This window comes from Prinia subflava, chromosome 1, assembly GCF_021018805.1.
Source record: "Prinia subflava isolate CZ2003 ecotype Zambia chromosome 1, Cam_Psub_1.2, whole genome shotgun sequence".
Lineage (NCBI taxonomy): Eukaryota > Metazoa > Chordata > Aves > Passeriformes > Cisticolidae > Prinia > Prinia subflava.
In genome coordinates, this window is record NC_086247.1 from 25,145,286 (window position 1) to 25,209,885 (window position 64,600).

At 39.2% G+C, this 64,600-nt stretch overlaps 2 protein-coding genes across 3 annotated transcripts; both read left to right on the forward strand.

Annotated features, from left to right (window-relative positions):
- The first annotated feature begins 11,843 nt into the window (after positions 1-11,843).
- Positions 11,844-35,933, forward strand: PIP4P2 (phosphatidylinositol-4,5-bisphosphate 4-phosphatase 2). 2 transcript variants are annotated; one of them, XM_063391374.1, is made up of 7 exons: positions 11,844-12,066; positions 17,938-18,083; positions 19,451-19,557; positions 21,284-21,407; positions 27,183-27,235; positions 33,112-33,202; positions 34,337-35,933. In XM_063391374.1, exons 1-7 carry the CDS (start codon positions 11,961-11,963, stop codon positions 34,478-34,480), a joined length of 771 nt encoding a protein of 256 aa, XP_063247444.1. In that variant the 5' UTR covers positions 11,844-11,960; the 3' UTR covers positions 34,481-35,933. The 2 variants fall into 2 exon arrangements, with proteins under 2 accessions (XP_063247444.1, XP_063247437.1); XM_063391367.1 differs by having other exon boundaries at positions 11,848-12,066; positions 17,935-18,083.
- Positions 35,934-53,523: 17,590 nt separating this feature from the next.
- Positions 53,524-61,855, forward strand: C1H8orf88 (chromosome 1 C8orf88 homolog). The gene is made up of 5 exons (XM_063419496.1): positions 53,524-53,631; positions 54,413-54,489; positions 56,169-56,253; positions 59,679-59,785; positions 61,463-61,855. Exons 1-5 carry the CDS (start codon positions 53,544-53,546, stop codon positions 61,499-61,501), a joined length of 396 nt encoding a protein of 131 aa, XP_063275566.1. The 5' UTR covers positions 53,524-53,543; the 3' UTR covers positions 61,502-61,855.
- Positions 61,856-64,600: the final 2,745 nt, after the last annotated feature.

A 64,600-nucleotide genomic window follows, 5' to 3' on the forward strand; every position in this document is an offset into this window, starting at 1 on the left:
AATTTTCTTTATGCCCTAAAATTGGCTGGCAGTAAGGTTTGCAATTAGTCTACATGAATGAAGTACGCATGACCTTGCAATGAAACCTCCACAGAACATAAAGCTCAATATGGCAAGTGCTGTTAGCTTCCCAAAATCTCCCAGCATGGTATATGTACTACAGACTTTCTGAAAGTTCACTTCTATCAGTAAATGAACTAGCTGAGATTTTCCTGTTGTTTGTTTATGTTTGCTGGAAACAATACTATCAGATTTTTGCAGCAGGATATCTGCAGCTGAGATCCTTCATCTGTGAAACTTTTCTAGTATTTTTTCAACACAAATCTGACAAGAGTCAGGACCTAATGTATATAAAATCACTTAACAAAATCTGTAATGAGTAATGACTCAGTTAAAATAGTGGGGCTTATTTCTGGGTTTGTTATTTTTGAGCTTATTTCTGGATTTGATATTTTTGAGCTTACAAAGACCAATGTATTTATCTTTCCTATTTGCAAAATCAGAAGTTGTAAAAAGATCTTAGGTTTCTGTTAACGCAAATAGATTCAGGGTCACTCACTCACAGTGGTCTTACTAATGCTGAGATACAAACTGTGGCTGCTACCTGGAGATGTCCTTGGTTCCTGTGAAGATTGCTTTGAGAAATGTGCCTGTTAGTGCTAGCACATTTTTGCCAACCTCAGCAGATGTATTGTGAGCTTTGCAATGTTTTGCTTTCTTAAATTTTAGCAAGCTAGAATGGTGAGATTTCATAAAAATCCACGAGTCTGGATTTTTAGGCATTTTTCTTGGCTATATGACTGAGATGTGATCTTTGTTTGACAAGAGGTGACTGGAATGCATTCTAGATGCTCAGAAACAATAAGCAAAAAGCTGCTGTCATTTTCACTAGGCTCTTTTATTTTCACTATGCTCTTTATTTACTTCCTACACCATAAAGTTGCCAACTATAGCTCATCTTGTTGTAAAACAAGAAAGGAGAGTGTCACATCTTAAGCAGACTTTTTTTTTTTGCCAGGTAATCTTTCCATAACTCATGATAATGAAATAAAAGACAAGAGGAACCCTAGGTACTCCTTAAACTGCTAAAATGAGTAACAGGACAGTTACTGCAATCTCTGAGACTCTCAAAGTAGCTGTCCTAGTTTAGGACAAATTTAGGGGAAAATCCCCACAACTCCCTCCCCCACCACCGGGTTTGGGAGGAATTTCCTCAGAGGAAAAGTGGAAAAAACTTGTTTATTAAGAAACAACAAAAAAACCCCACTCCCCAACACAAGAAAAACAGTCCGAGATGACAACAAATGTTTTCACCAGTCCAAGAGAGGGTGAGCAGTCTCTGCTGGGGAGGGTGCCAAAGCTTCTCTCAGGTGCAGACTCCGGGGGGGGGTCCCTTGACGTTCCCGAATCAGGGCCCGAAGCAGGTCCGATGTCTTCAGGGAAGGGGAGGAAGGAAAGAAGGGGAAACACAAAAGCAGAAAAATGGCAAAAAACAAGCAAAAAACCAGAAAGCAAGAGAGCAAAGCCAGCAAAGCAGCCTAAAGCTAGCAGCAAGCAAGCCGAAAGCAAGCAGCCGGGGGAGGGGCTCAGCTATAGACAAAACAAACTGAGAACATGGGAACAGAAACACACGATTTGGGATACAAAGCATGAAAATGTCCTGTCACCCCAGGACAGTAGCATTCAATAGTATGAATTCCAGCTAAAATTGCATTTACTTGTACATAGAGATGAAGACAAAATATGACAAAATATTTGAGCTGTGATTTGTGCACTATAAATTCTTATATCAATAAAATATAGTTATACCTTTGTATAATTTTCCAGCATCCAGACATCTCTCCATCATTTCTGGTGTACATAATCACTGTCACAGCTCACCCAAAAATATTTGTCTATGTCAGACAACCTGCTGGGCAGGGATGAAGCACCAATCCAGGGCTATCCTCTAATCCCAACCCTGGACTGCCAGTACTGTCCATAGGGCTGGGTACTGGAGCCTGCCTCTGGTGCTCTCATCTGCTCGGTACCCTGAGGTGGGAAGAAAGGAATCTGCCTGAGTGCCCTAAGGACAGGAAAAAGACAAGCAGAGGATTCAGAAAAGGAGTCTGTGACCCTGGCACAGGGAAAGGAAAGGGAAAACTCTGACTGGGAGCTCTGAAAGGAGCTACAGAGGTGATTGTTGGAGAGAGGTATCATGGCTTTGACAAGAGGAAGGAATATCTGGAGACATAGAGAAAATTGTAGAGGTAATTGGGCAAAGCATGTTTGGCATAGGGAGAGGAATTTGAGAGTGGTAAAACACTGAAAGAAGTTGCTCTGATAGGTGATAGATGGCCCATCCCTGGAAACATTCAGGGTCATGTTGGACAAAGCTCTGAGCAATCTGACCTAGTGAACCATGTCCCTACTCATTGCAGGGGCTTGGACTATATGCCTTTTAAAGATCCTTTCCAACCCAAACTATTTTATGATCCTATGAATTCAAAAACTGGAGGATGAACAATGGGATTAGGAGTAGTCAGAGAAGAAGGCAAAGAATCATTGATCCATGTCATAGATAGGTGGATTTAGGAGATATCTCTGGCAAGAAGCAAGGCTTCTTGGGGTAAGCTGAGTGAGAAACCAGAGAGGAGGACAAAGAGGTAAACCAGGGTAAGGACTTGGAGTCATAAATATGAGTACTGGGCCAATGAAATTATTAAAAATGATGAACAAAACAGATGGACAAACTCCAAAATTCTGCAGTGCAATCCCAAAGTGAGTGGGCTCCACAAACATTCGGATTGACATGCAGAGACATTGCTGCATACACTCCAAAGAAAACTATCACACCAACTCCAGCATTTACAAACAAAGAACAAATTAAGTAGTTGAGTTTGACAACAGACTTTCCTCACATGGAGTGATTTAGAACTGAATTGTGGAGAGGGATGAGATAGTAAGTAAGACAACAATTGATTTGAAATGAAAAAATTGGATTATTTGAAAAGGTGCAGAACAAGTAAAGGACACAGCCCTTGGTAAATGAAGAAAGAATAAGCTGTACATTATAACTACAGGGCTGTAGGTACAAAAGCACTACTTTAAATGTTTCAAACCAGTGTTGGTTAACGTCAGCCATCATTCTATCCTTCTCTCAAACTGCTTCATGAATTTTTATCTCCAGATTGATAGAATCTATTAATAAGCAACCAGACAGGCCTTTGCAGTGTATCATCTAGATGAAAAGAGAAAATCCAACAGTTTCTTCAAGTCCAAAGCAACAAAACCCCAAACCTGATGTGTATTTTCATTCATTTTATTAAGCAGTTCACAAAAATAATTTTCCATACATACAAGCAAGTGATGCTTACCTGAGTCAATTTCTTTGGTTATTGTTTGGTTTTAGTTTTTTCCTTTTTTTTTTTAGGAGGAAAGAAAGCTGCTTTTAGAGCCTGAATCTGTGGCAAAACTGAATTTTCCATTTCCTTGGAAATCCTAAACCAGTGCCTTCATACTCACAACTCTTCAGTTTCCAATATATATTCCCCAAAAATATGTTGGAGAATTGTGTTAATTCTTGCTCTGTCATCTGTTACAGTGATGTGTCCAGAGACTTAGATCACTGTTAAATGACAAGAACATATCAAAGAACATAGAAATTATACATTTCTTACAGAAGCATTTTGGTTTCTTTGTGATCTATAATAGATAGCATACTAGGGACCTCAAATGGCACAGCAGGTCATCTGGGAGGGGTTGTGGAAGGAAGGCAGAGCTGGAATTGTAACAGCTGCTGCAGGAAATAAGGGAAGTGGAATCTCTCCACACTGCTGTATGCACATTAAATGGGAGCATGAGACAAGATCTTAGAGCTCTACAAAAAGAGAGCAAAATATTATAACTTAAGTAAGTAAGCTGATAGCAAGATTAAAAAAAAAAAAAAAAAGAAGTCATTGGCTTACAAAGCTGATGCACATCAAAATAGAATTTGCAGTGCAGCAACTAAGTCTCATTTCTTTACCCCAGATAAAAAGATCACAGGAATCTTATTTCAAGCATTATGTGCTAACAATGTGCAGACTCCGTATTTATTTGCTCTTCCTTCTTACTTATAAAAAAGATACTGCAATGGCATGAAATACACTAACTTCATTGCACCAGTTTCAACTCCACTCTTGAAACTTGTTTGTAGTACTGGTTGGTTGGATTTTTTTGGTTGGTTTTTTTTGGGTGGGTTTTTTCATTTTGTTTGTTTTTCTATTCAGTTGCTACCTTAATTACACTACTTCACATTCTTTCTCCCTGTCAATAGGACCTGCATCTTTTCCTGACAGTCGTAAGATTGATCAGTTGATAAGGATGAGCAAACCTTGGCTCTATTTTAACCTTTCCCAGAAGGATATTGGGTTTTGTATCAAAAAGCTGTAATACTCTTCTGATTAAGCTCACAATAGCTATTGGAATGATTGCCACATATTTTTATCAATGGGAGAATAATATTTGTTTCTCCTTTTCCCTTTACAATCTATGTACTGATAAGATCGAGATAAAGGCAAAATACAGGCAAAATTTATTATTATAGCAGAATTCTTATTTATTCTTATAGCAGAAAAATTCAACTTTCCAGTAGCTGGAGACCTTCCAGGCCTCTAATTTGTCTGGTTTCTCATTGCTACAATGTTTTTTGGTTAAATACAAATTCTTCTTTGTTGGTGGCTGTGATTAGGCCAGCTGTTGCCACCCTTGCATTCCATGCTGAGAGGCACATAATAAAACTCCATATCTATAAAACTAAATTATTTCTTTATGAAAAGCATCCATTGGAGAGATTCTGCAGGTACAGCCAATATTTAGATGCAGATATGCAAACTGTTTGATTTCTCAGTATCCAGAGTAAACTCATTCTGCCTCAAACTCTTTTCTTTCCCATCTGGTTATGTGGAACTTTTCTAACTCACAGAAGCCCTGCAGAACCCCAAGCCAAAGTGGAGATGAGCTTACGGCACCTAACATACTTTAAGAATTTCATTCAGATTTCTGACATCTGCACATTCTTTCTCCAGCAACATCTTTCTTGGCAGCTCCCAGTAGAAAAGCTTACCTTGGAGACAGGCCATCACCAGGATTTTCACTCCCGTGGTCTGATCTCAAATGTTTATTTCCAAAGTGCTGGTGATTCAAAGATCATCTGTTTAGTATGGCTGTTCTTGATCACATTTAATAAAATCATAGAAGCATAGAATCATAGAATATGCTGAGTTAGAAGAGACCCACAAGAATCATTGAACTCCAGCTCCTGGACCAGCACAGGACAGCACCAAGAGTCACACCATATGCCTGAGAGCATTGTCTAAATCCTCCATGAACTCTGTCAGGCTTGGTGCTGTGACCCCTTCCATGGGGAGCCTGTTCCAGTGCCCAACCACCCTCTGGGTGAACTTTTTCCTAATATGTAACCTAAATCTTCCATGACACACATTGATGCTGTTTCCTTGGGTCCTGTCGCTCATCACCAAGAGGAGATCACTGCCTGCCCCTCCTCTTCCCCTCATGAAGGAGATGCAGACTGCAATGAGGTCTCCCCTCTTCTCCAGGCAGAACAGACCAAGGGACCTCATCTGCTCCTCATACAGCTTCCCCTCTTGGCCCCTCACCATCTTTGTGTCCCTCCTCCAGAAACTCTATGTACCATGTTAACAAATGCAGCTACATTTAAAAAGGAGCACTGTGCCACTTCAATCCACACCATCCATATCTGTGTGGAACAGTCTTTGCATTTACACCATTTACAGTGCTGTCAAAAATCTACTAAGCATTATCATCAAGGATGCTACTTATCTGAAATAGAGATTGGTGCTCACATAAAATAACTAGAATGACAAGCCTTCTTACTCTTTCTTATTGTCCTGGAAAAAGCATGAACTGTATGTTTATCTCTTCATCCATTCCTGGAGCTACACTTTAATAAACACGTTGTATGAAATGAGTTCCGGTTGAAATTGAAGAGGGCTGCTCATTGAGACTGAAATGGCAAAGGGAATTCAAGTTAGACACTTAATTACCCAAACTGGAGTTTGACCAAGATACTGCTATTCTTGTGATACATGTCATGGGATAGCTCGTGATCAAAAGCTGCTCTAACCTTGTCTTGAATTTGGAGCTTCCTTCTTTATACTTAGTGTCCACCAGGTGCCAGGAGGGTACAGCTGCTCTGTTCTTCATCAAAGCAAACGGTGCTGTCTAGTGAAGCACCACAAGTTACTTCAAATCTTTACCTGCTTTTCTTCAATGTATCTTATCCAGGTATGGACTGAGCCTGATACTGCTTGGTTTCATGACCAAAGACTCTGAGGTGTTTCTGGCTAAGAAGTACCTTCATTGGACACTGAACAAAAATGCTCAAATTAAAAGTGCAGGACAATATTTTCCTCATTCCCCTCAAACTGCCCTTCAGAACTAAAAATCACAGATCAAATTAAAATCTTATATGATGCCAACATTTAGAATAGTCTAACATTTAAAACTACCTAATTATAATATTAATCCATTTGATAATAGAAAATAAAGTAAAAAAAGGAATTGAAAGTTTATTCAAATACCATTTGACTGACATTAGTAAACAAATGGAATGATTGTACAGAAGAAAGGGATCCACATATTTAGATATAGATATTTAATAATAATATAATACTTATTGGGTAGCAACCTCTGACAAATAACAAAGGCAAGAATCTTGAGTATATGTAATGCGATTAAGAGGAGATTAATATATTAAATAAAGATTTCTGAAAGCAGCTGGTGCCTTCAAGATGACCAAGAAATTGTTTACCTGTTATGGTAACACATAGAGATGGAGCTGGAATGTAAAGGAATTTAAAACCCATAAACAATTTTCCTGCCAATAAGGATTATATTTTCCAGCGTGAACTGTTTCTTAATTGAGACTGAAAATTCCTCCATTATTCTAAAAATAAGGTTAACTGGAAATAGCACCAATACTGTAAAAGATATGACAGATCTGCAATCAGGAAAAGATGATAACATGAATAAGCTTTACAAGAACTGCAATTCCAGCTGCAAATAACAGAAGATGTCTCCCTTTGTGTAAATGAAGACTTCTTTAACGTTATAATTTCTGTCTGTCATAATCTACTGTAGTAAAATTAATGCAGTCCAGGAAATAGCAGCTTTGTATCAGCAGCAGCCCTACATACATTTGCATGAGTATTCTGTAGTGACAGGAATAGAATATATGGCATAAAAAGTTACTAAAAATAGACTTGTCTAGTCCCTGGCCAAATGCTCCCCGTTGCTGTTCGGAACAGAGGGTGTCAGGAGGAGAGGCTGTCAGTGCAGCAAGCATGACCCTTCCTGCAGCTCTGGTGTGCTGTTCTGCCTGCATAGCCCTGCAGGTGGGAAGGAGTGGGTGGGAAGAACCACCACTTTCTGCAGCATTAGGTGCTGTCAGCCTCCTAAATCATCAGTGAATAACATAATGTTCCTTGTCTGTGTTTTGCCAGTGGGAGGGTGACTTATTACACAACTTTAACGGATTGAGCAGTGTTGATGGGACTAAAGGTAAAATTCTGCTACAGATAAGAGGTTCATATTCAATTCCTGTGCTCTGCAGACCTACTGTCTAATTTCTGCAGAGAAAAAAAGCCCTTTCCCAAGTAAAAATATATATGGAATTATATCACGTTCCCATTTTCATGGAGCTTGTATACTTTTGCATGTGAATAAATTACGGATACATATATTTAAAAACAAAAACAAAACAAAACAAAATAAAAACAAAACAAAACAAAAAAAAAAAGAAAGAAAAGGAAGTTAAATATTTCAGCATACTAATTATTCCAGACATTATCACATGGTTGTGTGTATCAGTGCCAAGTCCTGATCCTATCTGGAGCTGGAAGCCTGTAGTAGATTGTAGCATGGTACAGAGGACAGAACTGAGAAGTATTTTCAAAAGCCTTGCCTATCTTTCAAAATATGCTCTGAAATACTATTCTGGATGCAGTATCATAGTTATTATATTAGTTTACATTGCATTACCTTACCTGAAACCACATATTCAAATCTATAGTTACATATTTTTATAACTGGTACAGGATTATTGTAGCCTGCATTTCATGCTATACACGGTAATGTAATTATATTTCTCAGACTATCCATAGTATGAAATTTTATCTTGTCATAGACTTGGTCTTGCAGCACAGGATAGCTTTACAAATGACAATCTTAAAAGAATTTTGTGCACATTGTATATGCTGCTCCTCTGCACCTCTCTGTATCACAGTTTTAAAAATAAGCCAGGTCTTGTGTTAGCTTACTGTGCCTTTCCCAATGTAGTGAATCTGGGAAAATGTAATAATAAGCTCTTTTTTTTGCTATTTTTATTCCATATACTTGCCATGAGGAAGAAACTTGATTTAGCAAACTGTCCCTTGACCATACTCCAATTCTTACTATGGGAATTTGTGTAACTCGTATTATGTCTGAATTTTTATTTTTATCTTTTTTGTCTTTTTATCAGTTTATTTCTGTGTGTCTTTGAACAGCTCCTATCACAGTAGGTTTAGGCTTGCAGACTCTAAACATTATTATCAAACTAAAAATAACAGACAGATAAAAAATTATTATTGGAGGTTGTTTGTTATTAAATGTAACACAGAAAACTACAATGGTACCTGAAAAAGTCTGCACAATACAGACTCCCTGAGATTTTTTTTTACACTTACTACCTATTAAAGAGGTGAGAGTTGTAGTTGTTTTAATATTGATACACAAATACTTTTGCACTTGACAATGAGCTTTGACATTTTCACTGGTTGGTCTCATGCAAAAGTTAAGATTCTTTTATCTAGGGAAAATAAAAAAAAATCAGTGAGAATGATAATTTTAGAATGAAGAAAAATTAAACTTGAGCATTACCCAGCTTCTCAAAAGGTCTCTCTAAGCATGGAACGTTAATAAGAATAGAGGAAGAAAATATGTCATATCCTTTCCATTTTATCTCTCTGCTAAACGTAAGCCTTGTCAGTAACCAATGTGCTGCCTTGCTGAGCCCTCGTTTATTTGGTACAGAGGTTTAGATGGAACAACAGGACTGGGGCAGGACAGAGAGGTACACGTGTGGTTCCGTTCTGTGACACAGGTGAAGACACCTTGAGAACCCTCCTGTAGGGCTGTTCTCAGAGGTATAGTTGCTTCATTTGCCTGTGTCATTTTCAAAGCTGCAAAGTAGCATGTTTTCAGCAGGAGGCATTTCCCGTGGAGGCACGTGCTTGGATTCACAGTCTGTATCATTCCACCTTCAGTGCTGGGAACACACGAGGTGTCTTGGCAGCACAGCTGAGTGCCCCAGCCAAGGCTGAGGCATGCGCAGGGTGTGCTGGACTCGCCAGTCAAAGGAGCTCAGGGACAACTGGCACAGAAAAGCTACGACACGGAACTCAAGTCATGATGTGTCCTCTGGGTAGCTCAGGCACAAGCAGGGCTGCTCAGAGCAGAGCATCCCACCCACCAGAGAAGGCAGGATTTGCACTGAAGAGAAACTGCACAGCAGTTTAATTAAACATGTACTATCAGGCAGTTGTGTCCAGAAGAAGAAGAGCAGGAAGAAAGCAGCAAGTTCTCACTGCCTAAGCTGTCTGCAGCCTGGCATTATCTGATGCTTGAATTTTTCCTTTAGAGCCTGACTAGCATCCGAGGAAGGCTTGTTCCCAGCCAAGTGCATCCCCTAGTTTCCTGGTACACATTTAGGTAGCACCTAGCTTCCCATGGATACAGCAGACAATGCCATCAGATCTACACATCAGGCTGCAACATTTGGGTTGGAAAGTTCTGTAGACCTTTGACTACCTTTAAACACATGGACATGAAACACTGAACAGCAAAGGCAGGTGACTGAACTATTACCTAATTTCTGCTATTAAGACTATAGCAGCTCAGGTGACTAAGTTTAAAGAACTCTGGAAAGTCAAGTCAAGGAGCTATAGAAATGCTTATTTTTTTTTTAATCCCAAATGGGTTCTTATTTAGAAGACAGTCATATTTCCAAGAATAAGGTCAGCATGCTGGGATGTTTAATAACAATAATTCTCAGCTGTATGTGCAGGATTGAGCAGTCAGACTGAGTTGTGACATAGCTTTTTCTGCTATGGAGGGAATTTGAGATTTACAAGTCAGAAGAGCAGTTCAGAGGAGAAGGAGGTCCCACACAGACAATTTGCTGTAATTGCTGCAGGATGAATCAGGCATTGGTGGAACTCAGTGCAGCCTAGTTGGCAGCTTTAACAATGTATGAAATCTTTTCTGTCTTTTCCCATGCAAGAAAAATAGTAAAGAAATCTGGTTGCAAATGCCAGTTCCTGCAACAGGACTCCAAAAGAAAGTCTACAGCTCTGTTCTTGTTGAAAACTGGGCATGTGATAGCAAAATCATGGGCTAAAGATACAACCTTACTGTTAATATTTATGACCTACATTTGACCTGCCAAGGTTGGCTTCATGCTACCTTATCAAAAAGGAGTTTGGGGCACAAAACATCTTGAGCCTTAGAAATCCTCACAAAAATAAAAAGCTGTTAAGTATTGATTTGAGCTTGAGAGTTATTTTGAAGCTGACTGACCACCGAAAGCTCAACATAATTTATACAAAAAGGCATCTTACACGTTAGTTACCACATTTTCTGATGGAAAAGTGGTTTGCTGTAGCATTACTGCATTTCATACGTGATGAAGATGGCTGTCACGACACAACCGGTTGCCTTGTCGAATCTTATCCCTTATATCAGAACTCATATTCAGAGTTTATTTCTACAGGATAATAATGTTCAAACCCACAATTTTGCACTGAATGAGTAGATTAATTGCATAATATAGTTATTAAAGTAATAATCATTGACATCTTCGAAAAATAAACATCAACCCTCATTTAATATTTTGATTATTTCTCATAGACTCTCAAATACATTCATCTGTTTTTGTAGAACAGTTTGATTTCCTGGATTCAAATATGAAAAAAACTCACGCAGAAAATTTTCTACACGATGCAAGAAATCCTGTTTTGTTTTATAAGTGTATTGTTGGAGAAGGGATATGATCAGCTTGTGAACTCTCCGGCGATGATCTCACCTTTACCCAGCTCTCACAAAAACATCTGCCTTCCATGCAAGTCGTTTCAGGGAGGGGCTTGGTTCTGCTTAATCGCCTGCGCACTTGTGTACAAATGCTTATCTTCCTTCTGCTATTACTGCAGCCTGGCGACCTGACCGACGGACAGCAGGACACGACACTAGGAGGACAAACATTCAGTTTTATCTTAGTATGCTCTGAAAAATTAATCAGGGGAGGCTATTTTCCCTCTTTACCAGAGACTTCCAGATGGTGCCCGAGTGGCAGAAGGAAATTTAGTCCTTCCGTCCCGAGAGCTCAGGGGCACCAGGGGACAGACTTCCCCGTTGAGCAGCACATTTGATAACACACGAATTTATCTCCTCACGGTTAGAGCGCCTGTGAAGGTTCCCAGCGCTATCCCCTCGGAGAACGCCGCCTCCGTCCGCCTGCATCCTCAGAGTCCTGGAAAGGGCGAGTGGGTCCAGCTAAATCGACTATAGCACTTCTCTAGTACTGATATCAATATCCAAACACAGAGCTTAAAAAAAAACCTTAACAAAACAAACCAAACCGGAAAAGAACCACGCAACTCAACAAATGCACTCTTTCTCGGGAGAATTTTATTTACAGCAGGAGGTTGTTACATTTCTCTTGCAGACGCCGCCCCCGGCCTGCCCCGCTCATTACCCCGTGCCGGGGGCCGGCCGGCCCAGCGCCCGCCCCGCCGTCCCTCCTCCCGCCCCGCTCTCATTCATTCCCAGCCCCTTCCTCTGCGCTCCTTCCCCGGCGCCGCCGGCCCGGCCGCCTCCCCGCCCCGCGCCCGGCAGCGGGCAGGGCCCTCCGCGCCGCAGCCATGGCCGCCAAGGGGGTGGACGAGCGCTCCCCGCTGCTCTCCGCGCCCGGCTCCGGCAATGTCACCCCGACCGCGCCGCCCTATCTGCCGGACAGCAGTCCCCGAGGTAAGGCGGCCGCTGCGCCGGGCAGGGGGGTGGCCCTGGCGCTGGCGCTGTCGCTGCGGCTGTGTCTGGCGGGGGACGCGGCGCCTCAGCCCGGCTGCGGCGGTGCGGGGCTCCCGCCGCCCTGGCCGGGGGCTGTGGGCTGGGCCGGGGCCGCCGGCGGGGGAGCCCCCGGCCCGGCGCGGCCCCGGTGCGGAACAACAGGTAACGCCGCTCCGCGCCCGGCACAGGCCGCGCTCCCCGCCGCGCTCCGGCCTGAGCGGCTCGGGAGGAAAAATAAAAAAAATTAAAATAATTGTTTGCAGGGGCAGAACAAGCCCGAACCGGTCTGCTTATTATAACTCGCTCGCATGCCGCAGCGTGCGTGGTAATTGTCGGACTTGGGTTTCCCCATTAATCAGGAGCAGGATTAAGTGGAAGATCCGGAGCTGCGAAGGGCTCCGCTGGGCACGGCACTGGGAGGGGCGCAGCGCAGGAGCCCGCGGAGCCGAGCGCGCCGGGGCCGGGGCCGGGGCCGCCGCAGGGCCACAGCCCCGGGTGCCCGGTGAGCGCAGCGCCCGTCCTGCAGCCGCACGGCACTACCGGAGGGACTCGGGGCACGGTGGTAGCTGGAGCCCAGAACCACCACGATGTCCTTGCAAACACGTTTCAAGGCCATAGCTGGTTTTGGCTTTATTTTTAAAACAAGTCCGATACTGCAGTTACAAATCTGTAGTCCTGGCATAATTATGTGCTATTATCTTTCCTGCACAGATTTAGGAAAAATCATCTTGTTGATCAATACTGACTATTTAATTAGTAGGTGGAAAAAAATACTTAGAAAATGTAAATCAGGATCTTATCAAAGTATCTTAGTAGGGTTTTTTTTTTCCTTTGAGTGTTTTTGGGTTTTTTTTTTCAGTTAAACGTTTTAGAGCAAAAATTGAGGTGTGGAGAAAGCTAAAGGAATGAAGACCAAATAAGATTAGAGTAGCTTTGCTAGCAGTATTCTTTAAAATGTAAGATTACAGTTCTTATCTCAGTAGGTCCAGTGTGTTGGTCCTTTCTTAACCACTTCTGTTAACTTATAGATTCATGACATGTATGTAACTAGAATGAATGAGCATCTGTCTGTTTGGAATGATATTTAAACTCGTGGAGAGCTAGTCCTCTTGATGTGAAAATGTTAGGGCTGGAGCTGGTGTTGACTGTTTACTTTCATTTGAACTGGACAAAAGAATATTGGCTGAAAAAACAGCAGAGGTTGGAGGCTTTGGCTTTTATTTGGGGTTTATTTGGGGTTAATTTTTTAGTATTGGCATTATCCCCTCAGTGAAAAAAAATCCATATATATACCTTAGTTTACATTCTAGTGTTTGATGTTTTTATTTTTAGTGATCCTTATCCTGTAACCATTATTGTTGCATACATTTCAGTCTGTTTCTTGGTGGTGTTTTTGTTGGTTTAAGTTTGTTTTTTTAAGTCTTTATAAATTTAAAAAGTAATGAAAATGCATAGATTAGTGACTCTTGTTTGACCGCAGGGTAAAACTCGTGACCTGGAAATGAGCTGGAACCTAAATCCTAAAATCCTCATTTTAGTTGGTAGCCGTGTCCTCCTGTGCCTTCAGTGGGCATCTGTTACTTGAGATAACTGGTTGGGCACTGCAGGGGGATGTGGGGTTGAGATAAATGGCTTCTCCCTGAAAATGAGGAAGAACCAACATAGAGCTTTCTTGAATGTCAGATATCTCTTGTTGGATCAGTCCATGAGCAAACATACTAGGTAGCACTTCAGAACTGCTCTGCAAAACTCTCAGAGAGATAGCTGCAGAACAGGATTTTGCAGAGCTGTGACATAGGCCTAGCAGCTCTACTTCCCTCGCTCTGTCGGCTTCCTTAGTGAAAGGATCTAGGCAAGCGAAACCGCCTTTCTAGCCGACTGGCAGTCTTTATTACTCTCCCTAGCACAAGGCTGGACTTAGAGGGATGAAGCATTCCTGTGGAAGAATTGGATTTGCTTCCAAAGCAAACTCCTTCTGCAGAGCTTCCTTGATTAACATCACCTCAATCATGTGGAGTGGCAGAGGAAGGAGGAGGAAGCCCTTTGTGTCAGAACTGCCACCTGAATGTACATTCATAGGTTCATCCCTGTAATTATCTACTGTGCCCAATATATTGTCCTGAACTTTAAATTAGAGAGACCATGGTTTGCAGGTAGTCTTCTATGTCCTTGTTGAGCTGCAGCTCAGACCCAGCTGACCCTCTGCTGTGTGAACTGCTTGGTGGTTGAACCCGGTGATCTTAATGATGGAAGCAAGCAAGAAAAAGATCTTTTCAGTGTGGATGCAGGCCACAGTGTTTAAGAAACTTCTCACAACATTGACAAAGGGTGAAACTATCAGTTCTATTCCCTGTAATAGGATAGTTAGTCAGTGCTTTTTTGTTTGTTTCTAAGTTTCTGGGGCTTTTTCCAGGTTTCTTTCATAGTTCTTAACAACCTATCACTGGCATCTATCACCCTTTCCTTTACCCACCCCCTCCCAAGTCATAAATAATGATTTAGGTAATGATGAAGAGTGATTTTTTTTTTAAATAAAATCTCATTTTTGTTTGACCCGAGTAGGCTGCAAGTGGTTCTCTGTGGTTTCCACCCTTCAGCTACCAAGGGAGGAAAGTGCTTAAGCACCACAAGGAATTTCTGAGGTTGCAAATGGGATATCTTCCATTGTATCGCTCTTCTATAGGGGTGAGGAGGGAGTCAAGATGTACTGCATGGTAGGGCTCTTTGCTGATCTTGCTGAACTAATTACTGTTTGGGGGTGGTTTTTTTGGAGGGAAGAGGGCGGGTTTGGGTTTTTTCCTTTTTTTTAAGAAAAAATGATAATATAGCTGTAAACTGGTATGTCAGCAGCAGAGAATTCACTATCTCATTAGATGTCTTCTAGTGTGTATGTGAAGCTTGCCTACTACCCAGTCGTGTCCAGTGTAACAGACTGACAGACCTTTATGAACTGGCTCTAGATATTATAGTTAGCCTGAAATTCAAGCTGTCAAAGAAAAAAAAAAAGTCATACCAAAGTATGCTAATATGCTTTGAAACCTTTTTCTTAACGGGTAATGAGCAGCTAACCCTTGAGACAATGTCTTTATTTTCATTTTTACCATCCCCCACCTCCTTACCCTCCCCCAATATGCTTTTCTTTACGTTTAATTTTGGTAGCTTCTCAGGGTTTGGTTTTTGGAGCTCTTGAAAGTGCATGTTTTCTTTGAGCATGAAGGTTGCAGTGCCAAGATACCTCATGCTTTCTGCTCCGTAGCAAATGTTATTTGCTGCAGCACAGCTCTGAAAAGCAGCCATTATTCGCCTGCTATGTGATATTTGCTGAGCCAGCAGGACAGGAACAGCGAGGCTGCTTACCTGGAAGCCAGGCAGCTCCAGTGTGAGGCTGGAGGAGTGGCTGGCATTGTGTGTAGGGGCTCACACACCTGGGTTAACCAGCTTTCAAACTCGTAGGAGTTATCACTTGGAAATGGGCTGTAGAAAATTATAAATGCCTGGAAGGTATGGCTGTCAGTTTTTAAAGTGTTCCAGGATCATGGAAAGCTGAAATGTTGGTGGCTGAGTGTCTCTTCATTTTCTGGTACCCTTAAAGATACTGCTTGCCTTACAGTACAGCCACCCTATTCCCAGCTCACGGAATTGAGCTGTCACACTTTAAATGGAGAGGACAAAGTCAAGAATTTTTGTACAACAATTGTTGCTTTTCAGAAAAGCAACCTTAAAACTGATAGTAAACTGTAGAGGTGTCTTGACAGAGAGTTTTGTATTTAGTCTTTGGAGCATGCCTTTTGTTTTCTGGCTGCCTGTTCCCCTAGCCAGAAAGTGTCAGCTGCTCACTGCAGGCGCAGTTAAGCAGCCTGCTGACTGCCAAAACCCCCTTGCAGCAGCCTTGACTTTGCCACCGTGGTTAAGACCCTGCTGTCCCCATCATCTGACTCTCTAACCTGATTTCTGGAGTGCTCTGGTAGGCTTGAGCTTGTTTCTACTTGCCAAAGTGTGTGGGTTGGGGTTTTGTCTCGTGTGTGTTTGTTTTTAATGTCTTGTAATGTCTCATGTCCTGCATGTGGCAGCCGTACTTAAAACAGTGTATCACAGTACAGCAAAACACTGATATTTAATATTTTTGCTGCATTTTTTTCAGAATGTATTTCCTCAGAAACAGAAGAAATAACTGTACTGTTACCTGATATTTCTGAAGGATGTTGTTTTTTGTAACCAGTGTATCAGAGCTGAAGGTGTGAAGCTCAAGAAATAGAGCATCAGTTAGTGCCATGAATTCAGCATTGTATTGCTGCACAGAAGTTAATTCTATTTCTCATCTGAAATAATTCAAGTATATTGGATGTGATTCTGAGACTCTCTCATCCTTTCAATCTGTTTTTTTCCTGCTGCCTCTGAGTTAAAATCCAGCACAGGTCTGGGTCATATATAGACCAAGAAGCAAAGAGAGCAGCATGGCTGTTCAACATGCACTTCAAAGGTGTGTGATGACTTTTGGATCTGAAGGGCAGACAGGGTTTCTTATATCCCTCCAGCTTATGACAATCACTTCAAGACAGAGTGAAGGAGTGATGAGTGCTTTCTTACAGGCTTAAATGTAATGCTGGGGCTTGTCAGCTTTGATAGCAGCCTGTGATTTCCCTCACCACCCTCCAGCAGACACTGCTCTCTTCAATGCTGTTGGTAAATGGGAAGTAGGCTGATCTCTCATTGCTGCTCTGAAGATTTTGTTAGCTGCTTGGATGTAGTTTTTGAAAAACTTATTGGAGCCCAAGGCTGCCGAGCATTTCAAACTACTAGTATTTAAAAAAGCGAAATATGAACTACTGAATATTCCTGTTCTGTATTTGCTTACCTGAAAAGCCCTGAACTTCTTGATGAAATAAAAGTCAGTGCTATTATATGGCAAGGAATTGTGGTGATAAACTTGTGAGAGATCGCTGTGTTGAATTATTTTCATTCCATGGATTCTTAAACCTCAGAGAATCTTTAGTGTTTCCTGCCTGTTCTGTTGTGGGCCCAAGACTGACAAAGCTGGAGTCTGAAATCTGCTCCTCCCTGGAGGCCTGAGGCCATTAAATCCTTCCTTGTGTTAGCCTCTCCAAAGTGACTGAAGACCTTCTTGTCCATTGGTACTTTGGCTCTTGCACAAGAAAAATATCTGGAATCTTTAAAAGCAGAAATGCTGAGACTTCAGGGTTTTTTCTTCAAGACAGCGTAAATTTGCTGTTGTTCAAGAAGCATTTTGTGCCACTTGCTATTGAAGACCTCTTTTCTTAACGATACTTTCTTGTGTTTTTTACCTGTAGTATCTTCTAATTTATGATAAACACTTGTCTGTATTTTAGTCTTTTTTGATATTTACGAATGCTGTTTATGACTCTTCCTATCTGTGTCTCATTTTCTGGGGTCTTTTTCTTCAATAGCCAATCTCTACTAACCTGTGGTGGGTTTGGGGCTTTTTAGTGGTTTTTTTCCTCCATACATTTCTTAAGGACTGCAAAAAACTGGTTTGAATTCAAGTTACATTGATGAGTTTTGTTGGATCTGGATTTCTGAGGTGATTTACTGTGTGTTGCTGGTTTACTTTACCTACAACTATGGATGGTGTTTGTGTACACAGGAGTTGTTGAGAAGGGGAAAGCAAACTTAGTTTTGTTCTGTGCTTATTCTAAACACTGAGGTTTTTGTTGTGTTTTTCTTTTTTTTTTTTTTTTTTCTTTTTTTTTTTTTTTTTTTTTCTTTTTGAGCCTGTGCTAGAAGCTGTGCTTGCTGGGAGCGTTTTAGGACCCTCTGTTTTTTCAGCTGAGATTTCCTTGTCTCCTGCAGCAGAGCTTCCCCCTCCGTACACTGCCATTGCAAGCCCGGGTGCCAGCAGTGTTCCTGTGATAAACTGCCGTGTGTGCCAGTCCCTCATCAATTTGGATGGCAAGCTACACCAACACGTGGTTAAATGCACAGTCTGCAATGAAGCTACGGTAAAATGGATTTTTAGCACTTTTCTTTTTGTGGGGGCCACTGGGGGTAGAATTCACGTCCTCACCTGGACAGGGTGGGTCCCTTCCTGCCACCCCTAGGGAAAAGGAGGAGCCAGCCCAGCGACTGCCAGGGTGGCTGCCGTGCTGGCACGAGGATGGTCATAAGCAGTTCGAATAGATCTTCATGTGCTCGAGCTGGCTTTGCAGGATGTCTCCTTCTGAGGAGGATAAAAAGCAAAGATGTCATTTATGTAGTTACTCTTCTGTAAAGAAGGATAAAATTGGTTTTGATGGAATGAAGAGCAGTGTACAATTATTCTAAGAGTGGGAGAAACAAAGTAACAAACCCACACCTCTCCCTGGATGAATGCCTTTCTCTTGAAATACTATTCAGTCCCTTGGTTAGCTGTAACAGACCACAATAAAAGAGCTTTGAAATGTTTAAGTCCTACATTATTTTCCAGCCATCACAGACCTATTTGTTTCTTTTCCTCTTAATTCAAGTCTTCACTATTTGGCCTTCTGCTTTTATTTTTTTCTTCCTGCCAGTTTTAGTTTTGGGATGTGACAGTGCAGTGCTCCTCAGCTACTGCAAGCATTTGTATGAAAACCACTGGATTAGATTTATTTTATGGATTTATTATATATATATTTTATATGAAAATAATTTTAAATTATGTCCTGAAAACAGGAAGCCTGAACACTGCAGGAGATTTTTTTCCACTTAAAAGAGAGTAGAGGGCCTGCCACTGATAGTCACTTTCCTGTCCAATATATAATGTTTCAAGCCAAACAAAGTATTGTGCACCTTTTGATTTGCTGCATGAAAGGGACATTGAAACTTGACTCAAAGGCTGGAGAAAGATCATTTCAGTACAGGTTGAAATAAGATTACAATTTGGTGATGCTTTCATACTCTCTTAGTGACCAAGAAAAAGACTGTCATCCTTTCACTGTTGAATAAAGCCATTGTACCAAGCAAGAAGGGTTGCTTGATGTTTGACTGGTTTTGGGTGGTTGTTTTTTGTTAGTTTTTTTTTTTAAATATATCACTATTTAAGCTCACATTTTTAAAAAATTAACTGAGCTGAAACCTTGAATTGTCATTGCTAAAATATGAATATTTTTTCCATGAGTTTGCAGAATTTGTTCTAATAAGGAAATCTGCACTTCTTAAAAAAAGAAAAAGAAATCTAATTTTGTGTTGACTCTGAAGTTTCCTCTGTAAGAGGAAGTGTATTTCTCTGTTACCAAGAACATTTCACTGAAGTTGTTCTGCTTTGTCATCCTGTTATGTGGAAAAAAGTGAATTGCAATGACTTCTGATGTGTGTTCTCTGGTGGTTGTGGTTCTTTTTTTTTGTTCAGCCAATCAAAAACCCTCCTTCGGGGAAGAAGTATGTTAGATGTCAATGTAACTGTCTCCTTATCTGTAAGGATACATCTCGGAAAATAGGCTGTCCAAGACCAAACTGGTAAGAATAAAATATTCTCAGTGCCTTGAGATGATTTTCTTTGAAGCAACTGTTGTCTTTGTGTTGAGTATTTAAAAGAGGTTCAAGCCTCGGTCTCTTTACATGGACACTTAGAGAACATTACTGAATTGCTGCAGACACCGGTAGTGCTAGTGTCCATTTTCAATATATTTAACATTAACGAGGGCAAAAAAGTTTCTTCTTTTTCTTTCAGTCTCAGATGTGTGTGTCACATTATATAACTACTGTATAAGTAGTTATCAAAAATAATGTAAAGAACAAGAGAAGAAAATCCACTTCTCGTTTTTGGGACTTAACATTTGTAATTTCTTGGAAACTTAGTTATTGTAACCACACAGAATACTCAATTTGCTAAGTTCAGAGTAGGAATTCAGAGTGGAATGGGAGATGGAGTAGTGGCTTGGCTTCAGCCTCCTTGGTTATGCTGAGTTTTCATTCGCCTCTCAGCTCTCAACTTTCATGTACACACTTGTTATAAAAGAAGCAATTGTGCATGCCATAGTGATTGTTCTTACTGTTGGGCTTAAGGTGTTAAAGATTCCACTGAAGTAGGAGGAGTTTGATTGGAAGTGGTGCAGCTCTAACAGGAGAAATGGAGAGGAAGGCTGAGTGTGCAGATAGGAGGAGTTGTACCCCACCAAGTGCCCTAGTCACCAGTCTATTGGCTGTTCTGGTTTTGAAACATAGTTTGAGACTCATGGAAATTACTCTTTTTTACTAATTCTCTGTTGGGTAGGGATTCAAAACATTCCAAACATTTTCTCAGAGTGCAAAAATGTGCATGGGATATTCAGTTATAATATATCACATGGTTGGTAACTAAACTAAATCAGAATTTCCTTAATTTTATTAAAATAATCTCAAAAGCATACATCTAAGCAGTTTCTAAGATAGATGTCACACACTAAGATAGTCTGTGTATTTGTCTTGCTAGAAACTGAGCAAAATTGATGTGTACTTTGAAGGAGAGAGTTGGGAGTATGCCCTAAATGGAAGAGTCCAGACTGAAGGAAAGCCATTCAGAATACAATTTTGGTTGTAGATGGAAGAGATGCAATGCAAATTAAATGTTTCTTTAATTTTCCCCTTCACTTTTTTTGTTCTAAGAAGTCTCATCCTCATTCTGAGTTAATTTTGGTACTGTCATTTTGGACTGACAAATTGTGTAATTAAACTGGAAACACATTGAACATATCAGCAAATACCTTCTTTAAAGTAAATTTATTTAATTTAGTCAGTCTAGGGTGGTTTTCCTTTTTATTTTGAGTGGATTTTTTGCTGTAGAAGTATGGATATGCTTCTTACACTGACATGGTTGTCAATAGTGTGGGAAGGAGAAGTAGATTATGGAAGATCCTTACTCTTTCTACATGTATCACATTAGTATGTACATTTCGGTTCTCAGGCTTGCTCAGCCTGGGTATTAAGTTTTCATTTTTCTGAGGAGCATGTCTGTCACGTGCTTGCAGGTCTTTGATGTCTATAGGGTTTAGGCTTGTATGGCTGATCTTATAGGGAAAGAGAATATTTTTTAAACTGAAACCACTTTGGAGAGCGACCAAAACTGGGTGCATCACCTGTTTAACAAGTAGATTATAGTTTAGAAGTGTAAAAACATTTGGTAGTGACTGAGCTAATTGCTTGAACGATGCGTCCTTCTCTTCTGCCAGTTAAATTACATGTGTATCTAATGTTCTTAACACAGTAGACGCATCATTACTCTTGGTCCAGTAATGCTGATTCCAGAAGAGCAGCCAGCTCAACCTGCCTTGCCAGTTCAACCAGATGGAACTAGAGTGGTGTGTGGGCACTGTGGAAATACATTCCTTGTAAGTACAGCATCAGATTCTCCTTCTCGCCACACCGTGCTATCCCTCAAGCTGATTGTTGTAAGCAGTTTTAAGAGTGTATTGCCTCACTCCCTGGCATCATTGAGGAACCAAAACTTCTTCTGTACTCATTATTGTATGGTCTGTATTCAGTTATCTTTGTACGTGTTTCAAGAAAACTTTTAACAGTCTTTCTGTACGTGGATAGATAAACCCCAAAGTCTGTCTTATTGTTTTGTGATGTGAGAGTGGACAGTGTGGAAGAAGGAGTTTGTCTTCCAGGTTCTATTTAGGCTTGCAGTGGTGGCTGTGTTCTGCAGTGGCCAAGAGAGCATTTCTGTTGTTGCTGTATGAGCCCTGGAAAGCTGTGGATATGGCACCTGCTGTTGGCATATCTGTAGGTTGTTGGAGAACTGAAGGTTTTGGTCTATTTGTGAGAGTGCCAGTTGGTCCCATTTCTGAAGTGGAAGGAGGCACAAATGCTCTTCTGCTGTTCGACTCTCTTTAGCCTTCTAAATGGACAAGGCGCTGCCACACTTGAAATTTTGATAGCAGTACATAAGTAAGCTAGCTTTGGCTTTGTCATCCAGCAGTGATTGAATCTCTTTCAGGTTTGTGAGTTGTAGGAAATGACTAGATAAGGGGTACATTTAAAGAAAGCAGTCATGAGAGAGGTGGCATATTCCTGAAGCAAAGGCTTGTAAGATACATAAAGATCAGAGAATACTGAAAGTGCTTGTTATGCAGGGAAAAAGAAAGCTTAGGGGATGCTACTCCATGTTAGCTTCTACCAGCAGAGAGAGAAGAGTTGGCTTGTGATAGGTACTGTAATGGAACAGGTTTGTGTTTTTAAGTCTCTGCTTCAGGTTTATGGATCAGTGAGGCGCTTTCATGGCTTAACCCCAGCCAGCAACTAAAGTACCAGAAAGCTGCTTGCTCACCACCCAGCCCACCTGCCCCAGTGGGGAGGAGAGCTGGGAAAAAGGTAAAACTTGTGGGTTGAGGTAAAAACGATGTAATGATTGAAAAAGAAAAGAAAATACTGCTAATGATGATAATAACAATAATAATAGTAATGAAAAGAGAGAGAGGAATAAAACCCAAGAGAAATAAGTAGTGCTCGATACAATTGCTCACTACCTGCTGACCCAGCCAGTGCCCCAGCAATGATCAGCATCTCCCAGCCAGCTCCTCCCAGTCTGTGTAACAAACATGATGTTCTATGGTATGGAATGTCCATTTGGCTAGCTCAGCTCAGCTGTCTTGGGCAGTGCTCTCTTTCAGCTTTCTGTGCACCTCTTTGCTGGCAGAGCATGGGAAACTGAAAAATCCTTGATTTTGGGTAAACACTACTTAGCAATAACTAAAACTTTAGCTTGTCACCAACATTGTTACTTAATCCAAAAGAGAGCACTGTACCAGCTATTAAGAAGAAAATTAATACTCCCAGCTGAATCCAAGACAAGTGCTGTAATGTATTAACTATTCCAGTAGGTGATGAGTGCAGGGAGGAGGAGATGGCCCTTAAGCTTCTTTCTTTCCTTCTTTCTTTTTTTTTTTTCCAAAGAGAGATAGGGATATAATGAGGAATTTACAAAGTAATGTGCTAACTGGAAAGCAATTAGAGAGATGCTTGAGACATATTCTGTCTACTAATTCTGTCTGTATATTTAAAAATACATAATTTCTTATAACCCTTGATGAGGAACAGTAGTCTGAAAGTCTGGAGAAAAGTAGTCTGGAGATAGCTGAAGTGGGTTTTCTGTTTGCCTTTTCTTTTTGGCCTATCTTTAGGGACTTTCCACAGGCATGGGAGTTTTACTTGTCTTGATCCCCTATTTACTTTATATAAGTACAGTCCAGATTAACTTTGTAGTTTACTCTATGAACTATGTCAGGTGAACATAAGGTAAGAAAACCAAACCCATAAAGTCTGGTTTTGCCCATATCTGCTAGATTATGCCTTAAAAGGCTGTTTTGTAGTTTGGGATTTGTGCTTGTGACTTCATATCTGCTAGTTGCTTTAGTGCACTGAAACATTTTGTATTTCGTAGTCCTGTCTGCCAGAATAAGACCAGTTTGTCATTTCATGATATGTTGAAAAGAACCTCTCTGAACCATTAGAAATTGGAAGCTTGCTGTTTTTTTATGATGAGTTATTAAGAAACAACCCTTTTTTTCCCCTGATGTTACGTCTTTCCCACCAGTCTTTTGCTTCCACTTTTTTCTGTAATTAAGTCTGAGATTCTTAAAATAAATTTTTTAGTTAAGAAAAATCAGGAAATTGATTGGATTTGAGAATGAGCAGAGAAGCAACAAAAAAGTGTTTTAGCCAGCCTGGAAGCTCAGAAACTGAGTTAGTACTTCTGCCTTTTGATATCTCCATGTTGTGAAGAAAATAAATAGTGCTAGATGAATCTCTCAGCAACTCAGTAGGCTATCCCTTTTACTTGACTTGGCAGTTAAAAAATAAATAAAATAGACAAGCAAAGCTAGAATCCCTGGGTTAGAAAAGTCAAATTGTCATGTTCTGTGTTCTTTTGAGAGTATCAGCTTGTTCACCACCTTTCCAAGATTTTTTCCCCCCATTTGAAAACATGACTACGGGGCCTGTGTTTTGCCTGCCTCTGCACATGGGGGGGGATGTTTTTCACAAATTATGAAAAGCATGCTTCTTGCTATGGAATGCCCTAAAGTTTATGTGTTTTAGCTGGAAGAGTGGTTTAGTACTGAAGTGAAATTGTAGCCAAACTATCAATACTTCACATCTTGTTAATCAAATGTTTTTTTTTCCCTTGGTAACCTGATAGAAGTTCTTTCTGTGTTAAGGTTTCTACTGTTTCTGGCAGGTTTGGACTTAACAATAGAAAAGGAGGGCAGGATGAGGGTTTAACTGTGTTGCTAAATATCAGTTTGATCTGGTTTGGGCTGTTTTGAGAACTTCTGGACTTGAGCTGTGAAGTTACTGTTGCTGCCAGCAGTAAGTCATTCCCTGCTACTCCTCTCTGCCTGCAATGGTCTGTGGCTGTCAGAGGCTGAGTTGCCTTTGGAAATGGAAGACCACGGAGGGCTGTCCCTGTGTCCTCCCTCTCTCTGCCATCTTCCTGCTACTGTCCTGTTTTCAGAGGTACCTCAGGGACAAGAAGCCAGGAGCAAGCTATGGAAGCCACAGGCTGTAGGCTAAGCACTGTGCTTTGTCAGTTTTCAGGTTTTTTTAAACAAATCAGATATGAAAATTACTTCTGTTCAAATAATGGAATAGAAAACCCATTAAACTTTCCAGAAAATTTACATATGTTTTAGTTTGTGAAAGTAGTTTGCTTTCTCAAAGCACCAGAGGGGAATAGAGAGGAACCTTCTTTTGCAGAAGCAGCTGTATGTAGGACTGTATGTATTTATGTACATGTCTTTTTTTTTGTTTTGTTTTGTTTTGTTTTGGGCTATTTTTTTCCACTATCTTGTGTTGAGTGCACTGAGAACTATTTTAGGCTTAGAAGGAAAATGTTTGTCTATTCTTCTAGTAATTCCTTTGATGGATGTCTGGTTTTGTCCACAGTTGAAATATTGACGAGCTCTGGATTTCTCATCTCTTCATCTGTGTTTCAGTACATCTAACCAGGGATTTGGGCTATATATTTTATTGCTCCAATTAAAAAAAAATTGTATTCTCTACAATTATTCTCTATATTTATTAGAGAGCTAAATTTCATGTAACTAACGTCTTAACAACATGAATCAATAGTACATACTTTTAAGCACTCTGGAATATGGGTAAAAATTGCCAGCTTAAGCATGATTTAGAATGTAGATAAACATAACCTTTCCCCGCTGTGCTAATATGATTTGAGTTCTTGTACTTTGAAAGTCTTGTCACAATTTTGCTCTTTTTCTACAAATACTTCTGGTCTGTGTAAAAGGCATCGTAACAGTTACTGCTTCTGTGATTTCCATGTAACTCTCAATGAAAACAGATTATTGCTGACTCCTTTTTGCATCAATATTTACAGCCCAAATGCATTTGAGTTTGTAGCCATTAATAATTTGAGCTAATAATTAGAAAACTTAAAACCCTGGAAACATTGTTAGTGGGTAACTAAGGAAATGGAGTTGCCTACACTGTGATATAGAAACTGGTGTATAGAAGTGAAGTTCAATTACAGTTAGGTAAAATATAAATCCTGGAATTAGACTTCCTTTTATTTCTGGAATTGCAGTTTAAAAAGCTGAAGTAACTGCTCTGGTGAGGCCTCTCTCCATCTGCAATACTGACAATTGCACTTATCCCTCTTCCACTCTGTAGAATTAAGGGAAATTGAGTAGCTTTTGAAAAACCTACTATGCAGAAAAATACTGAACTTGCTCCTCTGCCAGGTATGTGGAAGTAGAATTAAAAGCTTTTAAAAACCTTTGATTGGGCGGGGAGTATTACAGAAGTTTTATTAAGGAATAAAATAGAACTCTGCTAAATCAGTTTGGTCAAGTTTTGTAAACAAATAATACCAGTTACATAGTTGTTCTGTAAATGTGTAAATGGATACTTCAGAACAAGAAAAGAAAAGATGGTTTTCTTTTTAGTGTTTATCCCCAAGTAAATGAAAATGAGGGACATGTTCAAGAGGTAGAAAAATGTTCAATAAATACCACAGTTCAAAACCTTGCTCACAGCAAAATATCTTCATACTGATAAGGCATGAGAAGCACATCTTTCTTTGTTCATGAAATCATAAATTTCTTCTCATTTAAGCGGTGCTTGCTGTAGGTTTGTGCTGTTTTCCATACGAGGATGGGCTCTGATTTTGATTTGTGGTTGCAGCAGTTATAACACTATTCATTCAGTAGGACAGCTTCAGATTTCTCATGGAGATAAGGCAGGGCCTAATGGAGGCACTAGGGATCTGCACTGTGGCTTCTTCCCCTGCTTTTGACTTGCAGTGTGCTTTTAACTTTTGCATCACCAAGAAAACTTCCACTTGAAAAAGGCAAGGGAAGAGAGCTGCACTTACAAATAACTGCTTACAGGGAGAAGAAAAAGAGCCTTTTACTCCCTTGATCAAGGCAAACATGTTCAAAATGCTTGTTTAATACTGTAATCACAGAATGAAATTTAACAGAACTTGGTGTTTTTAGGTGAGTATATCACTGTGTATCCCCTGGTTGAGTTAGTTCTAGGCATTGCTTTCACTAAGGCTGTTTCCCACGTAGGTTTTAGTCTGACCATGGAAGGTGGTGACCCTACCATGTGCAATTTTACATATTGTCTATTTAACAGTCATAAAGTAAGCAAACAGTGTTTTCTATTTCATTGATGTAAAACCTCATATCTACTTTCTAAAATATTCTTTAACATGTCTTTCTGTGTACCCATAACTTAGCTTTCATAAGTAATGCAAGGGTTGGGAAAAGACTGTAAAATAATTCCATCTGTAATTGTGCCAAAGAAAACCAGCTTATTTTGATTCAGGGTATATTCATAGTCCTTAAGTAAGAGAAGAAACCTATTAATATTATAATATTGCCCATGCTACGCCTGTGGATGCAACCACATTACGTCAAGCAAATTTTGTAATACTAAGGCAAGTCATGGGAAATGTTCACATGGAAATCCCAATCCAGTGTTGCCACTGACAAAAGGGCATCCCATTTATAGAAGAAAGCAAGGAACAAGTCAAAGAAAGTCTGAGAAGAAAAATGTTTTCATAGTGACATTTAACATTAAGTGCAACAACCATTTTCCCAGATCTGCTATTCAACCTTTCTCCTTTTTTCTTTTTACAGTGGATGGAACTGAGGTTTAACACACTAGCAAAATGCCCACACTGCAAAAAAATGTAAGTTCTCTGAAAGCAAGGTTATGTAAATTACTGTGAAGTAGCCAGTGTTTCTTCTGTAAGTCTTTGGGGTAAAATGTGTCAGTTGTGCTGATTATTTTGATGTGCTCATCTGAACTTCAAGGCTAAAGCAGATATTGTGTGCACGTGAATTCTCCATTCATTATGCAGAAATCAGTAACTTTGCCAAATCCACCTGCATTTATGAAAGTGCTCTGATTGAATTGATAGAGGCAACAAAAAGCTGCCAACAATAGACAGGAATGGGTTGCTGAAATTAACATTTTATGTCCTTGAAATTTTACCTCTTCATACAGTAGTCATCAGATGTCATCTTTAAAAGTAGAACTTGAATCACTTTATTGTAAATGAAGAAAAGGAAATAATATTGTCTTAATTTGAAAGAGGGTTTACTGACACTATAAACTCAACAACTAACTTGTATTAAGCATCTTAATGCATTAGCATGCTTAATGTTTATGAATTACTGTGGAATCACTTGTCTATTCATTTGTTATTCAAGAAGAACAAGAAAAATTGGAATACAAGAGCTGTAAGCTTTTTGGTTTGTTTTTTTGGAGCCTCTCTTTTTGAGTATTTGTTTGGCCTTTCTTATCTGAGCTCAGGAATTCTTAATTTGAATTGTTGCACTAGTAGCACACTTTAATTTTGCATAGGATTTCAGCCACAGGGTGTGAAATAAGGCATAAATATTGCTTCAGAGACCTTCATGTCCTGCTCATTTATTAAAATATTTGTTTTCCTTTGACAGGCAAGTGTGACTTCCAGTTAAAGGAACAAATGTGTTTTCCACTGGGAATGGAGAGCCTTAGCTGTGTTACATGTTGTAGGAAAAATAGCAGGTCCCTCAGGAAGGAGAAAGCTTAGGATAAATGTACTGTAGGTGTGGGCATGGACTGGCCTTCAACACTGATTGAAGTCTTTTTATCAGAGTATTTGATAGAGAATATGAGAAAATTTGATAGAGAAGTCAGCCTAGGGCTGTGTTTAACCTCGGGGGTGTAAACAACCTGGTGTGGAGCTGTGGATGTGTTCTAACTTGCTTAGGTTAAATAAACTCAGTCTGAATGAGATGCTGCTTTACGGGGGTGTTTGTAACGCCACATTAAGTCTGTTCACTCCTTGAGGAGAAGTTGGAGTTTTGCTGTTTGGTTTGTTTTAAAACTAATTGCAATTATGTTTTCTATTTTATGTCACCCTTGTTAGCTGACTTTGTTTTTTTCTCTTGACCCTTCTTAGGTCAGTGTTGTTTGTTGTTTAACCTTAAAGACCAAAACAAACAGTAAAAACCAACCAAATAAAAACCCAAACCTAACAATAACAGCAGCAAAATAAACCATGCTCCAAGCAACAGTCAGAAGTCACAGCATGTGATCTTTCGGTCTGTCTTCTGTTGATTAATGTTGCTTCTCTTTTAAATTCTAGCCGACCTCAAAGTTTGGCGTAGTATTTTCCTCCAGAAAGTGCAAGGCATGCTATCTGTATGTAGGAAAGCAGGAGCCTCTCTGAAGTGCAATTTGTGATAATTACAGCTTGCATGGCAATTCTGTATTGCAGAATGCAAAACAAATTTTAACAAGTGGGCATGTCTGTCCTTGGGCTGAGGATGCAAACTGTGGAATATTGTAATTTAGCTTTAAAGGAGTTGGTGCTTTCCTGCATTTGAGATGCGATGGTTGGGAGTTGTGCACTTCCAGCAGCATAAACATTTCTGATACATGGATTTAGGGCACAGCATAGGTGAGACAGAGCTTTGAGTCACGATGATGGAATAAATAACTGCAGTGACCTGCTTTCTATCAGGTCTTTGTCAGAGATCATCGTAGCCAAGTAGTTAGAAGGGAATGTAGGGTTTCATCTTATTAATGCAAAACTTCTTTCATTAGTAGCTGAGTAGTCAGATGTACAACTGTTCATTCCTTCTGTTGATTCAGTTGATGATTGTCAGTGAAAAAGTGTAGACAAAGGTAAAAGGCACCTTGAATCACTGCAACAGTAAGATTTTCAAGGAGACGTCAGCTGACGCTTTTAGATTTTTAATTTTAAAAGTGCAGTGGATCTCTGCAAATTGTTTGGGACCTTTATTTGGTTGATGGATACTAGATCTTTGTATTAAGAATGTCTTCTAAAACTGCAGGGGAGATCAGAAGTTATTACATCAAGAAGTTAATAATAAAACAGTGTTCAGGGAGAAATAAAGTCATCATACCTCATAGTACCTAAACAAAGGAACCTCTCATATCTGAATGTAGGGACAAATAGGATCTTCTTCTGTTCTTAATCCCATATATGTGTACCATTACGATACAACTTTGTTTTGTGATGCATTTGTTTTGTCTTGCAAAATAGCTCGGGAAGTGTAGGAAATTAATTGTGCTGTAGAGAATAAAATTTTATTTGGTAAATGACCAAATCTCTTTTGAAGTGGACTATAAACCTGTCATGTCAGTATAGGTAAGGTGTCTGCAGAAGCCTTACTGATACCTGGTGGCTCTGCCTGACACAGGCCCTTACTTGCATTGGGAAAACAAATGTAGCTAATGACAAAATTGTCATGATACGGTTTTATTTTGTAGTGACACCTGGGATTGGGGGAAAATGGTTTCTTTTTTTGCTGATTTAGTGCTCTTCTGTATTTTAAATACCAGATGTTTATCAGTTTGTTTTCCAAGAGTGAGAGATTCAGGGAAGGCTTCCGGTATTTTTCTCGTTTAATGATGAAGAAGCAGGAGCTGTTTTTTTGCTTGCTGTTCTTTTTCTCAAGATGTATATTAGATCATCTAGAAAGTTCAGTTCATTAATTCACTTACTAGAAAGAGAATTGAATGGTACAGGTTATTATTTCCGAATGGCAGATCTGTTTTTTTTCCTGTAGAACCTATCTCTTTTACTTTTTAAGGTCTGCCAAAACCCTAATGAATTTATAACACCTTTGCCCCATAAAGGACTTTTAGGAAAGAGAGAGATGTTGGAACCCCCGGAATCACTACTGTGGAGGCTAATTTCAGCAGTGCTATTCACCTTCAAAATATTGGCATTTTAATTTTCTTTTTAAAAGCATGTTTGAAATCGTGGTCATAATTCCTGTTATTTGGAGCACAGGAGACCCAGCATTCCTTGCTGTGCAACTTTTTTTATAGCCTTTGTCCTATGTGGCAGTTTTCCCCTCTTCTAGTTACTCCCTGATGCAATATTGGATTTGGCATTTTTTATATCTGCTCCTGCTGCCCAGAGTTCTGGCAGGTGCCTTTGCTTCCTCAGCAGCATCTAAGAAAGAAGGAACTGCTGCTTTCTAGATAGCTCTGTAACAGAGTTCCCTCATATTCCCACAATGGAACCAATTGGTTGCTTTTGTGATATGAAAAAATTCTTCTGATCCCATTTTTAATATTGCCAGATGTGCTTGTCAAAGTTGTCACAGTTGGTAGGTTTTGGGATAGAGTTTCAACTTCCTTTATTCAAAATTAGTATGGGGGTTTTGTATGTAATTTGAGGTGGGTAGAAGGAAGCCTCACTATCTAGAGGGGGCCAGTGGCTGGTATCACTGTTGGGAGGTGAAAAATGAATTATGATTTGTTGAGACTCCTAGATCTGTTATGTGACTCTATAAACTTTAATGTCTTTAATTAATCGTTGCTTTCTGTGGAAAGAGAAAGGCAACTAAATTGAGACATCCTTTACATTTCCATTTCGTGGTGTTTGAGTTAGTGGTTTCTCCCCCAGCCTTTTTTACTGGGTAGGAGGAGACACATGAGAAATATGGATGGAAAATACACACAGCATCTGCAATGTTATGATTACAAAAACAAGACTGGAAGTCAGCTCTGAGTGTCTCTTTCCCAGAATGAACTTTGTCTCTGTATGCAGTACACAGCACAGTAAATATCATGCATGTTTTAGGTGTATTGAATGTGACATTTTTACCAGCTTATCTTACGGTATCCAACTCTCTAATAGAATTAACTTTGAGTACATAGCCACACAATCCTGCAAAGGAGAGAACCTAAGGTCAGTTTGGCAAACTCAGTCTCTTCCCTTTTCTCCTTTTATAACACTGCTGTTTGATTTTATTATTTTTAACTCACGGAACTTGGAATTGAACAACATACCCCTTTTCTAGAATGGCTGTAGAGTGGCGTTTGAGGGAGTATGTGGAGGTGTTTGTGAGAGGGTAAGATATTTGTCCAGCAGGGAATTCTTACCCTAATCCTGCCTCAGGCACCCTCCAGTGTCCCATTTCACTGAGTATCGTGAGGTTTTGCTAAGGAGGTCGTTTCCCCATGGAAGCTAATGAGCAGTACTGTTTGGGGACTTTTCCAGCTCTGAAAATGACTTGTGAGTAGTCACTTTATTCAACTCTTGCCTTGAAAGATGAAGCTCAGTGTGTTAGCTTGAGGACTGTGGTGTGTTTGGTTTTGTTTTTTCTCTTGGAGCATTTCAGAAATTCCTTGTAAAGAAATAACATTGAAGTAAAGCTGCTTAAAGCAATCTATTTGAAGACTTTCTAAGACAAATGCTTGAAAAATTTTAGTCACATGCTAAGCATATGAGGCCTTGCTATGTGGTTAATTAACTGGAGCCAGAAATTTGGTCAGTCATATGATGTGTGTACTACTTCAATTATTGAGCAGTGCTTTTTTCTGTTACACATTTACCTTTAATAAGTTGAACTATCATGAGATGAGTAAAAGCATTGCACTGTTTCCAAAGGTGTCTTGATCTCCCAGAAGGGGATGAAGTACTTAACTAATGATAGCATGTTTCAGGATGCTTCAGAACACCTCTAAAATAGAGGTGTTTTATAAAAGCACTTCTGCCTCTTTAGTCCTTTTAACTGTGTTTCAGTGGACTTAAATCATGTTCCTATTTCCCTCATTAGTAAGCTATATGTGATTGCAAATGTGTGACTTAGGATGTATTTGCTAAGCACTGTATTTGCTGAGCTTCTAGAATAATTTTTCTAACCTTTAGTAAATAATGTAATGTTTTATTTGCATTTGATATTCTGTTTGAGTGAAGCACTGCAATAGCTTGATGCAGCAGATAGAGACAGAGCTGTCTGTCCTGGAGCTGTCTGTCCTAGATGATGAGTGACAGAACTTCCAGGGGATTTATTTACCTTGGTTGTCAGAAGTGATTTGTGCAGCTCATAGAAATTGTGGTAGAACTCTGAAAGAAATGGCAAAGTAAGAAGAACTTGTCATGTTCTTCAGGTTGACTTAATGGCCTAAAGAATTGGAGCATTTGGAGATGCTGAACATGGAAAAAATTACATACCTGTGACTAAAATGATTTGTATTTATCTTCAGAGCAGTTTAGTCACTGAACGGTATTAAGTATCCAAGAAATGGTTACTGAAGGTTGTTATTAATGACATGTAGGGGTGAGAGAAGTTATTTTCAGTTACTTAGATGCAGTGAAGTATTGAAGCCATATACTGATGTACTAAAAATCTGAAGGGTGTCTTGCAACCAGCATGGAAGCTGAAAAGCAAACTTGAGTTTTGCTAGCCAAGACAATTACTGGGGTGCACTATAGGTATAGAAGGTAGATGCACTCAAACTGTGGGTGTGGCACCATTCCCTTTCTTGCAAGCACCTAGATTTTTAGATAATCACCAGTAGTTCCCCTTTAAAATAAAACTGTGGATTCTGTCCTGTACTTTGTAGTATAACTATAGATTTTACTTACAACTCTGTAAATTTAAGATGGTGTATGTGTATTGCCATTCTCTTTCCATCTTCCCATTGAGACTGACCAGTTACTGTTGATGGTAGGGGTGGTTTCTGTGGTGGTTGGTTGGGTTTGGGTTTTCTGTTTGTTTCTAATTTAAAATACCATTTATTTTCTAACAGTTCTTCTGTTGGAAGTGCACTGCCAAGGAGGCGCTGCTGTGCATATATCACAATTGGAATGATATGCATCTTCATTGGTGTTGGATTAACTGTGAGTGATGTCCCACAACAAATTTGCAACTGTGTGCAGGGGGGTGTGTGTTCAAAGGAGTTCTCTTAGTTGACCAGCTCTTCTTTTCCTAGCATTTGAGTAAAATTTCATAAATTGGTGTGGTTTTTGTCATCTCTATTAAAACTGTGGACTTAATCATCTTAGTAAGCCAGAAAAATGATTTTTTTTTAGAAAAAGTATTCTGGCACTTTGAGAATCTTTTTTCTGATGTTAAGTTTGACTCTTCATCTCTAAAAACTTCAGTTTTTTAAAAAATGGTTCACTTCACTGTAGAAATACTGGAACAATTTGCTCTTGCTAGAGCTCTCAAACTTCCAGGTTTACAGAAATACGTGTTGCTGTATAGCCAGAAATATAAGTTCCACTGCAATAGAGGTGAATGGGATTCCAAGCACTAGACATACGTATGTGTCTTTGTAATTTGTACAAGCTGTAAAGAGTGAAACCAGTCCATAAGCTATTTACAAATGAAAAGGCTCACTCTGTTGCTACTCTGTTACTTGGAAAGCTGTCTGACTTATCAGTATCTCAGATGGGTTACTAGAGCCAACTTTGTACCTGGGAATCCCAGAAAAGTTCATGTGAGGAAATACCTCCAGTGAATTCATGTGTGTAATTCTCATTATGCTTCTAATGCTTCTTGCATTTTAACTTGAATAATTATTTGTGTGATCTTAAATGAGGGATTTTCCATGTTCCCTAATAGAAACAAAGCCAGAAATAAAAACAGTGAGAGACAAATTTCTCTTCCTTTTCTTTTTTTTGAGCTTGAGAACTGAATTGGAAAATTATATGAAAACGTTTTTCCATTTTCCAGGCTTGTGTAGCCTCCATCCATGGAGTTATTTGGGACCTAGATGGGTTAAAACCATTAACAACTTGGTCTGACCTTGGGGTTGACCCTACTTCGATTGGGGAGTTGGCACGAGACTTCTCGAGATCTCCTTTTCAAGCTCAGTTATCCTATGGTTATGTAAAATTAAGCTAATAAAATACCCAATTTACCCTTACCAGAGTTGAAAAGGTGCTGAAATGCCTCTCCTTAATATAACTTGCTCTTCCCTGAAGAACAGATAGTGCTGTACGTTTGACACCACTGTTTTCTCTTTTTAGGTTGGTACACAGGACTTCGCCAGGCGATTTCACGCAACATATGTTTCTTGGGCTGTTGCTTATCTCTTAGGTTTAATCTGCCTCATCCGAGCCTGCTACTGGGGAGCCATTAAAGTCAGCTATCCAGAGCACAGTTTTGCATAGAGAAGTTGTTAGGTTATAGGTGAACATCTAGTAGTTCTGGATATTACATCTTGGACACTTCTAAAACTTTTCCTGTAAGGATTCCATTCTGTTCAAAGTAGTTTAAAGACTGGGGGTCTCTAAGAACAAATGTTCATTGCACTACATAATATGCAAATAGTTTGTTTTGCTGCTAGATTCCCTAGCTCTGAATACTAAAGCTGTGTTTACATGTTCATAACTCTGTCTTTATAGGCGTTGAATTTTATTTCGACAGTATTAAGTTTTACATTTCCTTTGTTATGTTAAAATCCGTCTGCCATTTTTCTAGATGATCAGTAAGAATTCAAAAGCAAGAGTGTTTATAAGTGTTTCTACAGTAGCTTCACATTTGTACTTAACATTTTAACTAAAATGATATTCAAGTGGCTTGCTTTAAAACCTAAGCAATAAGCATTTTGCTTGAACTGCTTTACTGCATCTTTTGCCTAAGATCATAGTGACCTTATTCAGGAAGTGAAGGTTGTGAGTGTTTAAAAGACTGACACTGTTGCTAGAGACACATTTGTAAACACTGTATGCTTGGAGATTTTTCAGGTAGAGATGCTATTTTGGTAGTCCAATTAAATTTCCATTTATCCAGGATTGGCTTTCAGTTATGATAAATGCTTTCTCCTCAAGGATCCTGGGACTGAGGTTTTAGTTTTGGTTTGTTTGGGGTTTTTTTGTTTTGTTTTGTTTTATTTTTTTACCTGGCAAATCCTAAAAGCCATGCTCGGATTATGGAACTTAGGTTATTTGTACAAGTTCCTTTACAGGGTCTAAGGGAAGCATTTCATGAGTTGGTTTGTCATACTTCAGTGTCATGTAGATGGCAATAGGATGGTGATGGGTTGCCTCTTACTTTCCCCTGATCACATCAGATTTTCCCTGCTTGGGAGAGTTACGACACTGGTCACTGCAAAGGGAGACACTGTAAATTCTCATTAACTGCTGTAAGAAGGAAATGAGTAAACTGTTACTTGGACCATTCCATCAAAGTACACCTAGTCAATTTAGCACTGACTTGCCAAGAGAATACGGAAACAGAAAGTTTTTTTCTAATGATGTATTCACAAAGGATTGAGGGACCAGTTCTTGCACTGCCCATCTTTATAATTTTAAACAAGTTTTTGCTAAATTCAGAAGGAATGTCCTGAGTGATTTAGACAACTGTAGAAATTTAGCTAATGGGGTCAGATGGGTAAATTAATATGGATGTTTCAGGGATACATGTAATTTAAATTATCTATGTTCCTGCTAAGTCAAAGTGATATTCAGATAAGGATTTTGGAGCACAATAAATGTAAATGATCAAACTGTAAATGATCTGTCTTTGTATGATGCTAAATGTATAAAAGCAGTAGCTCAGGATTACAATGTACCTTTTACAAATAAACTAATAAAGAAATAAAGATTATTATTCAAACTTAAATACATTTTGTTATTTATATGTAAATAAAAATGCATAAGTGGATGGATTTCCTAGTATGATACAGGAACCACAAAGCACACCAAAGGTGAGCTTTGCATTTTTGCCAAATCACAGCCTTGGGATAAGAGAGCAATAATAAATTGCAATTTTCCTGATCTTAGGGAGAATAAGGTAAGTAAGGGATGAAACCATTGTTAGGATTCTATTTTCTTGAGTCAATGGCTTATTGATGGACTAATATACTCCTTTCTTTTCTTAGTGCTTTTTACATCCCTTCACTGTTGGGATTTGCTGTACTCACTTGCTTTTGGACCTGTGAATACTTTCTCTTAGTACTTTGTGTTTCAAAATATTGCCTGCACTCCACACTGTGAAATAAAGTAGGCTGGGGCTGTACAGAAAATCATCCGCTGCTTTTGTAACTTCAGTGAGGGTGGGAGGGGGTTGGGTATAATGTTATTTTAATGAATCAAAGGAATTTGTACTTTTCTCCTTCATTAAGTACTTTACTTCCTGTCTTGTGTTTCTCCTTTCTCTTCTCAACTTTTTTCAGCAGATGGGATGGTACATGGACAAAGTAACTTATTTTTGTCTGGATCAGGGTATTAGCACAATGTTTGATACTAGTCCCTTTTGCAAAATAATATGTGGTAGTTATTTCTGTGAAATATGTCATTACATTTCAACCACTGCTGGGTACATAGAATTGTGATATTTTCACCAGCTAAGAAATCTAATGGTAGAATCTGATAAGACTCAAATGGATGTGGCCATTTGTGAAGTGAGCTTGTTTGTAGACAGTCATGATCTTCTGTGCTGAACTATATATCAATACAATAAGCTTCTCTGAACTTAGAATTTTTTTAAAATAAATCTTGTCCTGTGTATACAGACCACTAGAACAACTTTCAGGTTTTATAATCACTCATTGTTTTTGTTGATTTTCAATAGTCTTTTCCTTAAGGTATTATTTTTGTGATAAGTATGGGAAGGACTTACTTAAATCCACAATTAAGGACTTCTGTACTTCGAGGTTTTAGTTCCCCCCTTCCCTGCTCTCCTTCCACTCCTTTCCACCAAAGCTTTTATACAAACTGTGTCCTTGACTAGGAAACACATCAGATCTTAAACTGTGTTTTTTAATTATAAACCTACTGATGAATAAGTCTTTTACTGATTTTAATTATACCCACCATACATGTTAATATGTTGTCTTATGAGGCCAAGAGGGTAGTGTTTCTGAAAATTAGGTTATCAGGAGATCTTTATCACAAGTAGCATGTTAAAAGAAGCTAACTCTTTCAAATCAGCCTGATAAGAAATTCAGCAGGAAGTGCTTGGAGAAGATGCTGGAGCAGCTCAGCTGTGGAGTCATTAGTGGTTATTGCTGAGAAATGGATGTTGTCTTTCAGTGTGTGCCCTTATAGACAGAGGGAATGCCAGGGCAGCAGCTTCAGATGAAGTGCCAGAAAATCTTTGTAAGTAGCTTTAAGGACTTGAATAATAAATAGGTGAGCAGCAGCAAGATAATTTGTCATGTTAGATCTATCTCTCTGCCTTTTCCAACAGCAAAAATTCCACACTGAATGAGGTATGCACTCTAAAAATATCTTGGAAATGTTCTTCTAAGCAAGCTTGAGAAACACATCAGTAAAATTATTCAAATATAGTGATTATCAGACTGGGAAGATGTGGCAAACCATATATACCAGCTTTTTGGAAATACTTAATACTTTTGTCAGGTTAATATGCTGTTTATCTCTTATAATTCCAGCTGTTAGAAATTGAGAGCAGGTTGAGTGACTGCATTATGTTAATTCATCCTGTTTTCGTACTTAATTTCCTGTGTGATTTGGATTAACAGTGCCAGGGACTGAACATTCCCTTTCAAAAAATCTATTGTGGAAAAATAGATCAGTGTTGGAGAAATGAGTATCACTAAATTACTTGAAATAAAAAATTCTAATCATATTATTTAGAGTAATGTGTAGTATTGAAAGCTGGACTCTTCATTGTATTAAATCCCCCTTCATGTGAAAAATTAGTCTCTTACTGGGGAGTTAAAAACCCATATTTGTCTCAGTAGCCAGATTAAATTGCCTCCATTCCTCAGCCTTCCAACTGTGACTGTCCCTATCCCAGGACTCAGCAGCAGAGTTGTACTGGAGGAGTATGAGCAACTGCACTGTACACACATGGAAAAGAACTGGGAAAGTGCCTCCTTTATGCACATTTTTTTCCATGATTTTATTGGTACTGTCAACTCTCAAGGTTGCTGTTTCCTTGAGATTCTCCTTGGGGTTGCTGGCCCACAAGGTAATAAGGGTTCTCCCAGGGTTGTTGTTCCCTGGGAGTTTCCCCTGGGTTGCTGTTCCCAGAGGTAATAAGGTTTTCAGTCTTCTCTTTGCCCTAAGTGTTACACACCAGAGGTAGAGACGACAAGCTGAGTCCGCCGGTGCGCATTTCCAAGGTTGTTTATTCTTCATTATCTCAGTCCTTTTTCAGCTCTGCCAGGCCTCCCTGGCAGGGTACCTTATCTTAGTTCTTTCTCAGCTCTGCAGGGCATCCCCAGCAGAGCAGGACACGCGGCAGACTGGGCGGATCAGAGAGCCCCACACCTTATGTACCTTGACCCAACCACTGTCCGAGACGTATTTTTTATTTACAAAATTTTACCAATGCCTACTACCTATACTAACATGTCAGTTCTACTCTAAGCCAATCTCTAAAACCCAACTCAGCACAAGATGGGGAACGAGAGCAAGAACAAGGAAGACAGGGGCCACTCCCCAATTCCTCCATCTTGTCTCTTCAGCCCCATATACTAAGAATCCTAATTTCTATATTTATATTCTATAATAAACCATCCACTACTTATTTTAAATTCTTAGGATTTGTGATTCTTCCTGCATGTGAGTGTTCACTCCCAAGGACAGGAATCAGAGTCAGTGTCCTCCTGGGATCTGTGTGGGTCTAACTGACCCCCCTGTACAGTCTTCAAATCCTCCAGGGCGGCCAGAGGAATATTCTGGACTCCAACAGTCAACCTGCAGCACATTACATGAAAGTGAAAGAGTAGAAGGCTGGATGAAGGTCACGAAGGGAAGGGGAGAGAGGAACTTAATCTGATTTAAGTTATTTGCAAGATTTTTGTTGTGGATGTTTGAGCCAACAAGAAAAGAGTATCTAGGCTCAGTTTCCTACAGCTTTGGCCACAAAAGGGCTTTTCTTTTAGAACAATAAAGCTACTTGTTAGCTTGATTAACTAGCAACTTGTCATGTTACACTTCAGTGGAATCTGGGGGAAGCTACCAGGGAGGTATCCCTTTATCACCTCCTGCTTCAATATTCATTTGTAGGCGTTCATGTTGGCTGGTTTTGGGGGGGGTGGAAAAAAAAAAAGACATGACTGTAAGAGACTTTGGATCTGGACCTATTTAATGGATTTTATGGCTCTTTTTAACAGTTCATTTGAAAGAAGTGTGTTCAGTGAAATCTTGTGAACAGAAGTAACGGATATGCCTATGGATTGGAAATTAATCCAGATGACAAGCTGCGTGTCATTGCAATGACTTAGTAAAATGATCATCACGTGGGTCAGGGAGCACTTCAAGCAGTGGCTAAAAGATAAAACTGCATGAAATGCATAGGGTCATAAAGACAAATGCATATTAGCATTTTATCCAATAACAGCATATCATGTAATGGAGAAACATCCATTTATTTCAGAGTAAATTTAATAGGAGCTCTTTTGCATGAATTTATATAAATTTGTAATGACATGGTAATAGTTCCAGCTTACTTAGATTTATGTGCATCACTTAATGTCTAAAACCACCCCAAACAACAGGAGAAGGGAATAGGAGACTGAGGTTAGAAAACACCTCTGAGGTCATGGTGAGCTGGTTAGTTTGTTTGTTTGTTTGTGGTTTTCAGGTTTTTTGTTTGTTTACTTTTTTGCAATATTTCCTAGGAAAAATGATTTGGCTGATGGAATTTCAGGACTGATTTAAATTGTGAAAAAGAATTTGCTGACAGGCTGAATGGTGTACACCATATTACCCTCACAGAAGGAGTCAATTTTTAGTATTTCCAAAGCAATCTTTAAATTTTCATTGTCCGATCATGAAGTATCTTACTCGTGTAATATCTTTCCTGTCATGCTTTCAATTTGTTAAAAAAATCAGCAAAGTTGCCTAGATAGGAAATAGGTTGAGAATTTTATTTTTATATTATTTGTCTGTGTAGTGTTATTGGAGCAGATTGGGTCTTCTTTAATTTTGTATATGTGTTTATGATATTTTTCTTTACATATTTTTAAATTTTGTATCTGTAACTGATACCACTGTGTGTTGTATCTGCCAGTTTCTCAAATCAAACTTATGAAGTATACCAAATTCTTGCCTGTTTAAGGAATGCTTTAACAACATATTGAACATAATTTCTAACTTTATCAGAGAGATAAAGCATAGAGTACCTTGAAGACATGAATCTTTCATACAGGATTTCTGTTCAACAGTAATTTGAAAGGTTAACACATCTCCCAAGAAGCTCTGCAAGCCCTGAGCCCTATGTCCTGAGCAGGCTCTATGGCAAGGAACCCCAAACAGCCACCAGATGAGCCAGCAGACAGCATGCAGGTTTTCACAAGAATTTTCTGGCTGTATTTCATTAAAAATGCAGTCACCCAAGGAGTTTCCCTTGAGAAATCGGTGTCTGACAAACTGCCATTCTCTGTTTTCTGGGGATTTTCCTCCGTCAAAAATTACTCAGCTCACTCTAATCAGTGTGGAAGAGGGCTAAAAAGTCTATAGTGCTGTTTATAGTTTGTCTACCTTTCTTATTTAGAAGAAAACAATACTTTACATTTCTTTTAACATAAATGCACACTATTGTTATTTTGATGGACAGAGTAATGAACTAGAAAATGTACTTTAACAATGTATTTAACTTGCCTAATGTTTCCATTCTCTGAGCTTTAATTGTCTCTTATTTTGCTTTGATATTTATAATGTCAAATATTAATATTTTAGGTCAAAATTATCCATCCCAAAAGTTGCGTGTATATTTTTTGTGCAGCTTCAGTTCAAATAATACTGTTTTGCCAGGAATGAGAATGGGGAAAAACTGTCTATGCTTAAATAAAACCATGTAGCTGTATAAAATTCCAGCTCCCCCTGCACCCTGCTTTGGAGCAGTTAGGATCAGTTGGTGTTTTTAACTCTCCTGCAAAGTGATCTGAAATATGGCTGAGTTACAAGACTCAGGAAAAGTTCCACCTGTGTGCTCTCAGTAGACATTTGTTAGAACTCGTCAGCTGAAAACTTCAGAATATCTGTTCTGTACTGGGTATCTGTTTCCTCTGAAGTGGTTAAGCTGGTGCTTTCATTCTGGAGGTACAGGAGCTAGACATGGCTTTCCTGTAATTCCTCCTTCTATCATATCTGAAAGAAGAAAGGACCATCTCCCTCAGTACTGGGGACTATTTTGTTGGCAACTGGGCAACATGAATAAAGAAAGTAACAGCAAGTGTCAGGATCAAGAAGGAGCATAGAGGGGAATACTGAATGATACGAAACTGAGGCAGGAAACACAATCCATGAGAATCAAACCAAAGAATTGTAACCGAGGAAATCACACTATGAAACATGAGGAAGAAACACCTAATCATTTCTTAATGACACTAAGTTCTGCTTAAACCAACCTTATTGCAGACTGCTACATTTATGTGTGTGTGTGTGGTATGAGGTCCCTTTTGGCACAGTATCTAGTCCATGAAGGATGCAGCACCCTTTTAGTACTCCATTGTCCATGGATCATTATCCACCTGACTTTGCAGCAGTAGGATGAGGATGGAGAGAACCTGGGCTATGAGCTGGTCTTCTGGTCTTTCTCTTTGACACCGATGCTGCCTGCTTCCAGTCCACCTTTATCAGGTCATGGAACCTGAAAGACCTGTAGGAGCAAAACTTTCCTCTTTGTGATGAAGAGCACACTTTCCCACAAGTTCCCTCCATCAGCACTGTCCTGTGTGTCTGAGGGACCCTGGCAGAAATGTCCTGGGCTTGACAGCACCCAGGCACAGCCTCTGTGTTCCAGGAAAAAAGGGAGCCCATATAGTCCAGAGTAAATGTCACCTACAAAGCTTCTGTATTTAATGCTATGGATTGTCTAAACTGGACCCTAGGGAGCTAATGGAGCTAAGAGGAAAGGTTAAAAATGCATGCACAGTATAAGAAAACCAACTCAAAACAAAATACAAATCAGAGCCTGCTACCAAATGGCTTAGATTTTCCTTCAAGATCTGGCTCTCATAGAGGTGCACACACACACCCACCCACACACAAAAGTTTCTCATAATTGTTATGCATTAATCTCTTTCTAAGCTGCTTTGCAGTCAGCTCTCTATGATTCCCTAAAAGGCTGATGGGACACTCATCATTGTAAGCTACTGTCCTAGACAGTGCCAACAGGACAACAAAAATTCACCCCAAATTCACAAATTTCATTCTGATTATGAAAACACTAAAGTAGCCTCATTTGCATATTGCTGAACAGGACAGTGGTTGCAAGTTTCCTGAAAAATCATTTGAATGTGCATTTCTAACCTACATGCAGCTTTGTTTAAAATTTCCTGTCACCAGTATCAGAGGGAATGGTCTCCATGGACTGGGAGGCTTGCAGCAAATAATGCCTTTTCTGTCTGTTATCAGTGGGAAGACACAACCTTTAAAATGTGGTTTTCTTTCCAAATTTGGAAAACATAATGTAGCAGCTCTTATTGAAAATAAGACTCTTGATGTACAAACATACTATAATTTATTTTATAAATGCAGAAATGGCATAGTCATAAGATACTATATAAATCTAGTATTAAATCTGTAGCAGAAAGCTTAACAAGAATGCTTTTTTCCAGTTTAACAAAGTAGTATTAGTGAGCATAAACCTTTTTTTTCTTCATCTTTCTTTTAAAGTAAAAAGCAGAAAACAAAATCTGTTAAATATAGTTATTTTAAGCTAATGTCATGAATACAAAGCAAAACCACTCTGCAGCTCTTCTGTTTCAATTTTATTTAAAAAAATCAGTGCAATTGGACTGAAAAAAAAATTTTGTCTGTTTGTTTTTAGAAATCCCAAGTGCAAGCTTTAAAACTATAGACTTTCCCCATGCTTTAGCATAAGAAAACAGCAGGTCAGGAGTGTGGAGAGCTCACTTTGATGTATGGCTGCACGTGGGAACAGCAATTATTGTCACACATAGGCAGTGAGGCACTGGTGGGGTGGGACCCTGCCCTTCTCTACTGCAGAGAAGCAGCCTGGCTGTCACAGCAACCAGCCCTTGCCACGGTGACAGGGGCAGGACAGTATTACCATCACACAATGCAGAATCTTTTCATGCCCACAGCAGCTCATGTATTTTAATACAGCATTAAGTGTCGCTAATACTGATCTGATTTCTGAGAGTAGGCAGAGAAAGAAGATAATGATAAATTTTACAATTCCAGTGGTTGTATTTGTGAAATTTAATTTACTTCCCCACTAGGATTAACTGCTTTTGGTCTCACACTTGAAAGCACACAGGCTGGCTGAGCTGGAAAACTTGAATGGAATTTTCAAGTAACAGCAGATCCTACTCTTGGCTTGAAGGAAAGCTTTGGCCTGAGTTGATTTAATGAGATATTGATGTGAGCTGACTGAACTCTTAAGTTTCTTATTCCTTTATTATTTATGGAATCTCTGTCATTCTTTAAGTCTACAATAATTTCTAAATTGATGAGGAATATATGCTTCACTGAATATAACCATTTCTTTTCATGACACTCTGACTAGAGTGATAGAACATTTTCTGCTTAGTCCAACTATGTAATGTAGTTTCAGCAATGCTAACTGCTTGGATTCAGGACATCAAGTTTGGATTACTTCTCCTGTAAAAAAATGGTATTGCTGATAGAGAGACTGATACCACTGTGGAGTCCCTGAAGTCACTTTCCAGAGGTGAGGTAAGAATGAACAAATTCCTGATCCAGGGCAGCACATGCCTGATGTTCAGTGGGATACGGACAGCCCAGTTTAACTTTGCTGGGTGGAGAAGGTGGGACAGGTGGAGAGGATCACAGCAGCTCACGTGATGATTCCTTATGGAACCTGATATCCTTGTGATAGACTTCTCTGAAGAATGGCTGAGAAGACTCCCTCAAAATATCAACTTCCTAAATGCTCTTGTGCTTAACTAAAACCTTTGGATTAAAAACTAAATAAATCTCAAAATGGGTTAAATTTGTTGATTAAACTGCAAATAAAATGTTATTAAAAAGATTACTCCAGAAAAGTACAATTTTTTCATAAATGCTGGGTTTAATTGGCAGTGGCAGTTAAAAGCATGAAAAGTGTTTAAAATTTTAACTTGTTTAAAAATGGGGTTTTATATTTACAAACTTGGAAAGAAAATGTCTTTTTATTTACACAGTTTATATAAGCAGACAATTTTTATGCACATTTCTTTCATTACACTGATATGATAAACACTAAATCCAGATTAAAGCTCCATAAAAATATATTTTAAAAAAACCTTCTAGTATAAGCTGTGGTAGAATAATAAAAAATAGGTAGATATGGTATAAATTTGTTTTGACTAAGACATATTACTAATGTAATACTTCTAAGGCCCTAGAAAGTAAGACTTATTAATTAAAATAAGGGAATACATGTAACTGACTTATGGGGCCAAATGTCTCTGCAAGCTTATGATCACAGACCAAACAGTATTTCCTACAGAGAAATGAGAAGTTGATCTGATTTTTTTGATGTTTGTTTTTTATATTTAATCAGATGAAGTTAAAATCCTTCAGTTTTTAACAGTTAGGGGGCCATGATGTGTACTTATCCTCACAAATACCAAAGACTTCAACTGTTCATTTTACAAGAAGTGAATTACCTTTTTTCAGTTCTTATACAGAAAAAAAAAATTTGCATATTCAGAAAATCAAATTAATTTTTTTTCCTGGGGTAGTTACAGGGTTTCTGTTCCAAAATAGAATTTTTAGGTACTATTTTTGCTTTTTTGTTTGTGTTTTTGTTTGTGTGCTTGGGTCTTTCTAATTATTTCTATGTTTGGTTAATGACAGCAACAATTGTTTTGTTTCTGACTTGACGCTGTTCCTTCTTCTCATCTGCTTTTTGGTGACCTTTGCTTTTTCCCTGCCTTTATGTTTAAGAGACACACAATAAATGATCAAGAGCCTTTAGGCGAGGAAAAAGCACCTTCTTGGCCAGAACAACCTGCTGTCCTGAGATACCAGAGAGCCCAAATGTGATGGGTCCACTGCCACAATGAAGTGGCAAGCCTAGATAGCTGAGAGTAAGTAAATGATGGGTGCACTGGAGCATAATCTGTGAAGATTCTGGCTTCTTTTAGCAGGATAATCTGCAGTAGGCAATGCCAAGGCAAGGCACACAATGCACTCATTTTCCCCTAGTGCACCCAGTGCAAGTGTTCTCTTGCCAGAGCTCTCCTGCTTCTGGCAATTAGTTTCTATCACAAGGAGTCCCTGCACAGGCAGGAGTTACTTCCCTGAGTCTATGAAACTGCTATTTCTGGCAGAGGAAAAGCAGCTGCTAAGCAGACAGACAAAACTTTGTTCTGCACTCCTCTGAACTGCTATTTCTCAGAGTGCTTCAGTGCACCGTCTTGGTTCTCTCATGCAGGTTCACATGGCAAGACATCACAGTTCCACACAGTGAAGTGAAGCACAAAATTTTGTTCTTACATTTTCAGTGTCTTCAACAGCACACACAGCAGCCAGATTATCACTCTGCAGGGGGTGGGTGTATGCTCCAAACTCTGTTTTAGGACAAGACTAAGGTTTGTCCCCTGCCTCTTCTGAAATGGAGACAATGTACTTCATAATGCAGAAAGATCAAATACGAACTGAAGTTACACTGGCTGCTGTTTTATTAGTTCATCTTTGCAGGCTACTAGATATTCACTGCATAAAAGAACTGATGTAAGACAGGTGCTAACTTAACAGCTGTAAAAATATTAATCTTTCTCATGTAAATAAATAATTTAAAAAGCAGTATAAGTAAGGAATTTTATTCTGATTCCTTGAAAATCAGCTATACCTCACATCTAGCAAAAGCTAAATGAGGTCATAATTATTTCATTCCAAGAAATAGCATTTAGTAATTTTACACTATATTTCAAGGTGGAAAAGCAAATTTTATTTCCCAGGGTGCATAAAAATGGATTAATTTAAGAAGGATTGATTTTTAATTAGGTCATTCTTAATCTCATGTATATACATACATCTGAACACACAACAGTTGTATTATCTTGAAATTATATTTCCTATTTGGCATGTAAACTAAAGTTGTCAAGTTTTATGACCATGTCACAGCTATGATGCAAACAATTATCCCAGTCCAAAGAAGCATGAATGCACAGTTTTATTGTGTGTATTTTTTATAATCACTATTCTTTTGCACAGTTAATACGTTTCCTTATGTCAGATTCCAAACTTTGGTCTTTTCTTTTTTTTCCTGTTACACTCTTGGTCCTGACTATAATTTATCAGTAGAGGTTTTGGTGCCATTTGCTGAATCATTCTGATTGAGTCTGAATCTAAAGGTAGCAATGTCTTAATAATAAGACTCTATATATACTAGTAGTATTAAAAGCTATGACAACAATCTCAATCAGCCTAAAACCTAAACTAAACTCCCACGACTAAAATACTGGAAAGCTGAATTCTTCATTGCATTGAAGCATGAGCTTCTCTTCAAGAGAAGTGAGATTTGAAGATTTTTTTTTTTTCAGATTTAGAGACTAACTCCAGCATCTATAAAGGTCTTGTAATTCAGCTGTGAGAGATGCATCAGGTGTAACAATTTAGAGTAAAGGAATCTATACAAATAATAGGTGACATTCTGGCCCAGGAAAAAAGTGCAAAACTAAATTTATTAAGCTGTGATTTTAGAATTTCAGCTCTCCCCAAGCAAAATGAACTGTTATAGGAATATTATTAGTTATTAAATATGTGAGTCTCTTTTCCTGTGGATATCTAAAACCACACAAGAGAACTGTATGTGTGGGGTTCTTTTTTGTCTTTTATTTGTTTAATCTATCTACTACTAAGCATATATAGTAGATTATAGATTTATAGACATAGATTATAAGATTTTGTCATGAATAATGATAGATTAATTTTTATTGATTAATTCTAAGCAGAACCACAAATTTCTCCTAACTTCTTTACCTTATTCTTTTGTTAATGCAAAAAAAAGAAGCAAACAGCAGATACCTTGATGCTTGCTAATACTCTCCTTTATATTCAAAATAAGTTCATCAAGTTATTAGCTGCAGTCTATCAGTTTTCCTTCTCTAGGCATGAACTGTCCCATGGCATCTTTTTCCACAATCCAATGCAATCACATAGCAAACTCAAGCTCTTGTATCTGAGCTGTGCTCTCCACAGGCTAATTCTTCAACAGAGACACCATTTTGTGTATCAGAACAAAAGGGCAGCTCTGATAAATGTGCAGTGCCAGTGCTGGTCCCGGCAGTAAGCACACGCCCTGCTGCCCACCTACTCTGTCACATAGCAGAGCCTACAGGTTTCATGGGTCTTTCTGCCTTTTAATCCTCCTGCCTGTGGCTTCTGGGATCCCTTTCAAGAAGCAGGACAGGCAGCTGGTGTTTCAGAGTCTACAAAATAAGGTCAAGTTGAAACATTGATGTTGAGTGTCTGCAGTTACTGAGAATATTCAGTGCATCCTGAATGCACCTTCAGTTCAGGTGCAGTAATTTACCTCTGACATTCAGTATTGCTACCCTCAGCGACAGAGATGAACAAGGCAGACCTCCCCCTAAATAATGAATGTTTAGTTTTGATATATATTTTATTTATAAAATAATTTTATCTGTCATTTAGGGATTCTTTGGTACTTACACAGTGCTTTTGACCCATGTTGTTGAGATTTTTTCTCCACATTTAATGGAGAATATTGAGAATCTGTTACAATTAATGTTACCAGAAAATTAATTTTAAAGGAAAATACAGAATCCTAATTTGAGAAATGTGATAGTTGACAGACTTGAGAGAATTTTTGTATGTGAAGAAAATATATCTGAAATATTATTTTATATAGTACTATATGCTGATCATAAACATTCCTCTAGTTACACTTAAATGTAAATACGCACTAAATACAGCAATAGCTTCCCACTTTTAATTCAACAATTTCTGTAGTCAAAAAGAACAAGATTAATACTCATGATTAATATTCTGAATTCTCAACTCTATTGAAAGATGAACCTCAATATATTAAGTAGCTCAGTTTCAGGAACAGTCAGCGTAAAAGAGTTTTTGTGTTCTTTCCCTGGGCTGCCCCCACAGGGCAAGTCACTAGTTTAGCTGAAAGTAGCCACTTCACCAAAGTACAACCATAGTATTCTCTGTGTACATTTACATGCACATTCTTGTCTCCTGGTGTTTGTTTTGTTGACTGACTTAATAAAGCATGCAAGCATGTGGCCTTGGAAATAATGGTTTGCGGGACAGTTGGTTTGGTTGGGTGTTTGTTTGTTTTTTCCTTTGTAATGAGATTATTTTGAAAGTGGCTTTAAAAAAAAGTCTCACAAAAAAGTACTGCTAAATAAATCACAATTACATATGCAAATATGCTGATTACATTTGGCTGCACAACTGATTATCAAATTACACGGAAAATGGCTTTTTAAACTTGCAACTACAAGTCTGCCCTCAGGCTGACCCAAGAGTCCTTTCATTTCAGCACAAAGCCATTACTTTGCTGCTAAGTGCCATCCATTACAAACCTGAAATCACATGCAATTACAATTACACGCTCATTTAGATGTGCAATTGCTCATTTTTACACGTGCAATATTGATACTGTCTTTAATAAATGTTTTCTGCTTTCCTGAACCATATCTAGTACAGGGAGCAAGTGTGACTTTGTCACTTTCTGCAATCTGCAGCCTTTGGGAACACAATCAGTATATTAAAAAGAAATAATTTTCCTGATTAGTTCACCAAATAGAAAAAACAGTTGGTTTTGGGGTTTTTTTCCCCTACACATAAACATTTTGTTCAAAGAGCTGCAAAACCCTTTAATATTTATATTTTACAACATGTAGTAAGTCTCTCTTGGCTAAACCTGTCATTGGCCCTTCAAATCAATTATTGCATATATCAGGTATTAGAGAACACTAGATTACCATCATTTAATGTAAGAACATAAACAATACCAACCAAATTAAATAGAAATTTTCAGTAGTATAATTGCCAGCACCAGACAAACTGGGAGACAACTGATAAGCTGATATTTTTCCCCTTTATGTTTTCATTTCCCACAGTCAGAAGCACAGGCGAAGTTGCTGAGGAGAGCAGGTTGCTGGGATCTGTGCAGTGGCTGCAGTCCAACTCTCCTCAGGCTGCTATGCTGGCATTGCCAGCTCACGGGCAGCAGTGTGTGAGGTGATAACTATTCCTGCTGGGATGGACAGTGCCTGGAAAAACAGCCATTACCAGCCCTAATATTCCCATCTTCCCAGCAGGCCCAGAAGCAACAAGCTTTCAAAATACCTGGCACACTGGTTTTTTGCTGTATTTCTCTTCCTCCCCCTTCTCTTTGCCTTACAACCCAGCAGCAACCCAGTTTACAGCCCCTATGAAAAACACGTGTGAGGTTTTTTTCTGTTTAATTCATCCTTATCATATTTAAATATGCAATAAGAGTGGAAGAATATGTACTTCTATGTCTGTACATGATACCATTTCAATATGCCAAGAAGGGCAGTTGATTTGGTGTAAATCTGGTTTGCAGCACCTGTCACGCTTCTTTCAAAAAGCACAACAGCCCCATGAAAAACCATGTCTTTACTTTAGTGGCCCCACTGACTTTCCCTCACTAACAGCTCTGGTGTAACAGCCAGAGACATCTAATATTTATGGGCACTTACATATTAATAATTTATAATTAGTCCTTATGTAGCTAAGGGAATGGTTGATAAGAATAGGAGAGTAACTGTTTTACATGACACTCTTGTGAGAATGGATAGTGGGTCAGAAGAAACAGGACATGTCAGAGTATAAACTAATTCACTTGGGAGAAATTACTTTAAATCAGACCTTAAACAGCAGCAAATGGGCTGGTGAGCATGCAGATGTGCTGCATCAGTGTCTGCAAAGAGAAGGCTGACAGCAAATCGCGTGTGAACAGTTGAGGAAACCAACTGGAAGATGATGTGTTAGGAGAGAAGATTGTAGGAGCGTGACATCTGTACATAATAGTTGCTATTTCAGGGACAGTATCATGTCTGAATACCTAAGTGAATAAAATTCAGAGACTACAGCAAAGCAGAGCCAACATGCTTGATGGAAACAACAAAACAAACTAGCCAGGGCTAATAAATCTTAATATTGGATATTAATAATTATTACTTGTTATTTATGTGATTATGTACTTGGCGTTACCTTCCTATTCTGAACTTCTGGAGTTCTTAGTAGGTGATATGAAATATATGTGTTAAAAAAAACCAGCAAAAACATACGGACTTTTAATTAATATTGGATACTTCAGTAAGGTGAAGCCCAGCAAACTAATATCAGGGAACTTCAGTGTGCTCCTCTGGGAGTTAGCAGGGCGAGTTCATTGTTACTGTCAAATACATGTTGTGAGTAAAAATGAGAAAAAAATCGGACTTTCCAAAGCATACAGGGTGCGTCACCTCTGTCACCGAGGGGCCAGAGGCCGCTCTCTGGTCCCTGTGCCCGGTGCCATGGGCCACATCGGTGAGGGCAGTATTCACTGACAGCTTTCCAAGGCCTCAAACTGCCCTTTTCTTTCTGCTGTTGAGGCCTCACAGGTGTGTTCAAAAGTCACTTATTTCTCCCAATTTCCCCTCTCAGGCCCTGAGGGAACACGAGTCCCTTCGCAGGAGGGAGGACACCACCTTTCTCGGGTCTAACCCCGGAGGGGGCTGGGCAGCGGCCCCTCATCCCGCCTCTCCTGCCCCCTGGCAGGCTCTCCCGGGGCAGTTCCCGGCCCCTCATCCCGCCTCTCCTGCCCCTGGCAGGCTCTCCCGGGGCAGTTCCCGGCCCCTCATCCCGCCTCTCCTGCCCCCTGGCAGGCTCTCCCGGGGCAGTTCCCGGCCCCTCATCCCGCCTCTCCTGCCCCCTGGCAGGCTCTCCCGGGGCAGTTCCCGGCCCCTCATCCCGCCTCTCCTGCCCCTGGCAGGCTCTCCCGGGGCAGTTCGGGAATGCCGCGGGGCGCGGGCAGCGGCGGCGCGGCCCGCGGAGCCCCTGCCCGCCCGGCCCGCGGCGCGACGTTGAACGGCCCCGCGCGGCACGCGGGCAGCCCCGCGCGAAGGCCGCCCCGCCCGGCCGCGCTGAGGGAGCGAGCGGCCTCAGCGGCACCCACGGCGGCGGCATCGCGGGGCACGGGCGCTGCCGGCGGCTGGAGGTGGGCTGGGCACCCCCGGCCCACAGCAGGGCTCGGGGGCTGGGCAAGGGGCGAGGGCCCGGGCGGCGGAGGGAGGTTTCTCTCCTTGGGGGCTGTGGGGTTCTCGGTGCCGTGTCATTGAGGGCGAGGGGAGACGGTCAGTTTCTGGTTACTCGTGGGGATTTTTCACGAAAATAGCGTTAAATCCCCTTCATGCATTTAGGAAAGAGCCTTCCAAACATTTTAAATGGGCTCTTGGAAGATGGCTGCTGTCAATGGCCATCTTATTAAGGTTAAAAAAAAAACAAAACCAAAAACTGGGTTCTGCAGAACTGCTTCTAGGCCACAATGCTTCCCTTCTCCTGGGTGCTGGTCTCCCATGGGAATGACCCCGGAGAAGCCGTGTGGCTCTGGAAGGGGGAGTTCTGGGGATGCCGCCTCTACTGCAGCTGTCCCTCATGGAAGCAGTTTATTTCTCAGCTATTAAAAGGAATCTTTCTCCACTTTCCTTGATACTGGTCAAAAAGAACACTGAACACATTAACTGAGGAGGTTGGGCTAGATAACTTATTGAGGTCTTTTCTAGAGTCTTCACCCACCTGAGGGAGGGTGAGGGCAGAGCAGCAAAATGTGTTGTTTTGCTGGCACCACACAACTTGTTCTTACTGTCAGAACATTACAAAAAAATAGGGGTGTGCTGCAGTCTAGAAGCTAGCCAGCCTCTTCAGCAGGTTTTCCTGGTTTTAAAAATCGTGCATATTGTTTGTCATCGGGGCATGAAAGAAGCCTTGCTTGTTTGTTGGTTTTTGGAGTTTTTTTCACTCTTCTGATGCAAATGTGTATTATTACTGCATTGCTTTCTGTGGAAATTCACTATCTAGGATAAATGGAATTTATACAAGCATTCCTAATCTGGGTAAAATGAAATATACCATCCATATCTGTAGTCTTAGTTAATTCAGCTACAGAATTTTCATTGCTGCTTTTGACTACAGCTTTGAAGTCTTCCTTTTTTTAAGATGAGTGGGTAGGAAAATTAGAGAACTAAACCAGAATTCTTTTTCCTAGTTTTAGTTAAGTTGTTCTTATTCAGACAGCAACCATCAAACAGTTGGTTTCTAGACCTGGGTGGGCTCAAACTTCACATGTTGGGAAGTTGTTATTTGACTATGTTAGAAGAGTTCAAAAAATTATACTGTAGTCAATTCTCAGATGATTTTTTGTTTCCTTCCTGTAGCACAAAGACCAACTAGAGTTGGGTATGATAGTGGGTCTGATAGCCTAACTTCTCTTCCTTTTTCATACTGGAAATGGATAATGTAGTTGTAACTCTTGCAGTCATGATTATTTCTTGATTTTTTTTTTTTTTGCTACAACAATTATTCCATTGTCCTGTAAACTTTCTTAGAGAAAAAAAAATCAGTATCATTTTTATTGTGGCAGTTGTTCTTTCTGGTATTCTTTTTCTCTAAAAAAAGCTAAATTTCCTTCAAATTATAAAATCTCCCACTTGACAAAAGAGATGGTGAAAAGGAGATACATTAAGATACAGATACTACAAATTAACATTTCCAACTGATCATTTACTTAAAGTGTGAGATTTTTCAGCCCAGCACCACCTTAGCAGTTTTGATGCTTCAATAGTGGTAAGATATAAAACTGTATTAATTTAAGAGCTACTTAAATTAAGTACTTAAATACTTGTTGACTTTTTCAACAGTCCTGTCAGTTTATGTAGATATGTAAGGAACTCCTGTGCAGACAACAGATTGATAAGGAGTATGCTGATGCTAATTAATTAAAAATCCATTGAACTACAATATTAGAAACCTCCTGATTTCCATCACATCCCCATCTCCTTTCTCCAACTGTATACACAGACACACAGGGAAAGAATCTTCTTGAGAAGAAGCTAGAGTAGCTCATTTAGAAGGAAAAATGAGAGAAAAGTCTGATTCTGTCTTCATGCAAATTTTATCCAGCATGTTCAGTCATCTAAAAAAATTTATGCATCAGACCTTTCTGCTTTTTCCTACCCAGATGTAATATTGCCTTGTCAAATGCAACTAACAAGGAGTAGGTAGATTGCTCTTCTTGCTTAAATGTGAAACTGCATGCTAATGATTTCAGCTGCTTTTTTGAAGTGCGATGTTTCAAAATGTTACAGAAGCAAAAAAGTTTATTGGTAAATCCCTTCAGCCAGCACGACCTGTGCATCAGCTGTCTTCTAAACAAGGTGAGTAGCATGGCTAAGGTGCAAAAGTTTGGGTTATGTTTAGGGATGTAACAAGAATGTGTAAAGTGTCTTGTTTTGGTTTCAAATTACTTTGTTGAACTACAGTGAGTAAATACCTTGCTGTGTCTTATTCTTAGTACATCATCTCTGTGATAAAATCTGAATTTGAATTATATTAAGTTAATGTAGAGCTCTTTGGTACTGCTCTTCTAGCTTGGCATCTGAAATGTAGCTTCAGAAAGCTGAATCAGGCTTCTCTGTTAAGTTTGGATTTCTTGGGGTTGCTGACTCCTGCTATTGAAAACATAAAATGCACATGATTTAACAGATTACTATATTGCAAGTAGAGTACACTGCACTGCATTGTTTCTATCTAGCTTTCAGACAAATTCAAACCAAAAAAGCCCAAAAACCCTTAAGAAAAAGAAACCATGCAGTATTTATGTCAGATGTGAATATTTTGGTTTAAATTTTAAACCACTGTAGATTAAAGCCTAGATGATGCAGTATTACAGTTCTTATTTTTAAGTTAGAAATTTTTGGTGGCTAGAAAATCATCAGCTGTGCTGATGTGGACTGAAGTTAAGTGACATCATTAGATTTTTACTTTGTATAAAATTTAAGGAAGAAACTGAAAAGGGTGGTGATGTAGAGCTTTTAAGTTGAGAGTAAATGCCCATGTAATCTCTGTGTAGCAAGGAATGTTCTTGGGGCGAGTATCACAAAGTAATACAGTGGAGTCTATTGAAATTATTTTTTCTTAATGTTTTATGCTCACCAGCATCACCCATTGCATTAAACATTGGGACTGAATTACCCAGCAGCACTGAAGTATGTTTGCAGAGTAAGGTTAACTGGGTGAGTATTGAGTATATATATAATTATTTATAAATTGGAGGTCAGCTGATCTGTTATGTAACCAAATGAAAACTATTTCCAGCTAGGAGTGCCCTTGATTCCGAGTGTTTTAAATGAGAAGGGTCAGAACTGTTGAAAAGAATTACGAGTTTCAGGAATGCCTTTCCCTGGTATTTGCATGCACTGGTAGCTGAAAAATGCAGCTTAGGAATTTAAGATTCTTAAAAAAATCTGTGTGGCATTTCTTTAGTTTTCACTGAATTTAAGTCAGCTCTTTAAAACTGAGAGTGTATGTGTTCTGTCTTCACTTATTATGTGTAAATAATAAAATTAGATTTTTTTTGTTAGCACATGCACAAATTCATTTGAGACAGCAAACATCATAAAACTTTATGCTTTATTGCTAGAAGTGCTTGGCTTTGGACATGGTACAGATATGTTTTTCAGACTTAAAACTGGTTGGATCTGTTTGCTGGAAAATGAAGTTTGAAGTCTTCCAACTGGAATGCTTTATGTTCCATAGCCTGAATTTGACTTCCAGTTGATTCTGATTTGAATGGGTTTTTTTCAGGGCATTGATAGATGAGGTTTTTTTGTTAGATCAAAGGCCTGTTCCTTAATTTTTACTTCTGTTTAAAAAAAATATTATAGAAGAGTTTTAGTAATCCTGTAGTCCTTCTTTATTGTATTAAGCTTCTGCAAACTAAAATTTTTTTTTGACTTAAAAAAAATTTGAAAAATCAAGGTCTTGGGAGCCTAACTTTGATCTGACATAGAGAATTTAACACTTACACTTGTCTCTTGAGCAGTAATTACTGAGGAGAACAAACCACTCCCTTTTAATTAAGCCTCTGGTCATCAGTGTTGTAATATTCAGTTTCATCAGTGTTTAGCTACATGTAGCTGCATATTGCATTTGTTTGATATGGGTATAGATGTGTTCTTTATATTTTTTAAAACTTCTTTAAAATGAAAAAGAATTCAATATACATAACATATGGAATATTTTCTATGACATATGGAAAAGAATTTTTAATAATACTTTTGACCATGAAGTGTTTCATGAGTACCCCAAGTACCATCTGAATAGTGCCCTATCAACCTCTGCTTGATGAGCAATTTTCAGTTCTTTCCCCTTCCCATCTGACTCAGAGTGATTCCTCAGACCTGTAGAGCCTTTTCAGAAGCAACACTCTTGAGGATAAACTGCTTTGGGTTTCTTTCTGCAAGAACACTTTCTTCAAGGTTTTGGCAGCTGGAAGAAACATGGCATTATACTGTGGATATTGGGTCTTGATGCTTATGAAGCAAACCTTTTTGCTAAGTGAGAGAATTCAAGTCCATCCTTTGGTCTTAAAGAAAGTCCTTCCTCCTTCTATTATTCCCATATGTAGCAGCTTGTGGCTGTGTTCTAGGTGGGATAATGCAAAAGAAGAGGATAATTATTTTCTTTTTAAAACCTAGCAATAGCACTGTAACATTCTGTGTAAAAAAGTCTCTCCAGTATGTTCATCTGTATTGTTTAATTGAACTATTTCCTTATTGTATGCAATCAAGAGTAACATTCTACAGGTTCAAATTAAACTGTGCTACAACTGTTACTTATAACTAAGAAACATGTATCCTTGTTTTAATATGCTTAAAGGAGATAAGCTTCATAACATTCCCTCCTATTTTAGTCATCTGAAATGACTGAAGTGAAGATCTTAACTCAAACTGTGATGCTCTGTCAACCAAAACAACATGAATCAGGAGCAAAAAAAGGTAAAATACTGCATGGGGAGCTGTGTCAGGATTATATGTGCTGGATGGAGGACAACTGAACTTTGAAGTGATATAGATTGCACTTTATTTTTTTTTTTTTGATAAGCCAGTGCATTGATAATTTGGAGAGCAATATGAAACTTTTCTACCTTTCACATAACACTCTAGAGAAGGTGTGAATTTGACCTTAAGTGACATAGAAAACTTCCACTGGTAGAGTTGTTTACATATAGGGATATAACTGTCTTAGAAACACCCAAACAAACCCAACAAAACAAAAAACCAAAAAACCCACAACCAACCCCCTGATAAAACAGACTCTAAACATAAAAACAATTCTTCACACAAAATCCTGGGTTTGTTTGGATTGCTTGTGTGTGTAGATGTTCAGATTTGAGTTGCATCCTGTAGCCTGCTGCAGGGCTCAGTTGTGGCATACAGACCACTGAATGTAAACAAGTTAAGAACTCAGCATTTTGGCTTCCTTGTCCTGCTCTTACTGCAATGGTTCAGAAATAATAGTATTTGGATGGTTAAATATGATTTTTTAAAAATTATTAATCCTGGACAATTTATTTTTGTGTCAGTATTGTCCCTAAGGTTTGCTCCTTATGCTTTTCTCTCTGTACTGCTTGCCACCGTACTCACAGACAATTGGTAATTTAACCAAGTCAAAATTTTACTTCTTTTTTTTCATTAAGGGATAATCTCAGATTTCAAATGCATTCTCACAATACTTCTCTGCCCTGCTTCCTACATAATTCTTCATTCTTAAACATGTCACAGAAACTGCATCCAGGTTAGGTCACCAGTTCATTGAGACAGTTTCTTTTGTCTGTGTCTGCCTGTAATCAGGCATCCATCTTAAGTAATCTCTGAAGATGTGGTTTGTTCTTTTGCTCTTAGTACTTAAAATTTGAAAGAATTCTATTAAGTTGTAATGAGGCTTTTGTATTTTTGTCAGTCTGAGGTTACCATCTCTCAGGTTCTTGAGCTGAGTTCTGTTCTGTCCTGTCGTGTGTTACTGACTTGAAAGTAAATCTTCCATGTATCTCCTTTCAAGCTCAGGTTCATATCTACTGGTTTTGATCTTGATAAATAGAAGAGAGTTCTGGTTTTTGGATCTAGTTAGATGTCAAGTCCTGTCTGTTTGGTGGTGTCTTTGTGATCTTTCTCATCGATTCTGCTTGTGGTGGGTAGAGATTGTTTTGTTCTACAAAGTCTTAAACAGCTTCTCATCAGATCCTGGTCTCTTGTATAAGCCCTTCAGTGGTTAATTGCTCTGTCATGCCACCCTGAGTCTACTCCTCAATTCTTCACACTGTCAAACTTTTTCTCACACTTCTTTTCAAAGGGCTTCTGTTTGTTTGCTGATTGTTGTAATATTTTCCTTCAGAGTTACACAACTTTAGAGGTTCTACTATTCAGCTACTGCTTACAAATAAGTCTTTTGTTTTCTTCTTTTTTTTTTTTCCTTGCACAGTAAAATTTCTTCTAGAGCTCTGTTTATGTTCAGCTGTACTTTAAGTTCCAGATAATAATTTCCATTTGATATCTCTTCAGCAGTACTGTGCTTTCAATTATCTGTCTCAGCAGTTCTTAAGTGCAGCATGGGGTTCCCATGGGCCCACTTCTTGAGCTTTTCCAGATCTCTCTGGATGGTGTCCTGTCCTTCATGTGTGTCAACCACACCGTTCAGCTCGGTGTTATCTCCAAATTTGCTGAGGGTGCAGTTGATCCCACGGTCTGTCATTGATGAAGATACTCAACAGCACTGGTTCAAATGTGAAACCCTGAGGGATACCACTCATCACTCACTGATCTGCATCCAGACATGACCACTGCTCTTTGGATCATGAGATGGTGTGGGTTGTAGGAGACTGAAAGATCATCAAGTTCTAACCCCTGCTGTGGACAGGGACACTTGCCAGTAGACCATGTTACTCAAAGCCCCACCCGGCACGATGCTGAACACTCCCAGAGACGGGTCATCCATAACTTCTCTGTGCAGCTTTTTCCAGTGCCTCACCATCCTCACTTCTGTTCTCATATCTAACCTAAACCCACTGTCCTAACCTAACCTCATATCTAACCTAAACCCAGCTTAAGGCCATTCCCGCTTTTCCTATCACTACCTGCCTCTGAAAAGTCCCTCTCTAGCCTTCTTTTAGGCCCCCGTTACGTACTGTAAGACTGCCCCAAAGTCTCCCAAACCTTCTCTTCTCCAGGCTGAACATCCCCAACTATAAGGCTGTCTTTATAGGAGAGGTGTTCAACCCTGTGATCAACTTAGGGACTCTCCTCTGGACTTGTTCCAACATGAGATCAGATGCAACTGTCCAACCAGTTGCTCATCCAGTGAACAGTCCCCTGATCTAATCCAATTCTCTAATTTAGAGAGAAGGATGTGGTGGGGGATTGTGTCAAAGGCCTTACTTAAGTCATCATCTTCATAGGTTTTTAATCAAGGGGAGGAAACAACAAGCCATGTTTTCAAGTATGCTTATATGCTTTAAACTGCTTTTTTTCAAAGTTAGCCATATGCCCTCCCTTAGGTTCACCAGTTACTACATCATTTGTGTAGGAAAAAGTAGGAAAAAATTGGTGTCATAGTTGATATCAGCTTCTCTCTTTTCAACATCCTGCAGTCTGAGAAACAAAAACTGTTGTTCCATCAGGTGAAAGTGTAACAATCCAGCAGGAAGCCCATCATTTTTAAAGGAATAAGCTTCTTTGTCAAGGACCAGAGAAGAAGTTTGTTCCTTTGCCTAATTCCTTTCCTATTGTTTGTGCTCTTGTTTGAGAACATCAGCTTAAACACAGACATTGCTAGACATACTGTATCCAAAGCTATGCCATAGTAGAGATAGTGCTATAAACTCAAATAAGAAACCTGCATGTTCTGAGCAAAGGCTCTGACTCTTGTTGAGTCAGCATAACCCCTCAAAAGTATTTCACTGCTATCAATCTGTTTGCCATTTTACATGCAGCAGATCTCGCCGTTGCTTTTAGGTGTTGAAAGACATTATTAGCTCCAAGAAGACACCCTGTTTTTGTTAGCTGTCCCGTAGAAATTGGTGCCACTTTAGAGTGACAGGCTTTCTTGCAGGTTTCAAGACCAGTTTGTGGTGTTTCTGCTCATTAGAACAAGATACAGGGAATCTGTCTGGTGTTGGTTGGAATCATCTTTTTCTTCTTTTGTGTTGATTTACTGTGTCAGTTTGATAAAGTGAAATGCTCTGTAATTTAATTCAGATTTTTCTGATGCAAGATAAGACCTAAATTACTTCTGTCTTTAAGACTGATTTTTATATTCCACATGTAGCATTTCTAACATTCTATAAGTAGCCAAATAATTTTTCTGAATTCCCACTCTTGATCCCTTGAACAAGAATGTTGAACTTCGTGATTTTGTATATTCACAGAAAGGATCCAATACAGCAGAGATTTCCTTCTGAAGCTTTCTAATGTTTCTCTCTCTCAGAAGAAACCAGAGTTTCTTCCTGATCACCCAATTGTACTGGAAAAGCCAGTAAGTGCATTTTTTTGTAGTAAGTGAAGTTATAAAATCATCCATGGAGGTTTTGATAAGCCGTTTGATGGGAAACGGTCTTGATGGCTATTTGATTTTCCTTCAAACTGGCCTGCTGAATTGGTAAAACCTTCAAAGGACAGACTGTGCAGTTCAGCACAGCTTTTGTATGTAACTTCTCTGGTTGGTATTCGACATCTTACTCTGGATAGTACCATATAAAGGGAAAGGAGGTTTAATTTGTTTTCGGAAAAAAAAGATCAGATATGTTTGCACATTTTCAAAATAAAAGAGAACAATCTTGATAAATATCCGGCTTGGTAAAAGTCTTAATTCAGTGTCTGAGTTGTTCCTGCCCCACTGTCCACTGCAAAACCATTCATAAGCTCAATGCAGTTTACTTCATTATCTTTTGTTTTAAGGGGAAATTAATAGAAATAGGTGATGAATATGAAGGATATCCATATGTGCTACCATAGTGTTTATGATGAAAATAATCATCAAATACTTCACATGCTAGGAGAAAACATCTACTGGATCATATTCCAGACCCCAGCTGTGGGAAAATCTTCTGTGTAGACATCATATCAAATTAGGCTACATAGTAGGTTGCTTTTGAGACCATTGGGAGGTAGTTCTGCTAGAAATAGGATTCCTATTATGGAGAAGTATGTCCACATGATTACTGTATTGGCCACATTTGAAGGTGTTTTTAAACTTTTAAGATTTCTGTCCTTTGAAAAAAAAATTAATTAATATATGACCATAATCAGCTTTCCCTGATCTTACTTTTTATGTCTTTCTATTTACCCTCATGATGAAAGTTTTATTTGTTTGAAAACCTGCTTTCAGATTTGGAAGTCTCAGCTCTTTAATTTCCTCAATTTTCCCCTCTCCCACCACCTCTGTTTCTAAGAGTGGCAAATTTTGATAATGTGTATGCTTTCAGATGTTTACATTCCTGGGAAAAAGGAGGGTCCCTACAGAAATCAGGGAGATGACCTAGCTCACCCAAAATTCCAGCCTGTTGACTGATCACATCATTTGTTTTTCTGCAGAGAAGCCAGAGGAATTGATGGGATACATGTGTAAATTAAATGAATGATGCTTAAAAGTGGCAGAAGGTAGTCTGCAAATAAATTTCTAATGCAAACAGACAATCCTACAGCATCAGTGAGTTTCTGTTTTGGAGCAGGTGCTTTTCAATAGTTTGCTGCTGAACTGAATAATCAGATAGTTCATGCCTATCTTAAGGCTTTCCTGGTTCTGAATTTTTGAAGCCACTGCAGAAGTATGTGCCCATTTATGAGTAAAAGTTGTATTTTCAGATGAAGAAGACTTCTTAGAATGACTTGTACGAGCAAGATGCAGTGGTTACACTTGGTGGGCTGTGGACTGCACTTGTCCCGAAGGACACTGGGGATTTTTTGAGATGTGGAGATCAGGGTTACCAATACATAGCTCAGCATTTGAACAGATTTTACTGTGTTGACACACAATAGGAAAATTTTAGATGAAGTCTCTATCATTAATGAAAATAGAACTGTTTGCCATAATGAAAAAAAATCCCAATTGTGAAATGTACATGGAGTAGAAAAGAGTTACAAGCAGACTGAAATGAAAACTTTAAGTGATCTGTTATAACTGAAGTAATTTGAGGGTTGGTTTGTCTTACAGGTAAAGAACAAACCTTTCATTGACATCTGCAAGAAGTGACATGTTTTTTGGGAGATCCGAGGTCCATCAATGAGGGAGCTACATTTGATGTAGGTCTTCCAGGTTTTTGAAGGTACTTGGGTGCCTGCAGATGGGAGTACGACCCTGTGAAACGTATGAAAATGCCTGTTTCTTCCTGTAATTGCCTGAATGCTTTAAGAGACAAACCTTTAATTTGTAATGCCTGAAATGGTAATATGATTAAAGTGAAAATACATAATTTTACATATTGGTCTGGCAGAATTTTGTCATTGAATTGTTTGTGTTATGTAGTCATATATTTTGCCTGACCATAAGTTCTAAATAAATATTTGACTGGGAATTTTCACTTGCTCCCAACTCCCTTCCTCAGAAATAAAAATGGAACAACAAATACTGGCTGTGTCAAATCTCAGATGTCTTAGGGTATCTACTCCTTAGTTTTTGGGGTTTTTTTAACAAAACTTGATTGCTTCCTAATTTGAAATCTTCATCTTGACACAAGATACTCCTTAATATTTTGTGGATACACATGCCTTCTTTCAAGGTATGAAGTCTCTTATTATTAATAGTTTCACTAACAAGAGAAATTTTCTCTCATCCTGTATCAGAACAGGAGACCTGCCAATGCACTGAATTCCTTAAAGTTCTTTGTAAATAATTGTCCAATAACTTTGAAAAGTGAAAGTAATGGGAAAAAACTGAAGAACAAGACAGATTTTAATCATATGTCTTATATGGGTAAATGCGTGTACCAATGCAGAGTTAATTCTTTCTTTTCCCCTTAAATGAGTATAGCATCCAATACTGAAGTGGAAAGCAGAAATTCAAGTACTTCCTGAAAGCATCCATCAGTTGACAGGCATCAATAAGAAGTATTTGTATGAATATAATTAACTTCTAAATGTGTATTTTATAATAATATAAAACCTATAATAATACCATTTGGGTACTGCGGACAATTTTTTACCCTCTGTCACAAATGATAATGAAAGCTAAACAAAGATGTATTAAATGGCAATTGCAGTAAGGCAAAAAGCTGTCAAGCTGCATTGGATTGGCACTAGATTTCTTTTCCTGAATGATGAAAATAAATCTTTTTGTTGGTTAGTTTTTAATCTCTGGGAGTTTCTTAGAGTGGGTCATATGGACCTTTTTTCGCAGTATGTGTCAAAGACAGTTTCTGTATGTGGCTTTCAAAGCTCCTAAGTCAAACTTCTTTTTGTGTATGTTTCATTGAAGTAAATATGCAAAGGTGAGTAACTGTTACAAGGACATATGACCTGCTACAACTTTTTTCACCCTTACAGCATCTAATTGACATGAAGTTCTAAAGCAGGTTCTTTTAAGAATGATTTTAATAATTTTTTCCAGTGAAAAGGAAAAAGTGCTGTAGTATGTAATTTTTCACTTAAGAATTTTCCCTGAATCTGTGTCACATGTCACTGTATTTCCTTTGTTGGTAGGTCAGTAGTGACCAAAAACCCTGTGCTATAAACTAGCCTATCATCTTGGCATAGGAAAAACATCTCTCACTTGTTCAGGAGTATGAGTAGATTTATTTTGATAAGACAAGAAACCTTTAAACTTACACTGGTGTCATTTGTGAGGATAATTTCAGTGCCGTTTTAAAAATGGACAGATTGGTAGCTGGATCATATCAGTACAGGAAAGCCTTGGATTTCAGTGTTAAAAGCATTCACTTTCGCTGAGTTACTGTGAGAGAGATAAAGGTGAAACTGTCTGTAATATGGACTCATAAATTCAGATGTGCATATATCCCTCTCTGACATCCACATTTGTGTGGAGGACTAAGCCTCATGGACTTTATTGGCAAAGAGCTTGATTCAGTTGCCTAAAGGTAGGTGTCTGGTGTCATCTGAGAATCCTGGCATTCCAGTCAGCTTTATGCATGGGCCTGGCATAAATGACAGAAAAGCTATAGGTAACACACGTCATCCTCAGCTGGGAGCTGGAGACCAGCTGGTGTCCTCTACAGTAACTCATGTGCACTAGTGCCTTTGTTTAGGCAAATAACTCGCCTCAGAACTCCACTGATAAAATAAGAGCCAAATCTCCTTGGTCGCATGCAGGAACCTAAATGTGACGCCTTTCTTAATCTTGAGCTTACACCTTGTCATGGTTTCTGGAATACAGGGCCTTACTGCAATGAAGACTGCTTGTTTGTAGTTGAAATTCCCCCGTTTCAATTGCATATGGTATTTTTTGTTGCGAAGAAATAAAACTAGACATGAAGGTATTTTATTGAACATGGCTTTTAAGTTTCTCTTTGGGTACTGTTGGTAACCTCAGACTACTTAGTGAATGGAGAGAGCAGTCATGTAGCATGTAGAGCTTGTCAACCTGCTGTGGAGGTGTGAGGTTACAGTGGCTGCTTGCCCATTCTTGAGCTGCAGGACACACCTCAGATACAGCAGGGACTGTTAGGGACTCAAGTGACTTGTTAAGGAATCAAGTGTTGCTACTTCCAGGTCTTACAGAATCGCGGAATATCCTCAGTTAGAAGGGACCCACAAGGATCATCGAGATCCAGCTCCTGGCCCTGCACAGGATACGCTTAGATTCATACCCTGTGCCTGAGAGCATTGTCCAAGTGCTGCTTGAACTGCCAGGCTTGGTGCTGTGACCACTTCCCTGTTCCAATGTTCCATCTTTACCCTCTGGGTAAAGAACCTTTTCTTAACGCCTAACCTCAATCTCCCCTCATACAACTTGATGCCATGCCCTCAGGTCCTGTCAGTGGTCAGCAGAGGAAAGGGATCAGTGCCTGCTTCTCCTCCTCGTGAGGAAATTGCAGTCTGCAATGAGGTCTCCCCTCAGCCTCCTCCAGGCTGAACAGACCAAGTGACTTCAGCAGCGCCTTGTGTGGCTTCCCCTGTAGACCCTTCATCATCCTCATGTAGGCCCTTCATCATCCTCATGGCCCTCCTTTGGACACTCTTAAATAGCTTTATATCTCTTTCATACTGTTGTGCCCAAAACTGCACACAGGACTCGAGGTGAGGCTGTCCCAGTGCAGAGCAGAGCAGGACAATCCCCTCCCCTGCCCAGCTGGTGATGCTGTGCCTGATGCCCCCCAGGACAGGGTTGGCTCTCCTG

What these genes read in the sequence shown, in the direction of transcription:
- PIP4P2 (XM_063391367.1), top strand. Translation starts at nt 11,961, where the DNA reads ATGGCCGCCAAGGGGGTGGACGAGCGCTCCCCGCTGCTCTCCGCGCCC. An exon ending in TGCCCACACTGCAAAAAAAT is followed by an intron (nt 27,236 to 33,111) that starts GTAAGTTCTCTG and finishes ATTTTCTAACAG; the next exon opens with TTCTTCTGTTGGAAGTGCAC. An exon ending in TCATTGGTGTTGGATTAACT is followed by an intron (nt 33,203 to 34,336) that starts GTGAGTGATGTC and finishes TTCTCTTTTTAG; the next exon opens with GTTGGTACACAGGACTTCGC.
- C1H8orf88 (XM_063419496.1), top strand. Translation starts at nt 53,544, where the DNA reads ATGTTTCAAAATGTTACAGAAGCAAAAAAGTTTATTGGTAAATCCCTT. An exon ending in TGCAGAGTAAGGTTAACTGG is followed by an intron (nt 54,490 to 56,168) that starts GTGAGTATTGAG and finishes CTCCTATTTTAG; the next exon opens with TCATCTGAAATGACTGAAGT. An exon ending in TGAATCAGGAGCAAAAAAAG is followed by an intron (nt 56,254 to 59,678) that starts GTAAAATACTGC and finishes GTATATTCACAG; the next exon opens with AAAGGATCCAATACAGCAGA.